The sequence below is a fragment of the Papaver somniferum genome, chromosome 5, assembly GCF_003573695.1.
Source record: "Papaver somniferum cultivar HN1 chromosome 5, ASM357369v1, whole genome shotgun sequence".
Lineage (NCBI taxonomy): Eukaryota > Viridiplantae > Streptophyta > Magnoliopsida > Ranunculales > Papaveraceae > Papaver > Papaver somniferum.
The window spans coordinates 8,590,408-8,655,516 of record NC_039362.1 but is presented as its reverse complement, the minus strand read 5'-3'; the positions used below and the strand labels follow the sequence as shown (position 1 = coordinate 8,655,516).

The 65,109-nt window shown below is 37.0% G+C and overlaps 3 protein-coding genes and 1 pseudogene across 4 annotated transcripts; 2 read left to right on the top strand and 2 right to left on the bottom strand.

Moving 5' to 3' along the window:
* Positions 1 to 15,248: 15,248 nt before the first annotated feature.
* On the top strand, positions 15,249 to 17,130 carry LOC113278726 (glycerol-3-phosphate dehydrogenase [NAD(+)]-like). Its single transcript, XM_026527486.1, has 8 exons — positions 15,249 to 15,294; positions 15,361 to 15,578; positions 15,648 to 15,762; positions 15,874 to 15,968; positions 16,051 to 16,171; positions 16,277 to 16,331; positions 16,408 to 16,456; positions 16,678 to 17,130. The coding sequence occupies exons 1-8, from the start codon at positions 15,249 to 15,251 to the stop codon at positions 16,822 to 16,824; spliced, it is 846 nt and encodes a 281-aa protein (XP_026383271.1). The 3' UTR covers positions 16,825 to 17,130.
* An 8,712-nt stretch (positions 17,131 to 25,842) lies between these two features.
* On the bottom strand, positions 25,843 to 29,468 carry LOC113280961. Of its 2 annotated transcripts, XM_026529573.1 has the most exons (5): positions 29,028 to 29,468; positions 28,843 to 28,939; positions 27,504 to 28,233; positions 27,181 to 27,313; positions 25,843 to 26,395 (listed from the first exon to the last, which is right to left on the bottom strand). In XM_026529573.1, exons 1-5 carry the CDS (start codon positions 29,029 to 29,031, stop codon positions 26,181 to 26,183), a joined length of 1,179 nt encoding a protein of 392 aa, XP_026385358.1. In that variant the 5' UTR covers positions 29,032 to 29,468; the 3' UTR covers positions 25,843 to 26,180. The 2 variants fall into 2 exon arrangements, with proteins under 2 accessions (XP_026385358.1, XP_026385357.1); XM_026529572.1 differs by having other exon boundaries at positions 28,843 to 29,468.
* Positions 29,469 to 31,399: 1,931 nt separating this feature from the next.
* LOC113278725 lies at positions 31,400 to 38,732 on the bottom strand (annotated as a pseudogene).
* Positions 38,733 to 52,550: 13,818 nt separating this feature from the next.
* Positions 52,551 to 61,251, top strand: LOC113278724 (desiccation-related protein PCC13-62-like). The gene is made up of 4 exons (XM_026527485.1): positions 52,551 to 52,745; positions 60,277 to 60,344; positions 60,417 to 60,642; positions 60,865 to 61,251. Exons 1-4 carry the CDS (start codon positions 52,551 to 52,553, stop codon positions 61,249 to 61,251), a joined length of 876 nt encoding a protein of 291 aa, XP_026383270.1.
* Positions 61,252 to 65,109: the final 3,858 nt, after the last annotated feature.

Sequence of the window (65,109 nt, the reverse complement as noted above, 5' to 3'; positions counted from 1 at the left end):
GCCATTGGCACATGCCAAGCGACGCTTGCAACCTAGCATGCCAAGCCATGCAAACCTAGGGCCAAGCCGCCACACGCGCCATTGGCACATGCCATGCAACCCTTGCACTTTGGCATGCCGCGCCTACATCAAAGGCCACGATTCCTCTCAAGATGCAAATATCGACCGTCGAAGGTCGCCACTGAGCCGGGACATCTTTCAAGCTCAACTTCTCAAACACCAGCGACATGCTACACGTTTTCCACGAAAACACTCGAGACATCAATACATGTCACAAACTGGGGGATGCTCTTTAGGGTTTTGGTTTGGCGGTTTACAGCGTGCGGCATACACAAATGCCCGTTTCAAGACAGTGTATTAAGAATAAAACGGTTAGTAAATGCATGAAGTAATGGTGAAACGCTCTTTCATTATGGAACATCAATTCCATCAAATTCCATCAATACCAGGGGTTACCACCTCTTCCCTTTAACTCATCCGTTTCTTTTTCTTACAAGGCCAGAGTACGTTTCAGTTGGACTTATATAAATAGGTTTTACCTATTTCCACCAAGACAATAAGTTTTTGGTCAAGGAGAAATACAACCCTCAGAAAGGAAACTTTGCTAGCTTTCTCAAAGCTTTCACCTTCTGATACAAGTCAAGTACTACTCTTCCAGAACTGTTCTGGTCTCAGCACTCTCTTTGCTTCCCTCCCTAAACCATCACTTCTCCTCCTCTTTGTGACCGAAGCAAATCCGGAACGACCATTTTTTGGTTTAGGACGGATTTGTACAGATTGATCTCTAGAATCTAAAGTACTCCCGTGCAGTACATTTATTTAGGGTTTAGATTTGTTTCTCACTCACCTACCGAAATTACCAAAATCGGCAGAAACGATTTTCACCCATAAACTCATGTGATATCTCAATTATATAAAGAAATATAATGTGAAAAAGAATTAACATAGATACCAGAAATTTTGTTAACGAGGAAACCGCAAATGCAGAAAAACCCCGGGACCTAGTCCAGATTTGAACACCGCACTGTATTAAGCCGCTACATAAACTAGCCTACTATAAGTTAACTTCAGACTGGAATGTAGTTGAGTCCTAACCAAGTCTCATACCGATTAAGGTACAGTCATTTTCCTTACGCCTCTGAATCCCAGCAGGACTCTATGCACTTGATTCCCTTAGCTGATCTCACCCACAACTAAGAGTTGCTACGACCCAAAGTTGAAGACTTGATAAACAAATTTGTCTGCCACACACATAAAAGTCTATTCAGATATATAAATCCGTGTCCCACAAAAATACTTACGAAGTTGTTGTTCCGTCTTTTGATAAATCAAGGTGAACATGAACCAATTGATAATCCGGTCTTATATACCCGAATAACAGCCTAGAAATATCAATCACATCACAATAACTTAACTATATGGTAGTAGAACAAGTTATTATGGAATCACAAAGAACGATATAAAGAGATTTGTGATTACTTTTTATATCTTACCTATCAGAGATAAATCTAGAAACAATCTTAGAGGATATAGTACTCAATATTAGAACAAGTAAGATCAGAACACGCAACTACAGTGAAAATAGTTAGGTCTGGCTTCACAATCCCAATGAAGTCTTCAGTCGTTTACCTATAATGATTTTAGGAAAAACCTAGGTTAAAGAAAAATCGACTCTAGTACGTAACTAGTATCACACATGAGGTGTGGGGATTAGGTTTTCCAGTTGCTAGAGTTCTTCCTTATATAGTCTTCAAATCAGGGTTTGATAGCTTTGAAAAAAAGCAATCAATGTTCATCGTCAGATGAAATCCTGATTTAATATTCAAGTTAAGTTTGCTTATAACCAGAGAAATATCTCTCCACCGTTAGATGGTATCAGCTTGTTACCCACGAATAAAATATACCTTCATTTAGATATGGGTAACCGTACCTAAACGTGTATATTGAGTTGTCTCAACATTAGTTAACCGAAATTATACATATGAACACTTTTGTATTAACCACATTCATCTAACACTTCAATATCAATGATAATCAAATGAATCTAATTGTGTTAATCATAGAGTTGTTCAATTGTTTATATTCTCATAGAAGTATGCAAGACACGGTTGAAGTAAAATGCGAAAAGAAATAACACAGACACGAGAATTTTGTTAACGAGGAAACCGCAAATGCAGAAAAAACCCGGGACCTAGTCCAGATTGAACACCATGCTGTATTAAGCCGCTACAGACACTATCCTACTACTAATTAACTTCGGACTGGATTGTAGTTGAACCCTAATCAATCTCATACCAATTCAAGGTACAGTTGCGCTCCTTACGTCTCTGATCTCAGCAGGATACGACGGACTTGATTCCCTTAGCTGATCTCACCCACAACTAAGAGTTGCTACAACCCAAAGTCGAAGACTTGATATACAAATCTGTCTCACACAGAAAATTCTATAGGATTGAATAAATTTGTCCCCACAGAAATACCCAAGAGTTTTTGTTCCTTATTTTGATAAATCAAGGTGAACATGAACCAATTGATAAATCATACATATATTCCCGAAGAACAGCCTAGTATTATCAATCACCTCACAATAAACTTACTCGACTAGCGAAAAAAGTTATTGTGGAATCACAAACGATGAGACAAAGTTTGTTTGTGATTACTTTTATATCTTGCCTATCGGAGATATAACATCTCGAGCCAATTATTTCAATTGCACTCAACACGATAGAAACAGCAAGATCAAACCACGAAACTACAAAGATAATAGTTGGGTCTGGCTTCACAATCCCAATGAAGTCTTCAAGTCGTTAACCTACAGGGTATCGAGAAGAAACCTAAGGTTAAAGGAGAATCGAGGTGTGGAGATTATTTTTCCCAGTTGCTAGAGTTCTCCTTTATATAGTTTTCAAATCATGGTTTGCAATCCAAGTTACCTTGGTAACAAAGCATTCGATAATCACCGTTAAATGAAAAACCTGATTCAACCAAGCTAATATGTTTTAACCGTTAGATCGAACTTAGCTTGTTATACACAAATTAAATGTACCCTCATTTAGGTTTATGTAGCCGTACCTAAACGTGTACACCAGGTTGGTTCACAAATAGTTAACCGAGGTTAGCCATATGATTACTCTCATATCAACCTTATTCATCTTAACCATAACTAGTTCAAATGACTCAAATGAAACTAGTTAAAGAGTTGATCAATTGTTTAGAAACACAATTGAAACCAAATTGGTTTGATTTCACTTGAATCAATCATGGACATTATAGCCACGGTTTGCAAAGATTGCATTCCTTATGAATTAAATGTTTAAGTCCATGAACTGACCGATTTAACAAAGTAACCAGCTTAAGTATGTGTACGGGTATGCGTACTTAAGCAACCGGATTTTGAGTTTCTTAAGTTTCCAAGCTCAGCAGAAATTTTCGGTTCGAAAACTTCCGCCAGTATGCGTACGGGTACGCATACTTAAGGTGACTAGTTTAGAAGTTTGTAATTCCCAAACTCATTAGATATTTTCGGATCGAAAACTTCCGCCAGTATGCGTACATGTTCGCATACTTAACCTGTCTCCTTCACCAATTTCGTATACACACATATGCATACTATTGGCTTTCGGTTTATGGATTTATACACTAATGTGAAAACAAACTATATATGCTTATATATAAAGATGGTTACATCATCAACTCTTTATTTCATCATTGAAACATTCTTCTATAATGACAATAGCCGTTTTCACACACTATTAGCATCAAAGCAATTTTCAAGATATTGAAATAATGATTATCGAAACGTTCCAAGCCTACATCAAATGATTGCATCACACAAACCATGTAAGATGTTACTCGGTAATTTTCTCATGATATAAGATGAACTTGGTCGAAGCGAAAGCTTACCAACACATATTTCGAGAAATATGTAAGCGAGATATACTTAACTCGGAATCTCAAATGTATATAGAGAAAACTATATCTTAACACGACTTATGTCTCAATATAGGAGATAGTAGAAATAGACTTTCCAAGTGATAGATGAGTTCAAGTCTCCACATACCTTTTGTCGAAGAAGTTCCACAAGCTCCCCTAAGTAGTTCTTCGTCTTCAAGAGATGAACTTCGAGAGATCTAAGCTCAACCAAACTATTTATGTCCTGGTCCGAGATATCTATAAATAGGCTAGAAATCAAGACTTATAGTTTTGATCACTAACATTGACAAACATGCTTGAGATAGCAATGCATGCGAGTTTGACCGAGCAATTCTCTAACACTACCATATAGTTAAGTTATTATGAGGTGATTGATATTCCTAGGTTTTTCTTCGGGAATATAAGACGGATTATCAATTGGTTCTTGTTCACCTTGATTTATCAAAAAACAGAACAAAATCTTCGTAGGTATTTCTGTGGAAGACAAATTTTTCTATCAGAATAGACTTTTCTGTGGGATACAAATTTGTTTATCAAGTCATCGACTTTGGGTCGTAGCAACTCTTAGTTGTGGGTGAGATCAGCTAATGGAATCAAGTGCGTAGAGTCCTACTGGGATTCAGAGGCGTAAGGAACGCGACTGTACCTTAATCGGCGTGAGACTTGGTTAGGGATCAACTACATTCCAGTCCGAAGTTAACTTGTATTAGGCTAGTGTCTGTGACGGCTAAATACAGTGTGGTGTTCAAATCTGGACTAGGTCCCGGTTTTTTTTTTGCATTTTCGGTTTCTTCGTTAACAAAACTTTTGGTGTCTGCCTTATTTATTTTCCATATTATATTTGTTTATATAATTGAAATATCACAAGTTGTGCGTAGTCCAATCAATTGGTAAATTCGACCTTTGGTTGTTGATTGAAATTGATTGAAACTTGAACATTGGTTTTTGATACCGTTCAAGTTATTTCTCACATCAATCAGGCTCAAAGCTTTCTATTTGTTCGATTGCAGATTGTATTGACAAATTGAGATATAATTCTTGGATATATTTCCTTCATTGAGTCTGATTGTCTAGTTAAATCTTTCGAAATTACATTGGAGTTAGTCCATACAGATTGCCGAACGAAATATTGGGTGTGGTTGTTAGACCCCCGCTTTTTCAATTGGTATCAGAGCATGCAAACACACCAAGACCTCATAAGTCTGTGTTTGTAGCAATCTGACTCTATCGATAGAAGCGCTATCTCTATAAACGTACCATTAGTCTTCGATGGCTCGAATTACTTATGGTGGAAAAATTTTGTGTGTTCCTTTCTTCAAGCATGTGATTTTCAATCATGGGTTTATGTTGTTAATGGCTATAATCCTTCGATGGTTACAATAGAAATTGTAACTGTTGCAAAGGATATTGGTAGATATGAGCCTAACGAAATTCTCGCTGCAAAGCAAAATTCTGACGGCTTAAATGCTATCGTACATGCCATTACCCTAGATCTTCAACACCATGTGATTACGTACACTCGGTCTAAAGATGCTTGGGATATCTTAGAAACCGTATTTGAAGGGAATACCTCTGAAATGAAGCTAGTATTCAAAAACTAAATTCTGATTAGGAAAACCTTCGTATGGCTGATGAAGATTCATTTGATGAGTTTAATCACAAAGTGACTGAAATTATTAATGCACCCTTTGGATTGGGTAAGACTATTTCTAAAAAGGGCATTATAATGAATATTCTCAGATTATTACCATCTAGATACGATTTTAAGAAACATGCCATCGTTGAAGGAAATAACCTTGATACACTTTCCAGAAATACTCTTGTTGGGAAGTTAAAGATCTTTGATCATGAACCCAGGTCATCAGTCAAACCTCATGATCGTGTTCCTCCTAAAAACAGGACACCGTCGATACTGATGATGAGGATATTCCTCAGTGCTTTAAGTGTAAAGGTTTTGGTCATTTTGCTAATGAGTGTCCAAATCCTAGAAAATACACTGAGAACAAAGGTCTTGTTGCAACTCTTGATGAAATGTCTGATCACTATGATTCAAATGAAGATGAAAATTCAAGTGTTGCACTCCTTGGCGAAAATATTGATTTTGATAATTGTAGCAATACGTACATCAATCTTGATATTCTTCCTGGAGAAACTTCTTCAACAACTTTGGAGGATAAATGGATTTTTCCCTGTCTACTGAAAATTCTATCTCACATGTTTCAGGTACCACAATTTGTTTAGCAACATGCTCAGATATGGTGTCTGAACCGTCCTCCACATTTACATGTTCTTATTGTACCTTTAAGGGTCATGAACTCTCTAATTGTTTCAAGTACAAACATAAAAGAAGATATGTCAACAAACTTTGAAGGAGAGCAAACCGATTAGCAAACAAGCTCAAATTTGTTCGGAAGTCGAATTCATCTGAGGTATGTAGATTCAACTCATCTCCGAAGAATTTATTTTCTAAAGAAAAAGATAGACCTCTATAGAAAAGAACAAGGTCTAAACAATATATGAAAAAGGGTATTAAGAAAATCGTGCAAGAATTGTATGGTGGACAGATTATTGTTCACCCCAACACAACTTAATTGTGTTGAAGGTGCATCTTGTCTCATGTGCCCGAATTTAAAAAGAGACAAGATTTATGTACAATCGGGTTTTAGGAAAAGAAAATTTGTTCTTCTTTTTTTTTTTTTGCTGGAATTCTGTTGATCTTTTCATAATTGATATTGAAAAGGTTTACTCTATTTTGATTATTAAAAAGAGGGTTAAATTCTACAATTCTACATTTTTTTAGGGTTATGAGTTGGTCGTACGTGAATCCTACTTACTCTGTATTTAGGTTTCGTAACCCTACATTCCTTTTTTCTTCCCTACAGCTCTTTCTATCAAGAGATTGCTTGTGGAGTTAGTTTTATGTGTTTCTTCACAATTCCATATCTTGATGGAGACTCCAAACATCATATCTTCTGATGAAAAATATGTTAATATGATTGTTAAGTCATCAATCATGAAGGAAAAAGATAAATATCATTTCTCTACAAATTTGAAGAGAAAAAGAAAGAATATGAAGAAACCAAAGGCTAACCCCTCAAATCTTCAGAAGTTTTCTGGTGTTCTTGAAGAGTTGAAAAAAACAAGGATGCAGATTCAAAAAATAAAGGATATTGTTCTAAGAACTCTTGAAATTCAGAAGGCCCTGGTTCGGCATCAGTCTAGAAGGTTCGTTGGAATTGACTCCTTTCTTCATGAACCTTATGTTTCATTGTCTGTTGATGACAAGGAGTTCAGGGACGATACAGAATTTTTCAAGAATCTTAATGTCTAGGAAACTTCTTATGAGAATTTATTCTTGTGTTTTAAGAAGGATAACTAGGGTTTGGAATAACATATATTGTGGTTACACATAGCTATTTCCGACGATTTTCATCTTGCAATGTTTTATATTTATTTATTTAAATTCTAAGTTATTTGGAAGATGATTTTGCAGTATTAATATTTATGGTTTTATATATTGCAAAAATATTATGGGATATGTGAGTTTACGTCCGTGAACTATGATTATCTCATATATGTCAAAAGTTAAGTCTATTATGTCTTTATACAAATATTGATAAAAGATAGAATGAACTTTTGAATATTTCGCAGTATCGATCTTTCACTGATCCACTTCTATGTGAATATACTGTACGGCTCTAGCTTTCTTATGTGAGCATTTCCAATTAAATTAATCATTAAGGATCTCTTGTGGTTAATTTATTTGTGTTTTCTGGATACAAATTCATGTTTCATGTGATTTGTTAATGTCCAAAGAAATCCTTCTTTTCTCGTAAACGTAAGGGCGCTCTTGTTGTTCTTTCGGGAATGAAATTTTATGGGGGAGAGTTCTTAATTTAACTTGTGCTTGATTTCCAAATCTTTGTGGGGAGTGCGGGTGTGAAATATTTTAGGAGTTTTCTTGTATCTTTATAAACTCCTTGATGAATACACTAAGTTTCGACTATGTGAAATCATCGAAACAAAGTTGATATGTTCTCTTTTAGTCATAAAGTGTCTCTATGATAATTTCATTATGATCCCGCTAGTTTTGGTATCTTTGCCAATTTATATTGACAAAAAGGGGGAGAATTGTTTTGTAGTTCACACTATATACATATGGTTTACAGATCATTATGTAAGGGGAAGTGGTTTTCATTGTGAGATGAAGTATTGACTAAGGGGGAGCGACACCATAGTTTTATTGTCAAAGTTGTGATACAATTGAACTTTGAGGTTGTAGAATAATACTAAGACATTGTATGACAATATCTGAGAACAACTGTTTTCATATTGTTATAGATAATCTTAAACAACAATGATGCTGAGTTGAACAAGTTCAGAGTACTTGGAGTGACGAATAATTCAAGGAATGTTGAAGAACCAAGGAAATCAAGCATGTTGCTACAAAGTTTATTTATTTTGTAATCTATATGTATTGATAGTTTTTTCACTAAAATTGTCAAAGGGGGAGATTTTAGAGCACTGCTCGGTCGAACTTGCAAGCGTTGTTATCTCAAGTTTGCTTGTCAAGTTTAGGTGATCAAAACAATAAGTCTTGATTCTATTCTACTTATAGATATGTCTCGGACTAGGATAGAATATATAGTTGGGCTTTAAACTTCACGGCATTCATCGATTGAAGATGAAGATATATTGAGGAGAGCTTGGGGGAACTTCATCAACAAAACGTATATGGAGACTAAAACTTATCTATCACTCAGAAGTCTATTCTATTCTATATTTTATTGAGACTAAGTCGTATAGCTATATAGACTTTTTACATTATACACATTTGATATTTCGTTCGCTTATATCTTTCTCAAAATATGTATTGGAAGCTTTTTTCTTTAGCTACATTCGTAATTATTCTTGACGAGTTTAGTTGGAAACATTTATTTGTTGGAAACTAAAAAATGAGTCAAAAGATGATCATGTGAAAATTGCCTTGAAACATCTTACATGATTTGTATGAGACAGTTATTTGATGTCGACTCGGAATGTTTCGTGTTGATCATTCTATCACTTGAAAATTACTTATAAGCTAATAGTTGTGTGAGACAGCTATTGTCGTCTTCTAAGGATGTTTCCATGATTGAAATGGGAGTTTAGAACAATTAACCATTGTTCAGATATAGCACAGTATGCATACCAGTATGCAAACTGTTATAATATGATTCAGGTCCGGAAACCAAGTTTGCATACCAGTATGCGAACGGTTTTAACTGTTAAAGTCCGGGAACCAAGTATGAATACCATTGTGCAAACGTTTCTACCTGAGTTAGGTCAGGGACGACAATATGCATACCGGTCTGCAAACTGTCGGACAAGACCAAAGTCCGGAACTTAAGTTTAAGTACCCGTTTGAAAACTAAGTTGGTTTATGTTCTATAATCGGTTAAGTATGATTTCATACTCATGAAAAAATACATATATAAATTAAGGAATGAAATCTTTGCAAACCGTGGCTTAATTGAATCAATCCGATTTTGTTTCAATTTTGTCTTGTATACTTCTATGAGGATATAAATAATTGAACAACTCTATGAGTAACACAATTAGATTCATTTGATTATCATTTGGTATAGAAGTGTTAGATGAATGTGGTTAAAATAAAAGTGTTCATATGCTAACTTCGGTTAACTATTGTTGAGCCAACTCAATATACACGTTTAGGTACGGTTACCCATATCTAAATGAAAGTATATTTCATTTGTGTGTAACAAGCTAAGACCATCTAATGGTAGAGATATATTTATTTGGATTTTAAGAAAACTTAACTTGAATCTTAAATCAGGATTTCATCTAACGGTGAATATTGATTGCTTCATTTCAAAGCTATCAAACCCTGATTTGAAGACTATACAAGTGAGAACTCTAGCAACTAGGAAACCTAATACCCACACCTCATGTGTGATAGTAGTTGCGTACTAGAGTCGATTCTCCTTTAACCTAAGTTTTTCCTAAAACCGTTATAGGTTAACGACTTAAATACTTCATTGGGATTCTGAAGCCAGGCCCAACTATTTTCCTTGTAGTTGTGTGTTCTGATCTTACTTGTTCTATCGTATTGAGTACTATCTTCTCTAAGATTGGCTCGAGATTTATCTCTGATAGGTAAGATATAAAAAGTAATCACAAAGCTCTTCCTCTCATTCTTTGTGATTCCACAATAACTTGTTCTACTACCATATAGTTAAGTTATTGTGAGGTGATTGATATTTCTAGGCTGTTCTTCGGGAATATAAAACTGGACTATCAATTGGTTCCTGTTCACCTTGACTTATCAAAAGTAAGAAGAAAAAAAACTTTGTAGGTATTTCTGTGGGAGACAAATTTATTTATCAGAATAGACTTTTCTGTGGCAGGCAGATTTGTTTATCAAGTCTTCGACTTTGGGTCGTAGAAACTCTTAGTTGTGGGTGAGATCGGCTAAGGGAATCAAGTGCGTAGAGTCCTGCTGGGATTCAGAGGCGTAAGGAACGCAAATGTACCTTAATAGGTGTGAGACTTGGTTAGAGCTCAACTACATTCCAGTCCAAAGTTAACTTGTAGTAGGCTAGTGTCTGTAGCGACTTAATACAGTGTGGTGTTCAAATCTGGACTAGGTCCTAGGTTTTTTCTGCATTTGCGGTTTCCTCGTTAACAAAACTTCTGGTGTCCGTGTTATTTATTTTCCGCATTATATTTGTTTATATAATTGAAATATCACAGGCTGTGCGTAGTTCAATCAATTGGTAAATCCGACCTTTGGTTGTTGATTGAAATTGATTGACACTTGAACATTGGTTTTTGATACCGTTCAAGTTATTTCTCATATCAATCAGGCTCACCAATTTTTATCTGTTCGATTGCAGATTGTATTGAGAAATTGAGATATAACTCTTGGATATATTTCCTTGATTAAGTATGACTGTCTAGTTTATTCTCACGTAATTATATTGGAGTTAGTCCATACAGACTGCCGAACGAAATATTGGGAGTGGTTGTTAGACCACCGCTTTTTCAAAACCAGCCAGGTTGTACTACCAAGATTCTATTCTTTACTCGGCACAAGACATTCAACAGGGTGATCCCATCGGTCCCATTTTATTTTCCTTAGCTCTCCACACGCTTGTTAAGAAGATTGCAACTAATTGTACCTTAGACCTCCATGCTTGGTACCTAGACGATGGTACCATTGTAGGTGATACCATGGAGGTTTCTATGACTTTAAAAATTATACAAGAGGAGGGACCTAGCTATGGTTTACAACTGAACGTCTCAAAGACGGAAATAATTTGGCCTTCCTATGACCCAAGAAGAGATGTTGATAATGTTTTCCATGCAAATATTGGTAAGCCAGTGGGTGGTATTAAACTCCTTGATATTCCGGTCAGTTTAGATATTGATTACTTCAACAACATTGTGTTGGAAACGGTGGACAAAACCATACAGCTCATGAAAAAAATTCAGGATCTGCAGGACCCCCAAAGTGAATTATTGCTTATGCGTAGCTGCATCGGGGTCTCTAGGTTTTACTTCGCCCTTCATACCACATGTCCCAAGGCACTTGAGATTGTTGTGCCTCAGTTTAATAAACACCTTATGCAGTATTTACGTCGTCTAGTAGTTGGTGATGGTGTTGGCTTTGGTTTGGTTCAACAACGACTGGCCACCCTCCCTATCAAAGATGGTGGACTTGGTATACTTACTACGGAAGATATAGTGATGTATTGTTATCTAGCATCTCATGCTCAAACTCAACACTTGCAGAACTCGATCTTGAAGTTACCAGTGACAACGAATTTGTGTCATGGTTTTCAACACCCATTACAGGTTTTTACTAAAGCTTGTGGTCTTTCTTTACATGGTTTTAAGATCAATGATGCTTCCCCCTATCATATGAAGTCTCTGGTAGTTATTTATTTTTGTATTGTCAAAGAAAATATACCCATCAGTCATTCTTTATCTGTGTGTGAGTCCACCCTGTGGTAATGCAATAGAACATACCATGCAATGGATTTTATTAAAGCGATTCATATACCTGGGCTTAATCAAGCAGTCAGACCCAAGCAGTTTAGCTTTATCTTGCAATATCGCTTGGGCATACCTTTCTTTGAGGAAGAAAATTTGTGTTCCTGTTGCGGCAGGCCTATGGATGTCTTTGGTAACCATGATATTAATTATGCTAGTCATGTGGGGATCAAATTTTGACATGATCTGGTTAAAGACATCTTGGCGGACATGTGTTAAAGTGCAGGTGTCGCAGCTGGAAAGGAAGTTTATTTGGTTTTTCTTTCTAGCGGTGAAAATGACCTTAGGCCAGCAGATATTTTGGTTCATAATTGGGAGGATGGTAAGGATTTTTGTATGGGTATTACAGGTGTCTCTCCATTCACAAATGTTAGGAATCGTAACTTTACACCGGGCGATGTTATCATTCGCAAGAACAATAATCACTTAGATAAATGCTCTTCACACGGGTATGGGTTTGGTGTATTGGCCTTTTCTACTTTAGGTGAGCTCGGAACGGAAACAATTTCCTTTATGGAGAGATTGAGGAATTGCATGGCAAGGTATGATACTAATTTTAAGATAGGAAGCTCTCTCTTTCATAGGTTATGGATTGTTATTCAAAAAGGTGTTGGGGCCCAGCTTGTCGCTAAGTTTCCCACCATCTCTTGTAACCTCAATCTTTGTTCTCACTAAAATACCCTTGGGGTTCCCTTATTTTGTAATAATAATAACAATAATAGGATTTTCAATTGTTTCTCGAGTATCGATTTACTGTGCTGAGACTTCTCTTAGAGATATTTTAAGTGGACCCCAAATTTTGGCACTACCCAAAAATAATTGATTAGACTATGGTGCATGGTATTAGGATATGTGGTGTCCCTAGTGATATATAAATGACCTCCTATGATCAATAATCTAATTCAAAATTATATTTCCTCTCTAATGTTGAGCAGAATTATCAATTATATCTTTGGGGTCATTTTGCTCAGAAATTTGCAAACAAATCACTCTATAAGGTCAATTCGTATGGAGCAAAAATTCATCCATATCTTTGTGATGATCCACATTTTATAGATAAAAAATACTATCGCGGGTAATATTTAGGTCCACATCTCTCTGAAGTCCAGATGATACTTGAGGGGTTGACTATGGAATAGTCCATGTCATCCGGACATTTAGTATCCGAATGACTTTTTTTAAGAAAAAATTCTCTTGTCCGGTTACTTAATGACCGACTGCGACTAATATTCTTTTTTCTGTCCGGTCACTTCACTTCGTGACCGGGTTGAGAGTTTTAATTTTTTTTTTGAATGGTGTAAATAAGGACAAATTCCTAGAGAATAGCTACTGTTTGTTTGAGTTAGCAACAAACAGAAAGCGTTGAAAATTTTAAGTTTTGAGATTAAATAGAACTTCACCTCATCTGGTCATCCAAGAGGGGGAAGATTATATATATTTTCTTTAAATGCGGACCATGAGGGACAGGATGGACTAACAGGTTTTGTTTTTCTCTATAATGCGTTTTGAGTCCACTAGTTAGTGAGAGTCCACGTATATATGGATACTCTTCAAGTTAAGGATGTTTTTACTTCCATATCATGGGAATTTCCCTAAATGGATACGAAATTCTGTGTTGAAAAATTCTTTCAATTAGCCTTTTTTAGTAGAAATGTTAAGAATCTATTTGGAAATTAGAAGCAGAAATGCTCCTACTTAGTCAGAACCAAAATTTTAACTTCACATAAGGTTTAACTTTTTTATTTCTAAAGTTATTCTGAAATTGTGTAACCAAGCTAATTTTTGACTTTTATGCTTCTAGAAAAGCAATTTTTGAAGTGGTATTCAACGGCCTATGAGAGTTCAATGGAATGGTAGAGGTCCATGAAGTAGAGAGAAGTCGAGGTTACTTAACAAATTGGAAAATAAATTTATATGTACAATTTTTTTAATGTAACGATGGATTAGCCTTTTTTTCTCTCCTTTTTAGTTTTATTACAATTGAATTGTATACAGTCTGCTTGGATACTAGAAATAGAAGTTCTTTTACTTTATCAATGTAGAAGTCAAAAATAAAAGTAGAAAACAAAATGTTTTTGCTTCACAAAAAAAGTTGATACTAACCTTTTTGCTTTTTAGAAGTCATTCGGAAATTATGTATCCAGACTAAATTTTTTAATTTCCAGAAGTCAAAAAAAACAAATTTTGTATACAAACATGTTACTAATAATTTTTTATCTTCACCTATTATCAGCTTGGTAATGAACTTCAACCGAGTCGATAAAAATATATATATATATACATTTTCAAAGTGCCTCCCCAAAAATCAACGCCAGAATTGTCTCTCTCCCAAATTTTACCAATGGTCTACTTTGTAGATTTTTGTTATTTTTCGTCCAGCTTCTCTCGTCCATCGCAAACCTGAAACCACAAAGGCCCAAGTGATGATGAACACATGAAGTATATCAAAAGACGAGTTTAGTGTTCACTTGGTCTGTAATATGATTAAAAAAATAAAAATATAATCATGGGGCCCACCGAAACCATATGCGCCCTCAGCTAAGGCACATTTGTTAGATACATGCACTATCTTAGTCATCTAGCACCAACAGATGTCATGTCATCTAAAACACATCAAAAGAAGCAAATACAAGCTGAAATTCGATTCAGAAATCTGAAGAAATGATCAAAAAGAAACACAAAGCAGCCGTTATTGGGAGTGGTAACTGGGGTAGTGTTGCTGCAAAACTTGTTGCTTCTAATACCTTAAACCTCGATTCTTTCCATGGTTAGTCACTCTTTTAATTAACTGATTAGATTTTTCTCTTTGATTTCTTGTCAACAAGTTATTAAAAACATTTCAAAATATATGCTTACTTGTGTTGCAGATGAAGTTAGGATGTGGGTGTTCGAAGAAACCTTGCCCAACGGTGAGAAACTCACAGACATCATCAACATAACCAATGTAAATAATCTCATCATCTTTCTTCTCGGATGATTAAATTTTCTCCATCTTCAAATGACCTCAATTTAAGGTAGGTGGTATGTTTGTTTTTTTGTGGGCGTCTAGATCTGACTCGGCATGAGTCGAGATGTTTGATTTATAGTTTGAGTCAGATGTGACCCGATTAAGACCTAGCCCCTACTGAACCATTTGAGTCGGGGAATAAAATGCCCCTGATTTATGGGACCAAGCTACTAGCTCACATATTTTTGAGTCGGATCTAAAAAGAAAAATATGATGTTATTTTTTTAATATAACAGGAAAATATGATGTCACAATGTGGTTGCAGACCCAGACTTGGAACATGCAGGTATATGACAAAAGTTAATGATGAGAGAGTTGGAAGCAATGCAAATTTTGATTTTGTTATCATGGTTATGTTGTTGTAGCGGAGGATGCAAACATGTTGGTATTTGTTACACCACATCAATTCATAGAGGGTATATGTAAGAGACTTGTTGGAAAGATTAAAGGAGATGTCGAAGCAATTTCCCTTATTAAGGGCATGGAAGTGAAAACGGGAGGACCATGTATGATCTCTAGTCTTATCAATAAACAACTGGGTGTTAATTGTTGTGTTCTCATGGGTGCTAACATTGGAGATGAGGTAATATTGCAAAATGGACTTTATCTTCTTCGTTGGGTTGGGTGCCAACATTTAGTTTTGTTTGTGCAGATTGCTATGGAGAAATTTAGTGAAGCAACAATTGGATACAGAGAAGATAAAGAGGTTGCACAAAGATGGGTTCAAATTTTCGGGACTCCTTATTTTCGAGTATCAGCTGTGAGTTGTCCAAATTCATTTACTATCTAGTCCACCCAAATTGTTTAAGCAAAATGCATCAAGCAAAAGAAAGTTTAATGCCGACTCAGTGTCCAATTTGAATGTATGTAAATAACAGGTATAGAAGGTGTGGAACTATGTGGGACATTGAAAAATGTTGTGGCCATTGCAGCAGGTTTTGTCGACGGCTTGGAGATGGGAAATAACGCTAAGGTATAATGCTTATGTTGAGTTGCAAATCAGTACTGTTTATACCACTCACAAACACATCTAATCCAACATATGAATTTACCAGGCAGCAATAATGAGAATTGGTTTGAATGAGATGAAAGCATTCTCAAAATTGATGTTCCCATCTGTATGCGACAACACATTTCTGGAGAGCTGCGGGATAGCTGATCTCATCATTACATGTTGTATGGAAGCAAATATACATATATTTATCCGTTTGCTGCTTTCTTATTCATTCCCAAGACACACACCATTAGAATTCTAAGATATTTTTTTTGCGTGTGCGCCAGTGGGAGGTAGTAACAGGAAAGTGGCAGATGCTTTTGCAAGGAGTGGTGGAAAGAGGTTATCATATTTCTTAAGAGATTCAATACGAAATGTAAGTTTTTCATTCACTGAACTTTGTTTAATTATGTTTTAGGTCTTTCCACGAGCTCGAAACAGAGCTGTTGCAAGGGCAGAAGCTACAGGTACATATAGTAAACCCCAAAGAGTTTTTTCAATTTTGATATCATCATGACTTCCACCAAACTCAAAAGCTGCATGCTGCATTAAGTTCTTGATTATATTTCTGACAATAAGTTCTTGATGTTTTCGCTTTCCACAACTAATCCATGACCTGGCCTGACCGAGAAAAGTAACAACATAGTCTGATCAAACTGGACGTCACGTTGTGTGTTTACTTTTGAAGGGAGTAAAAACAACAGGAGAAGTCTATGAGGTTTTGTGCCAACGTGAATGGCAACAGTCTTTCCCGCTATTCCAGACAGTTCATGTGATCTGCACTGGTCATCTTCCTCCTTCAGCAATAACTCAACAGAGACTATATGAAAATTGACCATATTGGCAAAGATTGTGTTTCAATGTTCATATGAAATAAGAAATGGAAAGCATAAAAGGCCATGATACAATCTCCGATCGAAATGCTATGGGTAGTTGGTAATGTGCCTATAAATGCTTCAAGATTGAGGTATCTCAAAATTTTACGCAAATATGGCAACAGAGAAAAGATCGTCAACAACAAATTTTGCACCACAAATGGAATCGTGTTAACTCTGATTGTGCGTTCTTGTGAAACGTATTGATGAATGAAACTATCAAGTACTTGTAACTCAAATATAGATGCGGGACAGTAACAGCTACCTGGTCCCACTTTTATTTTACTAATTTGGACTCGCAATTAATCAGCATCGTGGAACTGATAGTACGTATTTCAACAGTATTCCTAATTGAGTTATCCAATGTATATAGACGACAGGCTAAAGTGGTTCAGCTGAACTATCAAAAAAAGTGGACGAGTTCCTTTTAACAAGTAATATTACTAGTTCCTATCTTACCACACTTAAACCAGAACTGAACTCTCCCATTTAGATATTTTCTGCCAAAATTTATACTGCTCTCCAGTTAACTCAAACTTGTCATTATAAAAAGTGGATCGAAAGTCAATTTTTAACACTGGGATGCATGTGCTGAAGTGATTGGTACCGGGTGGGACTGAGCACCTAATGCATATATTTATCATCTATAATTGTGAAAACATCAACTTGAGAAACTACGAAATCCATACCTCAAGATCAGGGCACCGATAGAAAAGTGGATCAAGTGCATCAACAACCATGACAAGCTTGGAAGAACGATATGTGATGGATTATAATTGCAGAATGCAATGAAATGTACTAAAGCGCTAAACATCCTGGATGCAAACTATAAGATACTACTGAAAAGTCTGTCAACCAACATCAGTATAACACTCTGGTATATATCAGACCAACTCATGCTTGAATTATATCTTTTGTGGGTTTAAACGTATCTGATGTTCCACTAACTAATAGTTGTATACAAAATCACCCAATTATGCCATATTTCAAAGAAAAACAAAATCTAAAGCTTACTGGAAATACAAGCTTCCATCAGTCACCAATGAGGTAAGTCTGGAACCAACATCTCATAGCATATTTCTTAGGCTAAGATCCACATTGTACCAGAAGAAGTTTGTCATCAGTATTATTATCCTTTGCACCAACAGTTTGTCACACTTAACTGGATCAACGACCTACGAAGCAAATTGGATACCACCAGGAAGATTAAAAACCTAGACAATATGGATGCAAATTCTCTTGTAGTAGCAGCAGCAGTGACACCAAAAAGAGTAATACAACAAATATATACTCTTTATGCCAGATGATGGAAGAATGGTTGCTGATGCAATTTCATGATGGCATTCCCCGTGTATATATATTTTCAGTCTTCCTTTTTGTCCCTTTTTCAATTCTGCATCTTAAGAATTGTACAATGTCATTCATAATGTATATAAGCTTTCGCCATGCACCACAGATGATAAATTATAAATGTGGTGATGAAATTAAACCAAAAAATATCTGTATCCTAACACTCTGGCATTACATAGTGTGGATGAAAATGTCAACCTAAGTTATACAAGTTTGTGTTAGCAGACTTGACAATGAAGTTTCCAAAAACAAATCAAGCCAATGTGATCAATCATTACCAACTTGGCTCATTCTTGTTCCTGAGCTACAGAAAGGTAGAAATTATAATAGAAAATAACAAAAAGCTCAGTCGTCTACATATCTTCATTAAGAGCTAAATGATAAAAACAACATGAATCTCAGTATCACCAATTCCATCGTCAGCAGCCTCTTAACAGGCTTATTAGCCTCTTAACTGGCTTCTTCTCTCCTCTTCTCGACGATATGGTCAAGCTGGTCAACTCTAAGTCAACCATAGTCAACCCTTGTTTTTGATCACTTTCTTGATTCGATCAGATCTTTTTCTTGCAACCCATGGTTTTAATCTTCTGGATTTACCCTTTGTTGATTGATTTTTGGTCCAATTCTGATGTTTTTATCTGTCTCTTCTTTTTTATTTTACCCTAATTTTCAATTTTCCATTTTCCTCTTTATATTTGTCAATCTCCGGTTCTAATTGGTTTGTCTTCCTTTTAATGGCAGCTTAATCTCCTCCCTGCTTGTTGCCACGCATTGATGTTGCAGTTATGTCCCATCACATCTTGAGGTATAATCATAGTTGGCGTTTCCAAGTTGGCATATTCAAAGTTGGCTTCTTATTGCAGTGGTGCTTCTGATTTTCAGACTTATCGGTTTCACTCAATCTTATCCAACCTGGGTTATTATAATGGTTCTCCTGCTTCACTATTAAGGAAAAAGTGTTCTTGCTGTTATCTTTTCTTGGTCAGGAGCTTGGTGTCTACAAAAATGTATTTGACACTTCCTACAGATTTTCATCCATACTTATCTACCATGCTTATCTATCTAAGAAGTTAACACATCCTAAAAAATTTCCTTATAAATACTACCTCAAACAATTTCAGTTTCTTTATATCCTTCTTTGTTATTACATCATCTTACTTTTCTTCACCCTTATGGCTAGAGCATCGATGAATAACATTTCTGAACACCTGCAGGGAGTTTCATTCAGTGAAGAACCTATTAGAAGAAGGGTTGTTATGCACTCGAATACTGTAATCCTAAATGAAATTCGAGATTGGAGGTATTGTCTTGCTGGTAAACTTTATGCCCCTGGTGTCATGATATGGCAAGATGCTGAACGAGCTGCCAGATTCATTTGGCCTCATCTGAGGAGGCACAATCAATGGTTGGTTCAGGTGCGTAGTTTGGAACCTAATGTTTTTGTTATAAAATTCCAAGTTAGTGATGATAAAGAAGCTATTTTATTTGGTGGGGCTTGGAATTTTTATGGTTATTTGATAGTCTTAAAAGATTGGAATTTAACAATGGACTATCATCTCTTAGATTTCTCGGTTTCTCCTTACTGGCTAGAATATAAATACCTCTTACCTGAATTCACTTATGCTGATATTTTGCGAATGCTTGGTAATATCGTTGGAGAAGTTAGACTGGTTGAGCCTGATGGTGTTAATCCTCCTACTTCCTCAAAATATAGAGCTTTAATTCTCATTAATGTCAACGCTCCTCTCATAACTTGTATTACTGCCGCTAATGCTGCTGGTGTCACTAGGTGGATTGGTTTCTTTTATGAAAAACAACCTTACAGACTTTTCCCTGAGTGTAAGGTACCTAATCATGAAGAAAATGACTGTGCTGATATGACTAATCGAAGACGTGAAATGGAAGAGACTGTAAGAGGATTTGGTTTTGTTGAGCCGGTTTTAACAAAATCCTCAGCAAGAAGCTCAACTCTTTTTACAACATGGTACTCAACGGAGAAACAGACTGCGTCAACCAATTGCTCTAGAAAAACCGAGGCCTTTTGATGGAATGCGCCTATCCATCTTCTCGGCTACTGACTCTGATGCTGCAACTTCATCATCATATCATGATCAGTCTCATCTTTCTGCTTCTGTAAGGCCATATTCTACTCTGACAAGTGATGGTGCTAGTACGAGTGGTACGAAGAAGCGATATCGTCAACCCCCAACCTTGGTTATAACTCCTGATAATCAACTTGAGGATGCTGAGTTTGATAGAGATATTATTATTGTTGGAGAAACATCTTATGTTCAAGAAGATACTGCTAACATTGAAGAGAATAATGTTTGGGACATTGCTGCAGCACATGCCCTTAATGCACAGAACAAATTTGATGCATGGCAACATGTGTTTTTCTCAACTCGTTTTTCTCTATTCAGTTTTCACTCTTTCTTTAATCTGTGTTGTTTTTTCCCTATCTTTTTATCTATCTTTTTCATTATTTACAACATGAAAATTCTGTCTTGGAACTGTCAAGGGATAGGAAACCCTCATACTAGAGACTATCTTAGTTTCTGTTTGACCAATAATGATCCAGATATTTTTTTCTTGTGCGAAACCAAAGCTCGGCCCAATAATATGCGTATATATCTTTCTAGAACTAAATACCCTAATTATTGGTTTGATCCTTCTTTGGGCCTTTCTGGTGGTATTGCTCTTTCCTGGAAACAAGGAATTGATGTTGAAATAATGCACACTACCTCTGACACAATACATGCTATTGTACACACTCATGACAATAACTTGGATTTTTTGGTCACCTTTATGTATGGAGTGCGTGATGTTGTAGGCAATAACAATCAGTGGAAATATTTGCTTGAGATGTATTCTTCTGCTGATCTCCCGTGGGTTTTGTTAGGCGACTTGAACTTCACTATGAATGACTCTGAAACCCATAGTATTAATGCATCTCATCCTCATCATGCTAGACATGTTAGGAATTTTATTCAGCAAATGGGTCTCATTGATTTGGGTTATTCAGGAGCTGACACTACTTGGTCGAATCATAGAGATGGAGATGCTCGTGTCTCGGTTAGATTAGATAGAGCCTTAGTGAACTGTTGTTGGATTAATAATTATACTAATGGTCATCTGCAACATTTAGTTCCCATTGCTTCAGATCATAGTCCTATTTTGTTACACACTGTTCCTAGTGCTAGAAAACACACTCCTTTTAAGCTATACAAGTGTTGGTTCCAAGTGGCCTCTTGTAAAGACACTATCAATCAAAGTTGGCGAAAACAATTTAATGGCTCTCCTTCTTTTCAGTTATCAAGTAAGTTAAAATTCACTAGATTTCAGTTGCAAATGTGGAAAAAATTATCTTTTGGGAATATTGAGTGCAATCTTCATAATATTCAGAATCAACTGCAGCGTTGTTTTGATGATAATTTGCCAGCTTTTCATCCTTTGATTCGACAGTTAAGTTCTTCTCTTCAACAGTGGCTAATAATCCAGAAAGAATTCTTCATGCAAAAGGCAGGTGACAAGTTTCTTGATGCAGATAGAAATTCTTCATATTTTCACTCAATGGCTAATTTCAATAAAAAGAGATCCAACATTCAGGCTATTCAAGGGCCATTGGGTATTTGGTATGATGATCGGAGTAACATTGAGTCTATTTTTCTTAATCATTTTGTGAATATTTCATCTACTTCTAGGCCGCAGATTAATCAAGATATTTTGCAGTTGTTTACTCCTTGTATCACAGAAGACCAAAACTTTCAGCTTATCCGAGTTCCTGATGCTCAAGAAATTAAGGATGTTGTCTTTCAGATTAGACCTTGGGCTTCTCCAGGTAATGACGGATTCCAAGCAGCTTTCTATCAGCAATGCTGGGAGACGGTTGGTTCTGAGGTAATCTCCATGGTTCAGTACTTTTTTACCTTCAAGCATATGCTTAAGGCTATAAATCATACTTATCAAGTTCTGATACCCAAAACTCATAACCCTCAAACACCAGCTGACTACAAACCAATTAGTTTGTGCAATGTTAGTTACAAAATCATCTCAAAAATTTTGGCGAACCGTCTTAAACCTTTTTTGCCTGTCATTATTTCTCCTACTCAAATTGCCTTTGTTACAGGCAGACATATCCATGATAATGTTATTATAGCACAGGAGATTCTGCATAGTATGAAATTTAAGAAGATAAATTAGGCTTTGGTAGGTTTAAAGTTGGATATGTCGAAAGCATTCGACAGGGTTGAATGGTCTTTTTTATTATCAATTTTTCGCCAAATGGGTTTTCATGAAGATTGGATTTCTTTGATTGATCAGTGCATATCCACAACAAATATTTCTATACTTATCAATGGTACTCCTAGTTCTTCTTTTTGTCCAACCCGCGGCCTTCGCCAAGGAGACCCTTTGTCTCCTTATTTATTTTTGTTCATCATGGAATCATTTTCTAGACTTTTACAGCATAATGTTGCTTCTGGTCTTCTCAATGGTATTAAAATTAACCATCATTGTCCTCCTATCAATCATCTGTTTTTTGCAGATGATTGTTTGTTATTCTTTCAAGCTAATTCTGCTCAAATGAATCATCTTAAACATCTGATTCTTTCCTTTGGACAAGCCTCAGGACAGGTTATTAACATGCAGAAGTCAACTTTGTTTTTTGGTAAGCACACTTAGATTTCCCACAAGTCTAGTATTTCTAGCATTCTTAATATGAAAGTTATGGGTTTGGGTGAAAAATATTTGGGCATTCCTCTTTTGATGCATAGATCAAGACAAAAAAATTGTAAAGGTATTCTTGATAGCATGACTAACCGGTTACAGGGCTGGCATAGTAAAATGATTAACCAAGCAGGGAGAACAACTCAAGTGAATGCAGTGCTGAGTACAATGGGTATGTTTCAAATGCAGATCCTTAAACTGCCAGAAACAACAATTCATCACATGGACAACATCCAAAGGCGTTACTGGTGGAATAATTTTACCAACGATCATCCACGACATCTTATTGGATGGAAAAAGGTATGTGTACCTAAAAGATTTGGAGGTCTAGGTCTTAAAAATTTAACCAATTACAATTCAGCTCTTCTTGCGAAATTGGCCTGGCAATTATTACATAATCAAGATGTTATGTGGGAAAAATTGGTGAAAGGCAAATACTTTCCTCATAATGATCTGCAATTCTTCCCTACGTCGGAAACTAACAATTCAAGTTGGGTATGGCAGAGTATATGTGTTGGGCTTGAAATTGTTCTTAGAAATGCAAAATGGCAAGTAGGTAATGGTACTCGCATCAATATCTGGACTGCCAATTGGATTCCTTCCATGCAGAATGCAATTCAAGATTGGAATGATCTGAATACAAGTAATATTCAATGGGTTTCGGAACTATTTGATCCTCTCACTCAGCAATGGAATATTCCGCTTCTTCTCCATTTATTTTCTGCAGACCAGGTGAATTCTAATCTCACTATTCCTTTACAATTAGATCAGGAAGATAAATTGGTCTGTCCTTTTACTAGTACTGGCATGTTTACAACTGCTTCAGCGTACAAGATGCTTTGTAAAAAGGAATTGCATATGGATATTTCAATGGGTTTATCTCAGCAATTTTGGTTGGCATTCTGGAAATTGAAAGTACTGTATAAGTTTCAAATTTTTATGTGGAAAGGATTACATGATGCTATACCCGTGAAAGCTCGCATTTTTTAGGCATCTGAATGCTGATGATCAAATATGTGTTCTGTGTAGTATGAATCAAACTGAAGATCTGGACCATTTGCTACTTCATTGCTCCTTCTCTCAAGCTATATGGAAGAATTTTTTCCCTAATCAGTTCGTTTCCATTGTGCAGCATCACTCGGTTCTCTCCTGGATTCAGACTTGGCAGCTTAAGGGTTCGAATATAAATATCAAACACACACCTCTAGTTGTGCACTTAGCTCTCTGTATAATGCACTTCATTTGGAAACATAGATGTAGGGCTGTTTTCAGCAATATAACACCCAATAATCGAACTGTCATACATCAGATAAACTCTTACAAGGTACAACATCAGTTAGACACCGCATTTGTTGCTCATAATCATTACCATTTACAGAACTACATCTTACATTTGCCTTGGGTTCCTCCTCCTATGCAGTTCCTAAAGATAAATATTGATGCTTCATATAATTCTGAATCTTTGTTAGCTGGTATTGGTATTATAACTAGAAATTCTGCAGGGGCCTTTGTCATGGGAAGAGGAACATTGAAAAGAGCTAGAAATGTTGAGCAAGCTGAAGCCTGGGCTATGGTAGAAGCTATGCAAATAGCAGATTCAAATGGCTGGACTAATGTCATTTTTGAGACAGACAATTGGAGTATCAGTATCTTTTTACAACATCAAACTAATATTTGTCAGTGGCAGTGTTTACCTCTTCTTAGAAATTGTGTTAATATGTGTAATAGCTACCCTATGTTGTCTTGTGAGTTTGTTTATAGGTCTTGTAATAAAGCTGCAGATGTTTTAGCAAAGCCAGCTCGAAAACAGAATTTATGCGTAAATTGGTGGAGTTATCCACCTGACTTAGTAGTTCCTTACATAAATCATGACGTAACTAATATGTTTATGTAATATTAAGTTTGCCTTTGTTTAAAAAAAAGTATCCATCTAGATTCCAGATATTAATAAATGTGCCCCTTCCTAAATGCCATGAGTTATCCATCTAGTTGAGTCCTTCCTAAATTTAAAGATCTAAATCTCTAACAGCTGTACATCTATCAAAAACTGCAGGCTCATGCTGTCGCGTGCCGTAGCAAAAACTTATGTTAGCTTAAAGTGGACCGCTGCCACGCTAGAAAGTACTAATGTCTCAGATTACTGGCCACTGACAGACACTCCTAGATTCGCCAATCCAACATTCCTCTTAAGGAAACCTCTGTTAAATGACCTTGTCAAAATGAATGTCAGTAAAAATCAGAGCTGCCAATTCGTTAAACAGCAGTTAATGGAGTTGAGGTGCACTCATGTAAGTTTACTAGCATCATGCCGTCCTTTTCCCAATTACGTAGTACTACTGGGACTAGCTAGAGTTGTTTGTTCCACATTTCAAGTGTTAGATTCTGTAGGTCATCAATCTAGTTGTGTTTTCGTGAAACCTCAGTTGATGCAATTCTTAAAAAATCTTAATTTTTGACCGTATGGACAAGAAAGTATTTCAATGATAGGACGAAATTGAAATGTAAAGCATAAAAAAGACAAAGATGATCCCAAAAGTCAGATAATGTGCCTGTAAATGCTTCAAAACTGAGCTATCTAATATTTCTATGCTAATACCGCAAGAGAGAAGATCTCGAAGTGCAAATTTAGCACCAGTGGCAGTCACGAATGGTAGTTAAGGACAGAATGGAGACGTATTATCAAAAAGAACTCTGCTTGTAGGTTCTGGTGAAATTTATAGATAAATGCAGGCAAACTTAGGTGTAGCTTTTTGTTCAAACTACCATTTTTAGTGATAGGATACAACACTAACATAATGGGGTTGGTTGCAGTATCAGTCGAAATATATATATATATATATATAATTAAACTATCAATTTGGGTACCCTAGCTAACATTGTATAACAAATAATGTATAGAAACAAGACACGAAAATACATTCCCTTGATACTACCAGAAAAGCCCTCACTTTCCACAATTATGTCAGCATTTACTTATTCAACTCCCATGCATAAACCAAATAACAAGGTGCAGAGTTAGCAAAGTAATATAGCTTAAAGATAAGAAAGTAAGAAAACACTCCCTTAAAGTTGGATTGATGGTATAAAGACATAATGACAGTAGCCTACATATATTACTCCCTAAGACAATGTCAGTAACATTTAGGTTCAAAATGAATCTGAACGAAGATTACCAGATTATAAGTAGGTACAGATTATTCGGTCGAAGGAATCGGTCCCGAGCCCGACTTCTTCGCAGCAACTATAGCTCTCTTCTTATGTTATCAATGAACTCCTTCACACCTTCTTTGATCTTAGCAGCAAGCTCAGTCCGGTACTCCTCTTTCACTTTGGCAAGTAGACGAGCCAACTCAGTAGTAGCAGCCTCAGCATTGGTGATCTTCGCATTCAGCTGGGCCTCATTGTTCTTCAGCTGAACAATCTCTTCCTCCAAGGACTTGACCCTCCCTTGCTCGGCTACACAGACAAGAACAACAACATGGTTAACGCAAATGCAAACAGCGACGAAACATGTGAGAAAACAAAGACATGCACAAAAACATGAAAGCACGGGCAAAACTAGTTTTAAAATTTCTTCGGATTTAGAAAGACTGATTTCAAGCGCGGACATCTTCAATACCAAATCTGTATATTGCTGTTCGTTAAACTCATTAGTGGGGCAATGTTGCTTATGTTTACCCCAAGCCGTTTTCTGTCGATCATGCGCTGTTTGAAGACCCGATAATTGGGCCCGAGTCCACTCCAAATCTCGCGACATTTGATCAAACCCGAGAAGTCTCTCCTCTAACTTTTGAACGGACCTCTCAGCATCATCCTTTGACTGAGATAAAAGCTTATGATCGGCATGAAGATCCCTGTTCTAAAGCCTCAAAGTATTGCATTGACTCTCTAGAGACTCGGCCAGCAATTTTCTATCACCAGCAACTCTTTGAAATCGGGATAACTCAGCTCGCAGATTATCTATTTCCTAGGGAACATACTCAAATCTCTGATAACGAAGTAGCTCGGCCTGGAGCCTCTCGATCTCGGCGGTTTAGTGATCGATCTTATCGTACTTGTTGAAAATCTTCTGTTGAAGCATAGAACATGCTCTTTTTCGGTGTTCAACTTCTTGGACATAGTACGGTATTCGGAAACGGAGTCTCGATCTAAGCTAGATATCTCGGCTAGGAAGACAACGCTAGACTCAAGATATTGACACTATATTATCAATCAGCAATGACGAGGTTATGAAAAAATACCTTTGGCATCAGCTAGTTGCGTCTCAAGTCCTCGGGCGCGTTCTTGCTCCCTTTGAAGTTGAACCCGAAGACTCGCCATATCTGCCAACTCCTTCTCACGAATAGCAGCATCAAGAAGCCTTTGGTTCGTGGTCTAAAAGGTTCAACTTTGGTTAAATCACTCATAAAAACAAAAACATCAAAATTAACCGTACAACTAAAGCGAAACGACTGATTACTCTGAGACTTGGGCTACAAAGAAACGGAACAGTCAAAAACTTCTTCTAGCTAGGCGATATCGCAAAGGTGGAAAACCCAAATCGTGAAAAGGACGAAAGCCTTACCTGATCAGCATTAACCACCAAAAACTGATAAGGCTCGGCAGGAAAGTCAGGAGGAGGGGATTTGCCACTCAAGATAGGACCACAGATAGCTAGAGGAACTCGATCACGGACTGAATCACTAGTGTGTTGGGCATGCTTATCTAGGGTCCAACTGTCATCCTCATTAACATCTTCTAGTACATTGCGAGTATCATGATCATCATCGCTTCTAAGAGCTCGCTGCAGAGATTTTCGAAGTTCTGGATCAGAAGGTAGATGCCCATTGTAGTATGAAGTCATCTCTTCAAAAAACAAATGTTTTGATTTCAGGCTTTTCCAAACATCCGCCTTAGCTTTCAGTGAGATGTCCATCGTCTTCATAACTGCATGATCCTCAACCACCTTGCAAGCGTCATCCCAACCAAGAAGATCAATTAGTCTTCTATACCGTTTGTTCAGCTCATGAAATTTATCTTCACACTGTTTAGGAGTCACGGAAAATCCTTTGTCAGACATAACTTGAGAAACGGCTTTCCATTTCCCTTTGAGCAAAATGACAGATTTTCTTTCCTCTCCAGCATAATAGACCAGTTTTATCAACAGGTTTGTAGTTTCATCTGTCCACTTAATTCGTTGACATGAAGATCCTTGAAGATTCTGAGATGTGTGCTGTTGATGGAGGGTTTGTGGGTGTTGTTGATGATCAACATGCATAGGTCCAGCCGATGATGTACTTCCTTCCATTTGGTTACTGCAAAAACCAACAGAAACCAAAATTCTGAAAAGAAAGAACATAGCTCAAACTAACTTTACAGACACCCAATTACATAAAACCATTTCAATTAAGGTTTGTTGTAATTCATCAACCATGGATCACTGTTTCTACAAAAGACAATTAAGATTCTTCAAGAAATAGAAGATTAACTATATATTTCTAAAAAATAGAAGATTCTTCAAGTGATCAACCATGGATCACTGTTTCTACAAAAGACAATTGAGATTCTTCAAGAAATGGAAGATTAACTACTAAAGATTAACTATATATTTCAGAAGATTCTTCAAGTGATCAACCATGGATCATTGTCTTAAAGGTTAGATTATATCTTACGACCTTAAATCACAAACCCTAGAAATCCTACAAACTACTTGATTTTTTTCAGTAATTTTTCAGCAATTGAAGTGGCTGAAGTTTAAATTTGGACTATCCCATACACCTTGCCATAAATTTCCTTATACCATTACAGCCACCCAATTACATAAAACCATTTCAATTAAGGTTTGTTCCACTCCCAAGTGGTTTTTTCTTGTCACAATTAAGATTAACTATATATTTCTAAAAAATAGAAGGTAGAGAACTCACATTTCATCTCTCTGTCTTCGTGAACGCCTCCTCCCCAGCAATGTAGGTATAATTCTATCATCTTCTCTTTCCAATTCTGGGCTGACGATCTCAAATTCTGGTTCAGGTTCATTATTTAGGTTGATCTCCATTTCCAAAGAAACACAGAATGAAGAGAGGTTGAAGATTAGAGTGAAGTATGATACCCATTATAAAGACTGGGAAAAAGTTACCAGTTCCATTTTGGGTTAAGGGCTAAAATGCTCGAAATGGAAAACCGTGTTTGAGTAGTTAAAGGTCACCTTCAACTTCACCACAATTGCACCATGAGATTCCTCCATTTCCATTCTTGACCCATTCTGTCACAACACCAATTCCTGCCCTTGTGATTCTCCATCACACAATTCCACCAAATGAACATCACAAGTTTCACCTGCAATGCCCATCTATATCCCTGCTCAAGATTGATTAACCCCAAACTGCAATCCAGAAACCCTAAATTCCTTCTTTGTCTAAAACCCAAATTCTCCATCTGGTCTTCACTGAACCCTAGACTAGCAAACCCCATCTCTCAGATCCACTGATTCATTTACTAGCTCTCAATTCCTCCTTTCCTCCACTGAGATTTCTAATAAAAATGGAGCAGCGCCGCCATTTTTCATTTTGGTATAGAAAGAAAGAAAGAAAAAAGTACTACTCAATAAACAGTATATGCGTCTGAAACTTGTTGACCTAGTTCGAAACCAGCTCTAGGCCCCGAGTCTTGATAAGGGCAACCACTCACTACATATCACATGATGGACGCCCAGTTTTCTTTTAATTCCAACCGTACAAGTTCATTTTACGTCCAGGTTTCTTTTAATTCCAACCGTAGAATCCGATTTTACGCCCAGTTTTCTTTTAATTCCAACCGTAGAAGTGATTTTACGTCCAGGTTTGGATTATTTTCAACAGTAGAAGTGGTTTTACGTCCAGGTTTGGATTAATTCCAACCGTAGAATTTTATTTGCATGTAGTTTTACGTCCAGGTTTGAATTAGTTCCAACCGTAGAAGCTCATTCTACGTCCAGGTTCCTTTTAATTCCAACAGTGGAAGTGATTTTACGTCTAGGTTTGGAATATTTCCAACCGTAGAAGTGATTTTACGTCTAGATTTGGATTATTTCCAACCGTAGAAGTTTATTTTACGGCCAGTTTTCTTCCCACAAAAACTTTGTCCCAGAATTCACCAAGTATACAACAAAATTCATTAATTTAATTTTTATCTAATTAAATTAAATTAAAATTAACTAAATAAGGGTTGTTTAGTCATTGCAAAATTATTTGAGATAATGAGTTTTTGATATTACTTATGGGTGACCCGTTTTTGTCCTATTAGGTGACGCCCCTCTAATGGAATGTGACGCCCCAATAACAGCCTTCTTTTTATAACCCAAATGAAATACAAGTCCTAGTTGTATTGCCAACTACTTGTGTTCCATTTTTGAAGTTCGATGGTGATTCAAAACTTATTCGAGTCCCCCTTAAGGCATTGCACTAGTGTAAGAAGAATATTTGGACAATGAAAAGAAGAATTCAAAGATATTAAAGAGCAAAAAAACAAAAATTTGCTTAAAAAATGCTACCTAATACAAGAGGGTTATAGCCTTCTTTTTATAACCCAAATGAAATACAAGTCCTAGTTGTATTGCCAACTACTTGTGTTCCATTTTTGAAGTTCGATGGTGATTCAAAACTTATTCGAGTCCCCCTTAAGGCATTGCATTAGTGTAAGAAGAATATTTGGACAATGAAAAGAAGAGTTCAAAGATATTAAAGAGCAAAAAAACAAAAATTTGCTTAAAAAATGCTACCTAATACAAGAGGGTTTGGGAAAGGATGGATGGTTTTCATGTGGGGGATAATTAGATGTTGAATTTGTGAAAGTAACTTGAAATTGATAGCCGTACAAGAGAACCTATGAATCTTCCAAGACTGTTGTATGATTATTATTTCTCTTTCATGTCATGAATATTCTAGCGTTTTATTTTATCAAATCAATAGTCTTAGGAGTGTATGTATGTGGGCTAAAGAGCGGTTGAGTCATTTGGCAAATGTTATATGTATCTTCTTCGACCCTAGCTAAGCACAATATGCTTGCTTTTTACAAAAACTGAAATTCGGAGATTAAAAGTTGATAAACGCATTCAATGTACATGAAGCTCTCCATGGCCGTATTTAGCTAATTGTATAGTATAAGCTTTGGTCAGACACTATCTTAGAAAAACGTAGGAAGAGCTTCAATGGTTCAAACGATATACAAGTGAAAATAATTATCTTCTTAATCGATCACAGAGATTATGATCTCTAACTGGCCAAGCAACTTTTTTGGGTTCTCGGATATTTTTTGAGTGTTAATTTTGGGAAACTCTATAATTTCCTTAAATTGGCTAATTCTTATTCTAACTATGTTAGAACTCAAACTCCCAATTCTTTTGAGGGACGAAAAAAAATCAGACTATTTGCAACAACATACCAATAACATGGGAATCTTTAGTGAGTTTCATCCGTGATGACCAATAAAAAAACAGGGAGATTATGCGTGAAGACCTAAACTTTAAAAACGTAAAAGCTGCAAGTATTCAGCTTAAGTATAGAAGATAAACAATTTTTCAGCACCCCAGCCCAAATACAAGAGGCTTAGTGCCCCTGAAGTTATACATATCCAGAACCAGTTTATGTCGTGCCCTACAGTTCTACATGTCTAGAACTAGACATAACCCGATTAAATCTAAAAATGGAGCGGACAATTGCCTTTAAAGCACCATGTTGCCTTTATGATCATATTATCGACAAGAAGAGGGAGACTGAAAAAACTAACCCTTCCACAAACACCTCGTACTCGCCCGTACCCTTGCCCTTTTTCTGTTTTTCACTTACAATTACACGCTCAACTGTTGGTACGCCCTGCATGAAGGAGACAAGCAAAGGAGGTGAGATTAGATCACAGACCACCCACTCTAGCAGCTTGATAAATTGGCAATCATCTTTCTTTTTCTTGTTTAAACAATATACTTTTACGGCAGCTGGAATCTAGAATAGAGTGTAATATCTCACCATTACAACAACTTCCGGAAGCATGGATTTCAAAGAGTGCAGTGCAAAGTGAATCTTGGTTCTATCTTTCTCAGGAGAGCGAATTTTCAGACTTCTATCATCCAGTACCTCAATATACCGCGACAGGACCACAATTCTGTCACAGATGATATTTAAGAATTACCTTGAAATAAACATTAATGGTGCTATGTGCAGTATATGAATTCCTCACCTGTTCTGGATATAATTTTGATTTTGGAGGACTTAATTTTAATTTAGGATGATCCAAGAGAGACTGTTGTACACTTGTAGCAGAAATCTTCAACTGTGAACACCGAATCAATTCCATATCCAGCTTAACAGGTATGTATGCTCCGCGTGATTCGAGAACTATTTTCATGCTTTCTGCAATCTGCATATAAAGTCATCATGTTTGATGTAAATTTAAACTCCTGGAATGGTACACTTACTGATCTCCGAAAGATTGTGACTACTATGTGCCTTTTCATGGAAGAAAACAAGGTTGCATTTTGCATGGCAATGGAGAAGAAAAATGAGACAAAATCAGAGATAGTAATGAATGAATGCTTCTAAAAAACATACCTCGCCGAGAACTGTTTTTTCTATAGAGCCTTTCACCATGCGTGCAGATCTAACATCTCTATCACACTCAAGCTTAGCAGCAATAATAGGTGTACTTATATTTTTAGCACCGTTTATAATTTCCTTGATGCGAGGAACTCCAAGTGTAACATCTGATGCCGAGTCAAAGGATCACACTGAAAACTAATTAATAGTCACAGTTTCTGAAAAGAGTGGATTATGGTAACTTATGGTCATGGCAAAAGGACACAATGTTAGCTATTATCCTTCTCGTTCACATTACTAACCCCTACAGACTTACTAGAAGTGCACCTTACTTTGTCTGGACATGAGAGTAAAATGGGCAATCAAAGATTTAGTAGGAACTAAATCTAGCAAAGACTTGTTAGAAAAAGAGAAGAATAATATGAAAATAAATGTAATCAAATAAAGGATACTCATGCTAGCAACTCCAGCAAAGTGGAATGTTTTCAAAGTCATCTGTGTCCCAGGTTCTCCTATACTTAAATGTGTTGGGTATAACTAACATATGCCGATTTATGTAAAGTCAATTGCCCAATCACCGCCTACAAAATCCCGAACATAGTACAGGTGTTATGTGTCACTCATTTAACCAGTAACTCCCTTTGAAGATTTTAAAGAGGTGGCATTCTGTAAGATGTGGAGTTTGCATTCCCATGACTTTTCATACAAAATGATTCCTTGAAACAGAAGCCCTTAAATCCTTAATGCTTCACAGTGAAGCTATGTTAGACAATCTAATATGACACCTAATTCTCCCAAACTAAATGTGTCACTTGTAATATATCACATGCCAACAAATGTTGTAGAAGACCAACTCAACTGCAAATGAAGAAATAAGACATGCAGATCTAGTAATGATTGAGATAAGGAACCCACCTAGAGTAGCTTTACCAACTTGCCCACAAATAAGTTCACTGTTCTGGAAATAGACAAACCCTTCATTTGGACACAATGTTTCTTTGCCCTGCTTGTAAGATTTTTCTGTAACAGTAAGATTTACATAGACTCTCATCTGAGCACGAGGGCGAACTAGAACACTGAATAGCTGTTTCCCAGTCCAAAGCTCTACTGGCTGTGAAAATGCAATTCTACATCAATTAGTCAATTTTTGATATATCTCTAACCATTTTAAGCACACATGCAAGACCACAGTTAATAAAGCCAGACAAGACTACTTGCATCTAAGTGAACAACATTTTACAAGCCAGAGATTTTTTACAAGAAACTGACTCAGAAGTAAATCCGAACTATTGTGCAAAAAGGAAGCTGCACTCAGCATGTGCATCCATTTGATTAAAAGATGCAATGAATTGAAGCAATCTTTTTTTCTAACTTATATATGGAAAAATATATATGGAAAAATCATGTTCTTCTGTTTGACAGCATTGAGTTCTATACAGACAAGATCAAATTCAAGATACAGCGAGCATTCACATCGGATTCACCGAGACAAAAGAAAAACATAATTTTGAAACATGTTATATTTGATAGAATGGAGTGTTGCATGAAAAAGATTGATATCCCCCATACACATGGGAGGTTAAGGGAAGTACTTGGGATTCTTCATAACCAAAGCAAAAACTCAGAGAAAGAAATTAACCTTGAACAATAGTATCAGAGCAGTTGTTATTCCTAATACCAAATACTAAATGACAAGCATGAATAGGTACGAAACACAAAGAATAAGAATGGTGATCAAGACATCTATGATAACTGTGCATAACAAAGCCTTGTCTAACCTTAATTAAAGCCGGTGCTGGCAAATCAACAGATTCTATTGCATCACCCATATAAGTACACATAAGCGCAAAGGATGCACGATCATAGAATGTATCCCTCCGTGTAATGAGAAAGGAAGATGTTAGAAAATCTTGAGTAGATGCGACCAAAATTTCTCCATTTTTTGGTGTACACAAGTTATTTTGCACCTGCAAGCAATTACAGATGTAGAGGAAAGTTATGTGGACAGTTTGTTGAAACGGAAATAAAATAATTAGGATTGTGTAAGTGCTTGATAATTATTCTAGAAATACACACTCAAGTTTGATTATAACATTGAAGGACATAGAGGAAACTGGTGATAATTTGATGGTTCAGAATAACTGGCGTGCAACCTAGAAGGCTAAGCAATTCCAGTATAGATTTGAAATATGCAATTAAATACCAAACAATTCTAAGTGTTTGACCCTGGTCTAGGTCAAAACAGCAACTGATCAGTAAAAGCATTATCATACTCATGCTTTGCAGGAAAGTAATGAGATAGTGCAGTGTTTAGCGAAGGTAGCAATGTACATTCTTCATATGTGAAAAGTTCCTACACATGTGAAGGACTGCATCAATAAAAGTTTTATGAGATGGACCAATCATCTCTGGTATATGTTCAAGAGGTGCAAATGAGGTTCAATGTTTACAAATGTAAACATTTACATTTACAGTCAAGACTGATGTAAAAAAAAACCTATCTATAGTACATTTACAGTCTTCATCAAATGTTTACACGTTAGCAATCAGTATCATACATGCATCTCATGAAAGCATTCAGTCGGAGTCGGCTAATGGGTTTCGTATCACAATGTTACTATCAACAGATTAAACAAGAAATGAAACATTACTTAAAAGAACTCATTGGAGAATTCATGTGCAATTCACTGCAAACAAACATCAGATAATTTAAATGGATATGAAGTTCTGAACATATAAAGATAAAATAGTCACAAATCTAACAAAAAGGAATATCGACAACCAAATAGAAACTCACAACAATATCTGAAGGACAAAGTTTGAGCAATTACCCCCATCAGCATGAGAGCCTCTGTGAGAGCCTCTTCTGTTTGAGGAACATGCATATTCATCTCATCACCATCGAAGTCAGCATTGTATGGATTACAAACAGATTCATTGAACCTCAATGTTCTCCAAGGCATTATTTTCGCCTACAAGCATTTGCAAATGAAATCAATATGGGACGAAGAGAACAAAGAAAAACAAATTAAACAAAGTGTAACATTCAAACAAGATGTTGATGCAAATACCCTATGACACATTATAGACATGCGATGCAAGCTAGGCTGACGATTAAATAACACAACATCCCCATCTTCCAGATGCCTTTCTACAATGTCTCCAAATTTGAGTCCATAAGCATCACTTTTTCGTCTTCTATTCAGAATCCTGCAGAAGGATCAGGTAAGTCAATTACCACGGGAAAATTAAACTAAAACAGGATAACACACTATTGAAAACAAAATACAACAATACTGAGATTTTCTTATATGCAATCAGTAAGATGAGATGAACAATAGCACATACCACACTGAACCAGCAGATATAATATATTTTGCTCCTGGATATTTATAAGCACCGTTGACAACACATTTCCTTAACTTCTCTATGTTGTGCTGGGACACTAGTTCTGGGTATGTTAAGATTTGAGCAATCAAGATAGGTATGCCCACCTAAAAACAGACACAAAATACAAACCATTCATCAGATGTGTTAGCCAATTACGTGCACAAACAAGTATGCAACAACTAAAATGCAACAACCAAAGATAGTCAAAGCTAAAAACAACAAGTAACCTCTGTAATTTTAAGATTAGGATCAGGGGAAATAACAGTCCTGGCAGTATACTCAACACGTTTTCCACACAAGTTCCCAAAAAAGCGCCCCTGTTTCCCTTTGAGACGTTGGACGAACCCTCGTAATGGTTTTGAGGACTGCATCATACTTAGGGGGACACCGCGGACTTCGCTCTTTAATATATTGTGCAACCTCAACTTGGAGTAGTTCCCAATCACCCTGCAAGTCGAGTAATAGTGTTACTATGATTAGAGCATAAAAGACATTCATCAGAACCAAAGAAACAAGAAGCAGCAATTTTTCTAATCAGACTATTGTGATAATAGTTTGAAAAATGTCGCAAGAAACTGAAAAGTAAACAATAAGCCATGTTATGCTCTGATCCGTACCAAACATTGGGAAGTGGACTTCTTGCCATCTAAGTCTTGTCGGAGGGAAGCATTTGTTTGAATAATGGTATTAAGTTTAGAAGTGATATCATCTTCGTTACTGCAGCAAAAGCAAATTGATAATCAATTCACTAATTAAGCACATAGAATAAATTATCACGAGTAACTCAAACAGCAGCACCAAAGACATAAATGTTCAACCATGTATAACCAACCTTCTTCCTCCATCTACAAAAGAAGAAGGACGGATAGCTATAGGAGGCACCAAAATGTCTGTAATAATAAGTTTCTCAGGCCTATCACTGAGATATAGTAGTTCACAGTCCTGCAATACGAAGATAAGGAATATTAACAAACAGAAAAAAAAAAGTGCAAGGAATAGAGAATGAAGCTAAAGAATCGTGTCATATATCTTGCTTGAGAATTTTATCTCGAAAGGCCATTTTATGTACCCAAACCATCATCAATAGGAGCTTATACCTGGTCTAGTATTCTTTTAAAGAGACCAAGAACTCTATCAGGGTTAAGAATTTGAATACGTGTCCCAGAAAGTGCTGCTTTGCATTCTTTATCTGTGTCATCCGTAAGTTTTTTGCTTCGGTCATGAATAATACCCATAACTGTTCCTGCTTTTTTCACTACAAGCTGCAAGTACAAATTTGGCATACGAATTTAGTGACGACCATACTTATCTTGAAAATAATCACCTTTGCCATGTGCCCATGACCTTAATCATGTTTCAATATGTTAAACATTAGTTTCTATTCATTTATTCGAAGAGTTTCCCGATTCCCCTAAACTGACAGAAAAGGTCAGCAGAAACAAGCTCACTGACAGGTTGGGGAAGTGCAGAGTCTTATGCACCCACCAAAATACCAATTAGCTAATTCAGAGTCTACAATGCGGCCTCAATTGCTCGAGACTGATGGTTCGATGCTGTGTGCACAGAATTATTATTTAATACTTATATTTATTTTAAACATAATTATTATCCAGTAAATCATACTACTTTTACAATGTTTGAATAAAGTACAAACAGAAATTATGTGAGATTTGGTATATGCTGTGTTCTGAAGAACTACTACAATTTGATGATCCATTTTCCATTGTTTGCCTATCCTCACAGAAAAGTGCACGAACAATATTACACAAATGTTTCTGTGTGCAACATTGCTAGTTCCGACTCTACCATCAATGAAGTAAGATAAGTCTCTATCATCAATGTATTAAAAAAGGGATAGAAGGCAAACCATTGATGTATCCGCATCTGCTGCATGTTTTGGGTTTACAACTTTTTAATATCGCCTTGGCTGTGGCAGTCTTCTGCAAAGCCTCCGCTTTGGGATTCCTCATCTTCTTTAAGTAACTTACACGTTCTTTCTCCGACAGTAGTATTCGAGCACATGACTGTAACAGATACAAAATTTAGTACATACCAATGAGTAGCTAATGTATAATGTAAATATGGAAAAACCGTGACCATAATGTGAAGCAAGCAAAACATAATCAAATTGCAGAATTACCATACCTTACATATGCATTTAAGAATATTAAGAATCGCATTGAAGTATCCAACATTGAACACCAGAAGGCAAAGATGCAAATATCCATAATGTCCTGGGCAATTCGCAAAATCGCCATGGCATGTTTCACAAATGATACCCATTTTGCTACCAGCAGGACCCTGAAATCAACCACATAGTTCAAGCATACGTCATGACCACAAGACAAAACCATAATTGGCTACACTATACAAGTTGTTTAAAAGAAATACAACATACCATACGAGAATCGAGCAATGCATTCTTCTTAGGCTTTATGTTTTGATCATAAAAACCACTATCATACACTTGAACTTCAGAAGCTTTCATGATTTCTGGTCCAGACATCATTGAGAACTTTATACTTTGACTGCAACAAACAAAAATCAATCAAAACAATTTTCAGGCTACAAACAAAAACAGACTAAAACAAAAGTAAAATAATGAATTGAGCTTACATCTTCCTAGGTCCAACATCTTCGACATACGGTTGCTTCGTAAACTGGAATTGAGCTTGAGCTTCTGATTGTCTTGCAGTCGTCGCCATTGTTACTCTGATCAATCACTTGAATGAAGAACAAAAAAGGGAGGCAGAAGAACAAAAACAGAAATTGTTGATCTCGTAAAACCCTAGAAAGAAAAATATTTTTATTCTCTCACCGAAAGCAGCAATTATTATATTTATACTACAAGATGCTTTCCAATGTCAGCTTTTTTGATTAAACGGAAGAAAAACAAAAAGAAAAAATTTTTTCGTTGTCTGGATTCAATTTTCATTTTTGGGCCGACGGAGCGAAGCGTGGGAGGACCTTTATATGCAACCCTGGTATAAGGGCGGCAAGTGTGATAGCAATGTCCTTCTAATTGGTTAGGGGTGTCCTATAGGGGTATAAATTGACTAGATCACCCTTTTTGCTTTAAATGGACTAATTTGTCCCTCCTTTTTAAATTGAAAAGACTGAATTGTCCTCCATCGTATTTAAACCTAATTATGAGTAGAGTAAAATCAAAATCAGTTTTTTTTCTTTCATCTTCTCTACTCCTCCATTGTAACCATAAGGGAGCTTCCACCATTAAAACTTCATCGATTAATCGGCGATTCCCAACAGTACTAATCGTTGATTAAAGTCTATAATAGAGATGATGAGGAAGAAGAAAGTTGACGAAGATTCAACCGCCTCCAATCAACAAAATCCCTCAACCGGTGAAGAACCCCAATTCCAAACTCCTCAAGTTGAGAAATCAGGATTAATGACTTATATGAGGTATGTAATCAAAAACCCAGTTAATATTTTGTGTATTCTGTTAAATTCAAGTGTATTCTATATCAAAAATTAGGTTTTTAGGTTCAAAATTTGAATTTGAATTCTGGAAATGAGGTTTCTGCGGTTGGTATTGTTTCAATTACCAACCGTATCTGAACTATTTGATGCATATACGGTTCGTAACAATTGAAGTCATCAAAAATAACGAACCGTGTGTTCTAGTGTTTGAGTTTTTGTGTATATACGGTTGGTACGGGACACCCTATTACGAACCGTATTCCTTCATGCATGTTAATTTTGTCTAGTCGGTTCGTAACTATGAGTTCGTAACCAACCGTATGTGTTGTACGGTACGTAATGTGTGTTGATTATCAACCCTACTTTTGAGTTGTGCGACGTGTAGAATTTCACTCTACGGTACAAGAAATTATGAACCGTATTATAGTTACGGCTCGTAAGTATCATTAGTCTCCAACCGTATGTCATCCTAATACTCTAACCACTTTCAAAGTTGTTATACGGTTGGAGACGAAACCAAAGTTACCAACCGTATGTCATCCCGATGCTCAAACCAATTTCAAAGTTGTTATACGGTTGGAGACGAAACCAAAGTTACCAACCGTTTATTTTACACGGTTTGTAACTTTGAAAAATTATGAACCGTATCTTTTATACGGTTGTTCTGGAGATCTCATTACCAACCGTATGTTTTGTTTTTCAATATATTTTGAGTTTCTTTGTTTGTATCTTGTTTGTTCAACCTTTAATAAATCATACAAATGTATTGCTTGTGTAGGAATCCTGATAGGGTTAAGAATAAGTGAGGGAATAACTTAACTCTGATTGATCATACACCCACCCCTCGCGGTGAAAAGCATTTAGGGTTAGATCATAGAGGTGACCATGTGAAGAAGAAGAATAAGTTTGAGATTAGGTTAAGAGAACCATCCGTAAGTAACTCTGGGGTTGAATTAGAAGGAGGTGAGCATAATGATCAACAAATTGAGGAAGAGGAAGTAATTCCTCATGAATCCGGTGAAGAGGAGGAAGAAAAAGGAAATAATGAAAAGGAGGGAGAGGAAGAAATTGATGAAGATGAGGAAGAGAAAGCAAATGATGAAGAGGGAGTACAAAACAAGGGAAAAGAAATTGTCGTAGCTACAACTCTACCTCAAGCCAAACTAGTTAAAGAAAAGAAGCCGAGAAAGGAACCCGCACCAAAAGGGTTGCATATTCCTACAGGAAAAGATTTGATATTTCTACAGAAGAAGAATGGATGTCCCTGGGGCGAGGCACCAGATAAGTCCTCAATCTTATTTGGTTATACCAATTCCTGGGCCGCAAAAGTCTGTGCGACTAGGGTATGTTTCTCTTAACACATTGTTATAATTTATTTCGATTTTTTTTCGTTTGTATTTATGTATATTTCATTAATCTTAGTTTAAAAAAATATGTTTGTATTTTTTAAGGACCATGCAAGGGCGAACGAATTGCTCAAGCGTCAAAGGGCTGGTTATTGGCCAATAGGTAAAGAATGTGGTGATGTTCGTACTCTAGTGGCAGCTTCAGGATTAGGGCCTGGAATTGAGCATAACCAATCGGAGTATGATAGTGTTATAGTCTCTGCCTTCAGGGAACGATTTTGGCCAGAAACCGATACGTCTCATCTCCCATTTGGAGAGATGACAATAATACCGGACGACGTGAAGCAAATTTTTCCGTAACAGTGATAGGCACATTTTTGTGTCTTATATAATCTCAATTGTACATATTATTAGTGCTCGATTTTATATTTATTATGGCTTTTTATGTCCCTGTAGGTATTTTTGGAGAAATAAGCTTTTGCGGCGAAATTGGCTCGAAAAACGGTTTTTGTGCTCGTGTGAGAAAATTACTATACGGACTCTCACTTTGGATAAGGGGTGACCCATTTCGGGCATGTGCTAAAGGGACACCAGAACTGGATAGGGGGAGGTCATCTTCTTCAAAATTCAAATTCAAAAAGATTTGGCGGGAAAAGAAACTTCACGTCTGCAGATTTTGGACGTGAAGCTTTGGGAAGTTTTAAAGAGATTAAACAACGGAAATTGATTGGGCTGGACTTCTCATGGCTAGACAAGTTTACTAGAAGCAATTGGATCGATCGAATTGGGCTGGAATGGCCGGAAAAGGGAAACAGAGGTGAATAAGGAAACACGGTCCTGTTGGGTTTGTTTTTGGATATTCAGAGAGATTAAAGGCAAGAAATTCGTTCCAAAGGTACATATTCTATCTAAGGAAGAGTTTGATATAAGTGGGAGAGATCAGAAACGCGTAAAACAATTTCTGGAAGGAATTATTGCCGTGACTGCCAAGGAAGGAAAGAAGAGATTTCGAAGCGATTTGGGTGAGATTTAATCGTCCTGTGGTGTATAAAAAGATTTTTTGGGTCATGTAGAAGGGGTGTCGAGAGTTTGGGGTCAAGAGAAGAGCTCAGGAGGCGAGAATCAGAGATTACAGGAAGCCTGTCTCTGCTGCTGCTGAAGAACAAGCGTTGCAACGAAGAACAGCGTCTCAAATTCGCAACAGTGCTACAGTATTTCTGTCTGTAACAGCTGAACAACCACATTTATCTTCAGTTAGCCACACCTCCTGTAACAGTGAACTCTGTAACGCCAGTACGTCGTTGCATATTCACTGAATCATATCACCTCTTCAATAAAAACAACTTTTGAGCCATGATTTATTCTTTTGAGCCTGTTTTTGATATGATAAGCTAAACCCTAACACTAGGATGACGGAGGAATCCCTATTTCACACATGTGGTAATTCTAATATTTCTTTTATGACTATTTGCATTGATTTTTAATCGATTTATGATTTTTATTGAATGGGTGTGATTTCGTTTGATGGTGTATGCTTGGTCTATGTATTTTTGATACATCATGCTTTTGATTTACAGTCATTGCTTTTCAAAAATCTATTTTTGGCAAGGAACAAGAGTCCATATTTTTATTATTTGAACTATAATTGATTGGAATTATTATTTGAGTCGCATGAATGGGATTTGGTGGAATCCTGAGTCTCAGTACCTCTCGATACTGTGACAACTTATTGTATATATTTTATTAAGTCTGAAATCGAATCTTACAAGTCCAAGTTTGAACGATACTCTACTTACCACTTTAAAATTACATCAATTTTTTGGCGCCGCCGACGCGGATTTGTATTAGGTTTTAGGTTTTAGATTTATTTTATTTCTTTTAGAATTTTTGTTCTCTTTTACGCCTTTGGTATTTTTTGATTCTTTTCAGATTTCGAGCGAAGCTACAAAGAAAGAAAAAGTGCTATAAAAGGAAAGCATCGCCAAAGAAGGAAAGAAAAGAGGAATCCGAAAGGAGTGAAGAAGAATATTTTGTATATAGTTATTTTGGTTTATTTTTAGAAACTGTAAATAGGGTTTTATTTTTTGTAATTTTTCTTTTTTATTTTTGGACACTTTTTGGACTTTATTTTTGGACTGGGACATTATTATTTTTAAACCCTAGGGAAGGGTTGGTTTAAATAAAAACTGTGTGCAGAGAAGGACGGTGATTACGATATCGCCTCTGCCCCTCGGGTTCGTACATGACATAGGAGTCGTGACCCGAGTCGACTTCAGCGGTTCTTCGCTCGTCTGGTACGGGAGGTAAGTTTTTCGAAACACCCGCGAATCCCCTGTCAGCGGGTTTAATGTATTCCTTCGTTTGCATATATGCTGAGTACTTGAAAACGGCTGCTTTAATTTCCTAGTAAAGGGCAAGGACTGGCCATACAAGATAAGGGTTCGGATTTCATCACCGTTCTCTTCTTGCCCGCCTTAGGAAAACAAAACCAAACGCGAACCTAAGCCTAAAATTTTGACTAGAACGAGACCTATAGGGTAACGAGCTTAATAGGAAAGTCGTTCGAAAAATATTGGTTACTATTTTGAGCATACTTCGAAGTTCATGATGGTTTCTGTGAGTTGAATGCGTGACTGCGCCGCCTTGTAACCGGTGAGGCCTTGGGTATCAAAGCTCCACTAAGCTTCCCTCGCCTCGATTCAACTTACTTTGACTCGGATTGATTCCACAGGGGTTTGCTCAGATTGTAACGAGTTCCTTTTCTAAAGAATAAAAGTTGGTCTAGAAACAATCTAAGTGGAACCATCATGCTTTTTGTTTGCTAGAAAATTAGGTTTGATTTGGTTGAGTCAGCCTTGTTTTGTGATTGCATAGAATCCCAAATATCCCGATAGTGCCAGCAATGGAAACTTTGAAAGCTTTGTTGAACCCAACTAGGACTACTCGTCCTTCTTGTATCAAGTTATCCGAAACTGAAGCAAATTATGAACTTAGGCCTGGGACCCTACAGATGCTTCCAGTCTTTTTAGGGAAAGAAAATGAAAACTCATACTTCCATGTTAGGGATTTTGAGGAAATTTGTAGTACCCTAAATATTAGAGACCTTGATGATGATGCTTTGAAACTTAGGTTATTTCCTTTTTCCCTGAAAGATAAAGCCAAAATCGTGGCTATATAGTTTGGCTTCCGGTTTAATAGAAACATATGAACAACTTACATCTTCCTTTTTGAACAAGTTTTTCCCTAGGCACAAAGCATCGTCTATTAGGACGCAAATCTGCACATTTTCTCAACAGGAGGGAGAATCGTTATATAGGTATTTGGAAAGGTTCAATGACTTATTAGCCCAATGTCCTCATCATGGTTTAGAAAAGGTTAGGCTAGTTCAAATCCTTTATGAGGGTTTAGATTATTCGACAATAACCATGGTTGAGTCTCTATGCACTGGTGGTTTTGAAAACCAAACTGTTGATGCGGCGATGAAATTTTTGAATGAAATCGCCGAAAAGACCCAGCAATGGGAATACTGTAGGGAACCCAAGAGAACAATTCTTCTAGGTAGAGGAAACGTTAATAGGGTAGAAGGAGGCTATGAATCAGATGCCAAAATTGCTGCTATAGCAAAAATATTAGAAGCCTTAGAATTGGGTCACACTAGTGGTAGAGTAGAGCCTTTTTGGGAAGGCCAGACTATTTAAGAGCGAGCCAATGCTCTTTATAATAATGACACTAGACTTGATCACCGTCAAAAGTTTGACCCATATTCAGAAACCTATAATCCTGGTTGGAGAAACCATCCGAACCTTTCATGGTCTAAGGACCAAGGTCAGTTTAGTAATTCTAATGTTCCCCCAGGTTTTGGCTATACTAAGAATACTTCAGGATCAACTCAGTTTCAGAATCAGTGTGATAAGAAAATCTTAAGTTTAGAGGAAACTCTCACCTCGTTTATTCAAAATACTGAAAATATGCGTCAATTGCTTTCACAAAGCATAGAAGCTAGTAATAGGATAGGACAAGAACATAGTCAGGCCATTTCTGAATTGAAAGACCAGGTTAGTCTGATTAATGAGTCTCTAAGAGAAAAAGGTAAGTTCCCTAGTCAACCGATACCCAACCCTAGAGGAGTTCATGAAGTAGGTGCAAAACCATTTAATCAAGTGAATTCTATCACAACCCTTAGGAGTGGTGAAACGGTAGACAATAAGGTAGCCAAGCCTAATAGTGGACATACTGTAGATCCACCTTCTAGTTCCCAAGATGAGCCCCGGAAGGAGCCACTAACTGAAGAAACCGATAAAATTTCTAGTGATGCTAATGTGGTTCCCGACAGGTCTCATTTTGTACCCAAAGCCCCATATCCACAGTTGTTAGCTCCAACAAAGAGAGAGTCGACTTTCAACGAAATACTAGAGATATTTAAGCAGGTAAACATTAACATCCCTTTATTAGAAGCAATTAGGCAAATCCCTGCTTATGCCAAGTTCCTTAAGGACCTTTGTACACGAAAGCGTAAGCTTAATGTCCATAAGAAAGCTTTTTTAGCTGGTCAGGTAAGTTCAATCCTTCTGAACCAAACAACCCCTAAGTATAAAGACCCTGGATTCCCCACCATATCTTGTGTGATCGGTAACTATTCAGTAGATAAGGCATTGCTTGACTTAGGAGCTAGTGTGAACTTACTCCCTTATCATGTATACAACCAGCTAGGTCTTGGTAAATTGAAACCGACTAAAATGACATTGCAATTAGATGATAGGTCTGTCAAAATACCTCGTGGTGTCATAGAGGATGTTCTGATTGAGGTTGATAAATTTATTTATCCAGTGGATTTCGTTGTTCTAGATACTCAGCCTGTTCAGGATCCTAGTGCTCAAATACCGGTGATTTTAGGTCGCCCATTTTTAGCCACAGCTAACGCTGTCATCAACTGTAGGACCGGACTTATGAACATATCCTTTGGTAATATGACCACTGAACTAAATTTTTGTAATGTTAATAGACAACCTTCCGATGATTTAGAAGAAGTGAATATGATTAGCACTTTAGTTCAGGATCTAACTCAGGATAATTGGGACGACACTTTATTTGGTGATTCCTTAGATGAAATTGATGAGGAAATTCTCTTAAGTCAGTTAGGTGACCAAACTTTTGAACTAGAAGAAACTTTTGAGTACTTTAAAGACTCTACGGACCCTGAGATTCAAGCCATAGTGCCAGGCCTTGCGGAGAGTAGTGTTGACCCTAAGTTTGGGGGTAATGAACTAGAAGAAGCTCTTGAGTATTTTAAAGACTTTGAGGATCCATAAATTCAAGCAATAGTTAGAGGTTTGTCCGAGAATACTGACTACCCTAAATTTGGGGGTAGTAATGGTCAATTATCCCCAGTAGAAGTCCCTAACTTGGGATTCGAGCCTAGTGTACCTGAGGTATTACTTGAGTCACTTCCGACTCCGCAACCGGATCCTCCTGATATTGTCCAGGAGGAAATTCTAAAGACTTGTTGTTCGAATGAGTCAATTTGTCAAGACACTCATATGAAGCCCAAATGGGCACAACAGAAAAACCCAGTTGTCTTGCAGGAAACCTTGGATGAGGATGTGCTATGCCTGTTCATTTTTCTGATTTGGTGCAGTTGTCTGATAATTGTGGCAATTTTATTTGCTTTTGTTGACCCACAGTTGTTTCGACTATTGATATATGATTTGAAAGGTAATTAGCCATTTTGTGGTATTTGACGTCTGGATGAAAACTTTAAACTTAGCACTTCTTGGGAGGTAACCCAATCTCATGCAACACGGTAATATCTTTCCTTATCTCTTTTGCTTCAAATGGTAACAGTTTCTCCTTGTTCATGCTTTTAATTTTATCTTTAGAACATTGAGGACAATGTTAGATTTAAGTTTGGGGGTATGGGAGAAACTTTTTAGTTGCAGTATGAATAAATAAACTCCAGAACCTAGAAATTTATGCCTATTGAGGATTGCACTAACTAATCTAAGTGGATGGAAGCATTTTGATCGTAGGAGTTGAGGAACCAATCTGATTAGATGGAAACATCTAGAAGAGTCTATTCATAAAAGCACGGAGCTCAGGTGTTAGAAATAACATGATAGTTTCACCATATCTCGTTGAGTCCTTTTCACTTCTATTTTTATTTTATTTTGTTTTTAAACTATGTTTCTCTAAGTGATAGGTGGGGCCCACGATTCAAGTTGTTACCAATGCTAGGGTGAATTAGAGTGATTGAGATACCATGCAAAAAAAAAAAGTTGAAAAAGAAAAAGAGAAAAAAAGAGATAAAAAAAATGGTAGTTACCAAAAAGTTGAAAAAAAAATAAAAAATTGAGACCAGACCATTTGACCAAAAGGAACAAATTCAATAAAGTCGACCACTGGTACCCTTGTATATGCCAGTTGTGTTGACCTAGAGTTAGGTTATCGACCACTGGTTCCCTTGTATATGCCAGTGTGTTGATATTAGTCAGACTAATATCTCAATCCATTAGGATAGGTTCATTTTGGCGGAGGCCTTCAGACAGATATGGGAAACACCCTTCACCTAGTAAACATCAAAACCATCTATGTTTTTCTATATCCATCTTCTTGATCTATCCATGTGATTAGTTTTGACTCCGAATATGATGTCCATAGTGCAACTATCTGAGTAGAGCTCTGTCACTTATATATGAATGTTAGTATGCTTGAGTGCAAACTCGTGTACAACAATTGGAATTTCGCATCAGGGTACTTCTTCCTGTAGTCAATAAGTATGCCAACTAAGGAGATTCTTTAGTGCCTTCCAAGGTTCTGCGTAGATAGCTAAGATCTGGAGTAAAGGTTTTGTGGGTATATCTCTAGTAAGCCCTCCTGAGACTATAACTCGGCCACTAGGGACACCTAGGGGTTTAAAGGCTTATTGCATACGCTAAATGCAATAGACGATGCCTACGACAGTGAGTTAGGATTTTATTTTGTAGTTTTGATTTGTTCGGGACTAGCAAATAATAAGTTTGGGGGTATTTGATAGGCACATTTTTGTGTCTTATATAATCTCAATTGTATATATTATTAGTGCTCGATTTTATATTTATTATGGATTTTTATGTCCTTGTAGGAATTTTTGGAGAAATAAGCTTTTGCGGCGAAATTGGCTCGAAAAGCGGTTTTTGTGCTCGTGGGAGAAAATTACTATACGGACTCTCACTTTGGATAAGTGGTAACCCATTTCGGGCATGTGCTAAAGGGACACCAGAACTGGATACGGGGAGGTCATCTTCTTCAAAATTCAAATGCAAAAAGATTTGGCGGGAAAAGAAACTTCACGTCTGCAGATTTTGGACGTGAAGCTTTGGGCAGTTTTAAAGAGATTCAACACCGGAAATTGATTGGGATGGACTTCTCATGGCTAGAAAAGTTTACTAGAAGAAATTGGATCGATCGAATTGGGCTGGAATGGCCGGAAAAGGGAAACAGAGGTGAATAAGGAAACATGGTCCTGTTGGGTTTGTTTTTGGATATTCAGAGAGATTAAAGGAAAGAAATTCGTTCCAAAGGTACATATTCTATCTAAGGAAGAGTTTGATATAAGTGGGAGAGATCAGAAACGCGTAAAACAATTTCTGGAAGGAATTATTGTCATGACTGCCAAGGAAGGAAAGAAGAGATTTCGAAGCGATTTGGGAGAGATTTAATCGTCATGTGGTGTATAAATAGATTGTTTGGGTCATGTAGAAGGGGTGTCGAGAGTTTGGGGTCAAGAGGAGAGCTCAGGAGGCGAGAATCAGAGATTACAGGAAGCCTGTCTCTGCTGCTGCTGCTGCTGAAGAACAAGCGTTGCAACGAAGAACAGCGTCTCAAATTCGCAACAGTGCTACAATATTTCTGTCTGTAACAGCTGAACAGCCACATTTATCTTCAGTTAGCCACACCTCCTGTAACAGTGAACTCTGTAACGCCAGTACGTCGTTGCATATTCACTGAATCATATCATCTCTTCAATAAAAACAACTTTTGAGCCATGATTTATTCTTTTGAGCCTGTTTTTGATATGAGAAGCTAAACCCTAACACTGGGATGACGGAGGAAGCCCTAATTCACACATGTGGTAATTCTAATAATTCTTTTATGACTATTTGCATTGATTTTTAATCGATTTATGATTTTTATTGAATGGGTGTGATTTCGTTTGATGGTGTATGCTTGGTCTATGTATTTTTGATACATCATGCTTTTGATTTACAGTCATTGCTTTTCAAAAATCTATTTTTGGCAAAGAACAAGAGTCCATATTTTTATTATTTGAACTATAATTGATTGGAATTATTATTTGAGTCGCATGAATGGAATTTGGTGGAATCTTGAGTCTCAGTACCTCTCGATACTGTGACAACTTATTGTATATATTTTATTAAGTCTGAAATCGAATCTTACAAGTCCGAGTTTGAACAATACTCTACTTACCACTTTAAAATTACATCAAACAGTAAAATTCACATAGACCCTCATCTGAGCACGAGGGCGAACTAGAATGCTGAATAGATGTTTCCCTGTCCAAAGCTCTACTGTTTGTGAAAAACCATTTCGCTTCAATTAGTTCAAACAGAAGTGTTATATGAAAAACTAAGGAACAACTCAAAACAACAACCTTTTTTTTTTCATGTTGTTGTTTGAAAAAGCATATACACAAGACCACAGTTAATAAGGCCAGCTAAGACTACTAGCATCTAAGTGAAAAAGATTTTACAAGCCCGGGACTTTTTGCAAAAAACTGACTGAGAAGTGAATCCCAACTATTGTGCAAAAAGGAAGCTGCGCTTGGCATTTTCATCCATTTGAACCACATATCCGCAGTTATGGAATCTAATGATTAAAAGGTGCAATGAATAGAACAATGTTTTTTTCTAACTTAAATATGGAAAAATCATGTTTCTGACACGTTTTATAAGATGTTTGTTTGTTTGACAGCATTGAGTTCTATACAAATAAGATTATATTTATGCATTTTGAAACGTGTTATATATTTGATAGAATGGAGTGTTGCATGAAAAAGATTGATATCCCATACACGTGGAAGCACCAAAAAGTTAACTAACAATTGTTAGTGAAGGTATATCGGAATGAAATTAAACAACACTGTCAGTCCCCTAACTATATCTACTAAGAAACAAGCTGCCCAAAAATCAACCAGATGCAGGAAAGTTACAATAGAATTCATTGGAGAATTCATGTGCAATTCACTGCAAACAAACATCAGATAATTTAAATCGATATGAAGTTCTGAACATATAAAGATAAAATAGTCACAAATCTAACAAAAAGGAATATCGACAACCAAATAGAAACTGACAACAATATCTGAAGGACAAAGTTTGAGCAATTACCCCCATCAGCATGAGAGCCTCTGTGCGAGCCTCTTCTGTTTGAGGAACATGCATATTTATCTCATCACCATCGAAGTCAGCATTGTATGGATTATAAACAGATTCATTGAACCTCAATGTTCTCCAAGGAATTATTTTCGCCTACAAGCATTTCCCAATAAATCAACATGAGACGAAGAGAACAAAGAAACACAAATTAAACAAAGTGTAACATTCAAACAAGATGTTGATGCAAATACCCTATGCCACATTATAGACATGCGATGCAAGCTAGGCTGACGATTAAATAACACAACATCCCCATCCTCCAGATGCCTTTCTAAAATATCACCAAATTTGAGTCCATAAACATGATTTTTTTCGTCTATAACCACGATCCAGAAGCCTGCAGAAGGATCAGGTAATTCAATTACCACGGAAAAATTTAATGAAAACAGGATAACACACTATGGAAAACAAAATACAACAGTACTTAGATATTCTTATGTGCAATCAACAGTACTTAGATATTCTTAGGTAATTCAACAGTACTTACATATTCTTAGATATACTCAGTACAATAGCACATACGTCATTGAACCGTCAGCAGATATAATAGATTTTTCTCCTGGATATTTATAAGCACCATTTACCACATATTTCCTTAACTTCTCTATGTTTTGATGGAACACTAGTTCTGGGTATGTTAAGGTTTGAGCAACCAATATAAGTATGCCCACTTAAAAACAGACAGAAAATACAAACCATTCATCAGATGTGTTAGCCAATTATGTGCACAAACAAAGATAGTATGCAACAACTAAAGAAAGTCAAAGCTAAACACAACAAGAAACCTCTGTAATTTTTAGATTGGGATCAGGGGAAATAATAGTCCTGGCAGTATATTCAACATGTTTTCCACACAAGTTCTCACGAAAGCGTCCATGTTTTCCTTTGAGACGTTGGACGAACCCTCGTAATGGTTTTGAGGACAACATACTTACCGGGACACCGCGGACTTCGCTATTAATATATTGTGCAACCTCAACTTGGAGTAATTCCCAAGCATCCTGAACAAGTCGAGGAATAGTGTTATTAAGATTAGAGCATAGAAAACATTCATCAGAACCAAATAAACAAGAAGCAGTAATTTTTCTAATCATACTATTGCGATAATATTTTGAAAAATGTAGTGAGAAACTGAAAAGCAAACAGTAAACCATGTTATGCTCTGATATATACACTTCTTGCCATCTAAGTCTTTTCGGAGGGAAGCATTTGTTTGAATAATGGTATTAAGTTTAGAAGTGATATCATCTTCGTTACTGCGGCAAAAGCAAATTGATAATCAATTCACTAATTAAGCACATAGAATAAATTATCACGAGTAACTCAAACAGCAGCACTAAAGACATGAATGTTCAACCATGTATAACCAACCTTGTTGTTCCTCCACCTACGAAAGAAGGACGGACGGATAGCTATAGGAGGCACCAAAATGTCTGTGATAATAAGTTTCTCAGGCATGTCACTGAGATATAGCAGTTCACAGTCCTGCAATACGAAGATAAGGAATATTAACAACAGAAAAAAAAGAAGTGCAAGGAATAGAGAATGAAGCTAAAGAATCGTGTCATATATCTTGCTTGAGAATTTTATCTCGAAAGGGATTCACTACCATTTTATGTACCCAAACCATCATCAATAGAAGCACATACCTGATCCAGTATTCTTTTAAACAGACCAAGAACTCTAACAGGGTTAAGAATTTGAATACATGTCCCAGAATCTTTCGTCCCAGAAAGTGCTGCTTTGCATTCTTTATATGTGTCATCCGTAAAATTTTTGCTTCGGTCATGAATAATACCTTAAGTTAACATTCCATTTTTTTCAAATCAATTCAAAAATTTCACTACTGCTCAATAACAACATAATCAAGCTTTTACATAGGAGAACATCGAATTCAATCCTTTATAACTAAATTTAAAAACCCAAAATCAACAAAATCAATGAAAATTAAAATTTCATACCTTGCGTTGATTTGTTGATGAAATCTCCCAAAAATATCACCAAATATTTTAGGCTAGAAAACACTAAATCATCTTCAATCAACCCATGAGAAGTGAGGTTCTATGGGAGGATTAAGAGAGAAAGTAAGAAAAGAGAAGGAGTGTGGCATCTGTAACATTTAGGGGTTCTCCTGACCACGCACTTTGAAACCGCAGGTTGACCGGTCAACAAGGTCAATACGCTGTTAGGAACTGCCGTATTTGAGTTTTCCAATGACACGCAGTTAGAAAATGCGTGCTGTGCAGATTCAAAACGCGTATCTACTATGAATCTCGGATCCCCACTACGCCCGGGCGATGTATTTTGGTGACGTGGATCCAAGAAAAAGCTTGAATCTTGGATTACGATTAGACCCGGCCTTAGTCACAATAAATTTGAGTACTCAAAGAAGAAGAATTATCTCAGCATCCTCACTTCCATCTTAAAATATGTATACTTCATGCTCATGTTTTCGGTCATGGACTCGGTAGGTTTTCCTCTATCAGTAGAACCAATTGCAATTTACGTGGACGACGTCCATTTGCTGCAGTTTTCTTTGAATCTCGAGCACTTACTAGCTGAGTTTTACTTGTATGGAGCACTGGGTTGTGGTCTTGATAAAGTCGCTCCGGAATTAGTAATGGGCGGACCACCGCCGATTGGAGCACAGAAAGCTAATCTTCCTAGTTTAATTGGGGGCCATAACTTCTAATTAGGGGCCATGCACTACGGGACAAAAAAGGTCACCCAATCCTAATTTGGGTCACCCCTTAAAAAAATATTTTCTAAATGGCAAAACTGCCCTTATATGATTAGTATTAGGAATTAATTAGTTTGATTAGTGTGGTAAGTGTATTTAGATTAAAATCTGATTTTAGGAAAAAAATTATGGAAAATGTGTTTTATGTGTTGAGAAGAAGAGGAGGAGTTTTGAGAGGAAAACCTAGGGTTTTTACAAATGGGTGATTCAAGTAGAGGGAATGAGATTGGTGAAGCTTCAAATAACAACAATGATTGTGTTGATGGTAAGATTGTCTCAACTAATGATATGGGTTGGATGTTTGATGAGGAGATGTTGATAGAGGAAGGCATGAACAATGGTTGGAATGAAGATCCCATTGCTCAAGATGAAGGAACCAACACTCAAAATGAGGAACCCCAAGGCCAAAACAATCAGGTAAACTTCTTATACTCTTCAAATTGTCTGAATGGTGCTCCAAGTGGTCGAATCATCCACACTATGGAAAAACTCAGACAAAGGGTCGTCATAGTTGGGGGGTGTATACCCAAACGACTCTCTGAGGTCGTCAGTATTTTGACACTACCAATAACGACCCAAACCTGCAACTTTTCCAGGTTATGAAAAATCGTTAGGGTAGTGTGCTAAACATTGACGACCCTTTTTAACTAGGTCACTTAGAGTCGTTCTGTTGTTTTGTTTACACATAGACGACTCTAAAACCAAAACTCTCTGTAAAAAGTAACACTTAGGGTCATAATACATGTATCCATATGAAATGACGATCCTAGCTATCAATTACTAATTTCTTTTAGAGTCGTTAGTTTGATTAGTTATATAAAGTAACGACCCTTGCACTAGATTCTCATAATTTTTGATTTCATAGAATCATTTCATTGAATCGTAAAAGGCATACATCTCGCATAACGTTGCGTTGAAGGAAATGAAATACAATAGATAATAAAGGTGCACTTATACACTTAATCATATATGGCGTAGTTATATCTAGTGCCATCCAAGATAAAGTAGCAATCGTGGAGCTCAAACTTTTCCCCACGAAGCTCCTCGTAATAGCGATACGCCTTCCCCAACTGAAAATGCAAATGTACTTAGTTAGTATTGATCAAAGCTTTTTATAAGTTTTACCTCTTATTCAAATACTTACTCTTACAACACTCGGCATATCCGGAAAGGCTTCCCTAACAGCCTTAAGTTCTCTTTTCAAAACATCACACTCGAATTGTATCTTCTGGAAGCGTTCCTTGACTTGTTTCAAAGACCTTGAGTTGCAATTTCCGTCCATCTCCACAAAAACGATGAATACGCGGTTCCACCAAGCATCCGATGTTTCATCAATGTCTTTGTCTAGACTTTCAAAGTGGATAGTGACTGTTTTCCAAGCTCTTGTAATGGCACAATTCTCTTCATTAGTGAATGGAGTCATGATGTTTCTCTTTTTTTTGCTCTTAAATGTAATTAAATGAGAAGGAGAAGAGGAGGTTGATAATTTGGGTTTTGATATGGAATAGGTGAGATATGGGCCTCTGTATATAAAATGGAGCGACCAAACTGCCTCAACCACATTTGTTTGAGTTAAATTCAAAAATAAATGCAACCACTAACATGAATCGTTAATCCGTAAAGATTAAAACCAAATGACTCTTCATATGTACCAGAGAACGACTCTTAGAGTCGTTATTTTATATGTATACAAGGTGGCGATTCAAGGTGAAAACTGGGCAGAGTTGGTTATATCTATCAATGTAGAGTCGTCACTTTATAAAAAAGAGTCGTCATACGTCGAGAAAAGGGTCGTTTTTCTACAGAAAATCTGGGTGACGACTTAAAGAGTCGTTCACCTGTAAATTATGTTGACGACTGTCTGGGTCGTCATATTAACATCTTACAGAGTGACGACCCTATACTGATTTTGTTGTTCTTTTTCTGTAGTTGGTTGTACGGGTGAGCTCTCAACCTGAACCCCTCGACACTGTCGGCCCGGATACCTCCCAAGCATATATGACCGATTTGGTACGTTTTTATTGTTTGAGTCAATGTATATCCATACGAAAATTGTTTAATTAGTGTTTTATAATGAACGTGTTATTTGTTTAATGTAGACGTGGAAAACAAAGGTTGAGGTCAAGGAATGGATTATTTCCAAGGAAAAAGAGAATATGTGCGTAATCGTTCAAATCAAACAATTAGGGTGGCCTATGGTGATTGGGAAGACTACACCAAGGAGTGGACAAATCAGTACGAGTATGGAATGAACCTTTGGAATGCTATGGACCCAACCCCGGTTTACGTAGACATGGGCGATGAATCGTGAGACAAGATGTACATTTAAAACTCTGCATTGCATTTTTAAGCATACTTTTTGATAATGGTTGTATCCTGAACCCTAATATTTTTATTTTGAAGAGTGCCTAATGAATACAATGCGTTTTATCTTGCGGCATAAGAATCAGTTAAACTTATGGATGTTTTCCCAACTTGGAGCCGTCATTAATATATATAGAAACCCTAACGACTCTAATGGTCCAAATTAGGTGGTCTCCTGGAAGGTTTTAATAATTGTAGGGTCGTCAGTCATATTTTCAGATACCCTAACGACTCTAATGTCCCAAATTAGGTTGTCTCCTGGATGTTTTCCCAACATAGGGTCGTCAGTCATATTTTCAGATACCCTAATGACTCTAATGGACCAAATTAGGTTGTCTCCTGGATGTTTTCCCAACATAAGGTCGTCATTGGTATTCTCAGATACCCTAACGACTCTAATGGACCAAATTAGGTTGTCTCCTGAATGTTTTCCCAACATAGGGTCGTCATTGGTATTTTCAGATACCCTAACGACTCTAATGGTCTAAATTAGGTTGTCTCCTGGAAGGTTTTTCAACATAGGGTCGTCAGTTATATATTCAAATACCTAAACGACTGTAGTGGATTATACAACAGTCGTCATATTGATAGTGTATACAATGACGACTGTTTGCAAAAACCCCAACGACTCTTTTTCTATACACTTTTTCCCATAAAAAATAGCCGTTACAAATTATTCTATAAGTAGAGGAACATATCAAGGTGAAAAATCAATTGAAAACAACCTCATGAAAGCTTTTTTTTAATGGCAACATGTATCCATAGCAGAGTAACGACTCATAAATCCAACAAACAGTCGTCATTGACATGAAAAAGCTAACGACTCTAGCCAAATAAATTCAAACCTCCTAGATATATTTTGTTAACCAAGGGTCGTCATTGATTTCATTATAAACACTGACGACTCTATCCGGAAATATTCTTTCCATCTCCTGGATGTTTTGGGAAAATGGTCGTTAGATCTCTATTTGAGGATATTAACGACTCTGTGTGTTGAAGTGGTAAATACAATTAGGGTCGTCAAAGTACTAGGAAACGAAGATGACGACCCTTGGTATGAGGAAGGGAAATGTTGTCTGCATTCGAGTACTACATGGTTCTAACGAGCATACTTGAAAACATAGTATTTTCAACAAACACAGGATTTACCAAACATAAAATCACTCGAAACAAAGACTCCAAACCAAACACATAAGTTGTTTAAACACACACTTAAGTTCAATTCCTAAAGTAAAATTAACATAAGTTGAAGTCGACCATCTCAACCTCGACCACCACCTTACTGCCTCCCTAACCTGCTAACTCTCCGGCTTTTCTTAGGAGGAGCACCCTCTGGGGAACCAACATCTTCTCTAGTAATTTCTTGTACCTCTAAGGGATGTTCATCATGATGTTGGCTACTTTGGACATGCTCAGCAACTTCTTGTGCTCTTTGGCTACGTGATTTCCGGCTCCTCTTACCTTCCTTAGCCAGCTCCTTGAACATCTTCTTTGCATTTGGATTTTCAATTTGCGTGCAGTAATCAGCGTACCGGCATTGCTCCGTAGGATCCATCACTTCCCCTTTGTCAGCCGAGCAACAAAAAGCCTTGACAAGAAGCTTCATTCTCTCCCTCTATATGCATTCAAAAACAATTTCACATTAACTCTCTTATATGTAGATGAATAACACAATTACAAAATTAAATACTCACCACTAGTGTCAGAATGGAAGTAGCATCTCTACTGTCGACTTGAGAAGAAGATGAGGTGGATGCTCTGTTGGTCCTCCTACCCGGAGTCGGATCTACCCATATCACCCTACCATGGGAGAAGCCTTCATACCATTCGACGTAATCCGGTGTTGCCTCATGACCTTCATCCGCATGCACCCACCATGAGATGTCTACAAGCCTAGAGTATCTATCATTCCAATGCTTGACATCAACTTCAGGTTCATAAGCCACCTTTATACCCGCTTCGTCAGCCTCGCACTTTTCCAACTTGTGCTTGAACTGAGGTACATAATCCTCATCGGGTGAATCTTGAATAAAACCAAGTTGACGCATGATTCTTATCGGATTATACATTGAAAAACCGTTAGGGTGAAACAAAGGGCCATGGTAATACATGACATCTTCCATTGCGCCAACTCTATTATTCTTGTATGGATTGAAGACTACCTCTTTAGCCGTGATGTTGTCAAGTTTTTGACGCATTTGTATCAACGCATCAGTTTGTTCCCTATCTTGAGAACCAGTGAACAAGTATTTGGTTCCCATTGGACTACCTTTGCTCCATTTTGGGTTGAGTTCCACATCTTCATTATCTTTGATCAGTGATGGGAAATGATCATAAATCCACACCTATAGCAACCAATGAAATAAACATAAATAATTCAATTTTTAAAATGTACAAAAATAAGAAAACTTACATCAATCCAAATACCTGGATTAGAGCCAAATTCCCATTAATTTGAGAAGTTAGTTTGCGAGATCCCTGAGAAAGCTGACAATTCAGGTGTGCAATTATGGCAGTCCTCCAAGAGTACTTGCTCACATCTTCCAAGGGATCCAAAAGCTGAAAAAGGTTGGCGCTCACCCGATTACCTTTACTGTCAGGAAATGTAACCGACGCAAGGACATACAACAAATACCCAGCCACCGCATAGCGACATTCCATATCAGAGAGACCTCCTTCTTTTTCCTTCTTTTCTGTCCCAGAAAACATGTTCCTAATATCTACAAGTTTGAACTCTTTCTTCGGGTACTTAGGTCCCTTCTCGAAAAGCCCATTAGTCTTCTCGGAATCCTAGCCAAACAAGTTCTTGGTCCATGTATAGATGTCTTCCCAACTAGGCCTTCTCTTGAACTTCTCACCGGTTGATTTTCCTTCGACCTGCAACCCTAATATCTGTTCTACGTCATCAGGAGTTATCTCCATCTCACCAAAAGGAAGTTGGAATGTGTCAACTTCAGCGTGATAACTTTCACAGAAACTAGATACTGCGACCTTGTCATACACAATCATAGAGTTCACAACGACATTGTACAAACCTGAGTTTTCAACCAAATTTCTAACTCTTGCACATTCACCTTCTAGCGGCCACAACTCCATTTTATTGAAAGAAGATTGGTGCCGGAAAAGACGTGCGGCATCCTTATGATCCTACAAAACATAAACAAACATGTATTTAAAAAACAAAACATAAACAAGTTAACACCAACTAATCAAATAACAAGCAAATTTGGTATTCTTACGATTGTCTCACTAATGCAATGAGCCCACGATCCAGGATATCCAAATAGAACTTTGCCCCCATCTCTAGGTTCTCCTCTAAGTTTACCACCTCGAAGAGGAGGCAACATCAAATGAGTAGCGGGAATGTGTCTCGCACTGGGTGCAATATCTGTTCCATCCTTCTTAACCCTCTTTACCGACTTTTTCGCCTTTGCATTCTCTTCCTCATCCTCAACAGTGGTTTTACCATCATCACCACCTTCATCCTTTTCATCATCATTACCTTCATTCTCTTCCTCCTCATCATCATTATCATCACCGCCATTATTACCTTTATGTTGTTCCTCCTGATTACCATCATCCTCATCATCACCACTACCATTACCTTCACCCTCTTCCTCCTATTTTTTCTCTTCTTCTTGTTTCTCTTCTTCTTCTTGAATCTCTTCTTCTTGTATCTCATTAACTACACCCTGTTTCTCATCTACTTGCTCTTCTTCTTGTTCATCTTCTTCTTCAGCACTAGTGTTAGCTGAAACAACAAGAGTGTCTGATTCTGACGAATCGTACAACTCATTACCTTTGTCTCTTGGTTCGGTGATAGAAAATGATACCTCACTCGGCCTTCTTCCGCGCAATGGACCGGCAAGTAAGTATTTACCGTTGCGGGGAGGTTTCGAAGGAGGAGTTTTCGTGATTTCAACCTTGTCTTTCGTTTTCTTGTCACTACATTCCAAACACGAAATTTTTTTTTATAAGACATCAACTTTATCTCTATCAGTTAAAGAGTCGTCAATGATATGCTCTAACAAACTAACGACTCTTCATTACAAGGTAACGTCTGTAATTTATAAGGTAACGACTCTTTGCAAAAATTGGACAGTGAGGATGATTTTGGTCCTTAAAGGGTCGTTAAAGATTAAACTTGGGTTGTCAAACAAGTAACTGCCGACCCTATAAAAGAGATGACGACTCTAGGGATTATAGATTACTGACGACTCTAGTCTAGGGATTATATACTACTGACGACTCTATCGTTTTCTCCAACAGAAGGCAGTTCAAGTTCAACCCAGAGTCGTTACGCACTAATTTGGGGTCGTCAAACTACAGTCGTCATCTTCAACCTAATATGGCGACGACTCTATTCTAGGGCACAAAAGGTCGAAGTAGCAGAACAAGGGTCGTCATATTTACACTAACAGGTTAACGATTTTTCATAGAAAAAGCATGCAATGTAAGAGTCGTTAGGGTATTATTTCTTCGATGCTAACGACTCTCACTCTGTAACTTCTATTTTTCAGTTACCAATCTCGATTACACAATAAAAAAACAACCAAAACATCGAATAGGAGGTGGGTTTAAGTTCACGTACCCTCTAATTGGAGCCATTCCCTTTTTGGGTTTCGATTTGCTTGCTTCAGGAGCTCTTCGCACGTACACCTTTGCATTCACCGTATCTACAAGATTAGGAATTTGAAGTGTTTTGCGAGCGGTTTGCTTTGTTTTAGCCATATTTGTAGAAGAAGTTAATCGTCGATTAAAGTTTTATCATCGACGATTACGCGATGAATCAGTTCGAAGAATTTTCCTCGGTGGAGGTGGAGTCGTTAATGGTGGAGGTGGAGAAGAGAAAGGAAGGAGAGGAAGATGAAGATAAAAGAGAAACTGATTTTCTCTTTGATTTAATTAGGATATATAGATCAGGGGTCTTAATTAGCGTAGTTAATTAGTGAAACTGATTTTCAGTTAGTGAAGGGTAAAATAGTATATTCATATTGCGATATTTACATCCCTGAAAATTTTGGGGGCAAACAAAATTCCATGGCCCCCAATTGGAAGTTATGGCCCCCAATTAAACTAGGCTAATCTTGATAAACTTGTTAGCCGTATTATCGAGGAGTTTGGATATCAACAAGTTGGCCATATAAGGTAGATTTTTGCAGCTTTCCTCCATTTTTTTTCTCGTCCAATTCATAACTATGGCATTGTTTATATTATTAGGGCTATTAAAACGACAGTTGGTGGATTTCCAAGGCCGTTGGTGGATCTCAGTGCTAGTATTTTTGCTAAGATAATGAATAATGCGTTTGGATATCCTCTGGATCCTCCGTTTGATCCATACGCAAACACCCTGAATTTCATGTTGGCTGCATACGTGATTCCATACTATGGAATTAACACTTACGTTGGTGCGAATCCATTCATCAAGGGATGGAAAACCAAAAGGGTACAAACTCTAGTTATACCATTATACACTCCCTCCGTCTCAGAAAAAATGACACTTTCATCTTTTCAACTTTTATCTAAAAATATCGTAAATTAAAAAAGTGAAAAAAATCGCTCGTCCTGAAATCAGAGGTAGTATAATTTGTCCAGTTCATTGTCGTTCATATTTGAACGTTAATTTTTATGTAATATAAGTTCTGCATATTGGTGTGTGTTGTTGCAGCTGTTAGCAGATTTATTAGGAGTAGCAGCAGGGCAGGACGCTGTCATAAGGAAGTATCTGTACGAGAGGGCAGATTATAAAGTGTACCCATATGATCACACTGTCGCCAAATATACAGAGCGTGTCTCAGCGCTGAGCAATGCATTAGGGATGTGCGGCATTAAAGATGAAGGTATCCGTGTGCCTCCATACTTGGGAGCAGAGAATCGAACAACCAGCAACTTGTTGTCAGCTGACTATAATTCCCTATCTTACGCTGGAACACCGCGTGAAGTTTTGAGGATTGTATATGCAACTGGGAGCGAACATGTTCCCGGTGGATTCTTCCCAAAAGGAGAAAATGGAAAGATTGCCAGAGAACTACTACTATACCATTACAAATCATAACTGAAACGCCACTGTATACTTCCAAAGTTGGAAGCAATAAACTTGGCACTCATTATTGCTGCATCATTAATCGGTTTTGGAAAGCACTATCAAAGTTTTCGGTCCCCACTATGCTTCTCCGTCAAAAGGCTTCTGAATTCCACTGACATATTAATTGAAGTATTGATTGTGGTCTAACCTATGCCAGCTTGCCAGAGAACAAAACAAGTCTTCCTAGGGTTTTTATGGTTCCATATAATATTTCCTGCCCAACAAGCTTCTTTTTAAATCTGCAACTTCTCCTGCATCAACCACTAGTAACAATCAATTATTCACTGTAAAATTCAGTTTCCGGTCGACGGGCAACTTCGTTTGCCCTCTCATAATGGATGAGAATTCGACCTGACCAAATTTCAAAGCAATCTGTTTTACCTGGTTCACATAATAAACTAACCTCCAAGGAACTCTTGCCAGACCACCATTTAAAGCTTGAACAATTTTCTCAACATCAATAGCAGCAGCTGCTGCTCTTCCCCAACAATGTTGTAATGTTAGTTCCATCCGTTAAGCAGTCTAAAATTCAAATTTTTACACAGGACAGAACTCTCATCATCTCTTATTCGCAAGCCTTGAAGCTGGACTTGCCATCACTGCAATTATTTTTCTCATATTGTCCAAACTAAGCAGGCCTATTCAAAACTCAAGTAGCTAGGTCCATATTCCCAGACACCACTCGTTCTGAAGAGCAAGACAGTGACCAAAAGAAAATATCATGGAAACTAACCGCAAAGTGAGGAGTCTGGAACAGCTAGCAATGACTAGCTTTCCTGGTTTTTCCAACTGCTGTGGAGGGTAGGTCTACTTTCTGAGAGAGTAAGTGAGTTCAGACAAATGATTCCTGGCAACTGTCAGAGTCTAGAAGTCAAATTGCATACTAGAGAATATGAATACAAAACTGATGCAACAGTCTAGCTTGCAGCTTTACAATTTCTCTGTACACATACTTCTTGCTACAATTCATCTGCTGATTTTCTACAAGGTATACTTATACAGTTGATTCCACTTAAACGGGTCACATAGAACTACAGATGCTCATGTTATATTAAATTAACTGATACAAAAGAAAAGGATCAAATAGATGGACAAGAGATTCTTAAGGCCGAAATCAGAGAATCAAAAAACTAAATAAAATCCCAGAAAACAGCCACTAAAATTCAAAAATCTGATATAGGGGATGTCAGGATATTCAAGTTGCTTCAAAAAAAAGGGATAATCAAGCCGTTGTAAAAAGCCAGGCCTTGAATTGTAATGCAAAAAGCAATCTGCCAAGAAGCTAAGGAAAGCATGTCTTAAGTGAACAGGATGCAGACAGGAATAAGTTTTGTGCTACCTAGACCAAAACATCCAAGGAAGTCTCCTGTTCATGAAAGCATAGAGAATAGCTTTCGAGGCGGAATGAATAATGATTCTCCACCTCTGATGAGTGACTGCCCATTGCATAGCACAAATGGCAGCCATAATTTTAGCAATATAGTTGGTAGCTACCCCAGGACCCCCAGATTCAGTACCTTCAAAATGTTTCAAATGGTTCCTGACAACAAAACCGTACCCTGCGAGACCTGGGTTACATTTAGAGGCTCCGTCACAGCACAATAAGGTAATATGCTTCTCAGGAAATAAGAAATAACACTCCACAACTATGACAGACTTCAAAGGCCTACAACCAATATTAAGATATGCATGTCATAAACAAAATTCCACATAGAACCTTTTAATTTGACAGCAGAATCATGAGTGAGGTGAAGAATCCTCCTCTTGATCTTTCTAAACTCCAATTTCCTACATCAAAGAAAATTCTGTCCCTAACAAACCAAATCCCCACCATAGCGCAGAAACTGATAATAATCCATAATTCTTGAACAACAGGGCTATTATGTCTACTTAAAGTAAATGTAAAGATAAAGGATTTATAGGAAGGAAACATACCCAACTCCGTAAGTGTTGGCCAAACCTGCAGTGCCTAAGAATATGATCCAAGTTATCTTGATCCTCTTTGCACAGACATTCCTAGTGATCTTTCAAATATTACTAGCAGTAGAGTGATAAACACAAGGGTTACAGATTTTCTTATACCATTTAACTAGTGACATTGTTCATCCATGTATGTAACTAGCACTAAGACAAAAATAAGGATAGATGAAAAGTCCAAAAAATGCTCTTTATTTCAAGAATCAGTAAGAAATCAATATAACAGGTCAAAAAATAAAATACAAATAGATCCTGAATAACATTCTAAAAATGAGCCAGTTCAAATGCTTCCTTCTAATGCATATCAAACAATAAACAAAATTAAGTTATCTTACTAAAATATACCTTGCTTCTTTTCTGCGGCTGAAAAGGAATAAAGGCTTTCACTGAATGATCTACAGAGTTAAGTTTTGGTGTCATCAATAGGAACTGACGATGGGATCCCACTGATTTTAATTGGCTTGAAATTCTTACTCTTCAATTCATAAGAATAGATTTAAGTTTGTCTCTATATTGATGAAATTTATCGTCTTAACTTCGCAGCATTAAAGCACAGTATGAATGCAAAGGGAAGAAAACACATGAACCTTGAGTATCCATATGTGAATTATGAATTTCAGAACAATAAGTTGTTTATTTACCGTTAAGTACAATTATTTTTACAAATGCACTTATTGAACAGTTACCTTTTAAGACCTCTTAAGAAAAAATTAAATCTTAGGTCTGTGGGAGTAACTAATTATTGAATTCAGCTAGTTTATGTGCTTAGCTTTGAATATTTATTGAGCTCTTATTAATGCAATTCTGAATATATTTCTGTATCCATGTTTTGTATACACTTATGTGGATGGATGAATGTTAACAGAAATAGTCTTTCGTTTAAAGACATCAGTGGACCATTATGATACTCCTCTTAAAGGCCTAGTTAAGTAAGTTGTTTATGTTTTGTACATGGAAGGGAACATGTTGATAACAAGACAGTGCAACCGCTATGACTCGCATGAGTAGCTTGTTTAATCAAGGTATTACATTAACCACTAATGTATTATATTCAGCAATTAGGCGCGCCTTATGAATCCTATAGTTAACCATTACTAGATAATCATGGACCAATGGGAGAATGTAAGATAATTTCTTACAAGATTATTTATCTTTATTGGGCCCATGTGAGAATCTTGGTCATAACTAGGATATTGCTAAATATCTATAACTTACAGGGTGTTAGTCCTCAAGGGAGTTGGGGGAGTTGGGTGTAGTTGTGTTTTTTCCCGTTAGTCGTGAGGGAGTTCGAGGGAGTCTCTTAAAATCCCCGTTAGTCGTGGGAGAGTTTAGAAGAGTCTTCCCAACTCCCTAGAAAACCCCGTTAGTCGTGGGGGAGTTTGAAAGAAACTCTTAAACTCCCTGTTAGTGGTAAAAATTAGAATGATAGGGAGTTTTTTTTTTTTTTTTTGGAGTTCTGGAGAGTTCTAGGAAGTTTATAGTGTATTTTTGCCTCACTCCAAATCTCTCAAAAAAGTAGAGATTTTGGGAGAGTCTCTCAAACTCCATACACTCAACACACCAAACTCTCTCAAACTCTCAATACTTTCTTACACTCCCTCAAAATCCTCAAGATTCAAAATACATTAAACTCCCTCCAACTCACTCGTGGACTAACCCACTGTTAGTTTATATAAGGAGTCATATTCTTAACATATATATCTCTTCTTTGATGCACGGTCGAGATCTAAGGCGAATACTAAAACCCTAGGAACTTGGTCCTCTCTCTATCTATGAATGGGAAAAAATAACCATCACTATTGTATCCAAGGAATAACTCAGTACGGCTAAGGTGAAGAGAGAGAAACCATG

Excerpts from the sequence above, each read along its gene's own strand:
- LOC113278726 (XM_026527486.1), top strand. The coding sequence starts at position 15,249 with ATGTGGTTGCAGACCCAGACTTGGAACATGCAGGTATATGACAAAA. Across the intron at positions 15,763-15,873 it reads TCGAGTATCAGCTGTGAGTT|GTATAGAAGGTGTGGAACTA; the intron begins GTCCAAATTCAT and ends TGTAAATAACAG. Across the intron at positions 16,172-16,276 it reads TGATCTCATCATTACATGTT|TGGGAGGTAGTAACAGGAAA; the intron begins GTATGGAAGCAA and ends CGTGTGCGCCAG.
- LOC113280961 (XM_026529572.1), bottom strand. The coding sequence starts at position 28,973 with ATGGAGATCAACCTAAATAATGAACCTGAACCAGAATTTGAGATCGTC. Across the intron at positions 28,234-28,842 it reads CGAAGACAGAGAGATGAAAT|TAACCAAATGGAAGGAAGTA; the intron begins GTGAGTTCTCTA and ends TGGTTTTTGCAG. Across the intron at positions 27,314-27,503 it reads TGGTGGTTAATGCTGATCAG|ACCACGAACCAAAGGCTTCT; the intron begins GTAAGGCTTTCG and ends TGAACCTTTTAG.
- LOC113278724 (XM_026527485.1), top strand. The coding sequence starts at position 52,551 with ATGGACTCGGTAGGTTTTCCTCTATCAGTAGAACCAATTGCAATTTAC. Across the intron at positions 52,746-60,276 it reads CGCCGATTGGAGCACAGAAA|GCTAATCTTGATAAACTTGT; the intron begins GCTAATCTTCCT and ends CAATTAAACTAG. Across the intron at positions 60,345-60,416 it reads CAACAAGTTGGCCATATAAG|GGCTATTAAAACGACAGTTG; the intron begins GTAGATTTTTGC and ends TTATATTATTAG.